Source organism: Salvia splendens, chromosome 9 (assembly GCF_004379255.2).
Source record: "Salvia splendens isolate huo1 chromosome 9, SspV2, whole genome shotgun sequence".
In the NCBI taxonomy this organism is placed as follows: Eukaryota; Viridiplantae; Streptophyta; class Magnoliopsida; order Lamiales; family Lamiaceae; genus Salvia; species Salvia splendens.
The window spans coordinates 31,518,254-31,590,342 of NC_056040.1; the positions used below are offsets into that span (position 1 = coordinate 31,518,254).

Sequence of the window (72,089 nt, forward strand, 5' to 3'; positions counted from 1 at the left end):
GTGCGGGTTTTTCATCACCCAATGATCCAGGTATATTGGGTAGTGGTGATCATTATCTAGCGGTGCTATGATTGCTATTATGTTGAATCGTGCGCGAGGAGAGTCTCGTTTGATAACATCCACACGAGGAGCTCGAAACAAGGTTTTATTATTCGGAACCTAGCTAGTTGGAGTTTGATTACTCTATGAATAATAAATAAGAGTTTCTTGCTGAGTCCACTCTTGGAGATTAAAATATGTTAATTAATTAAGTCCATAGCAGACATTGATTAATTAATGGATGTTTCTATCTTAAGCGCGGGAAATGAATGTAACACACTAAAAGGAAACCCGGAATACTTGTACTTTCGGATTTGGAAAGGCAGTGCAATATTACTTCTGTAGTGGTTACTTATAATATTCCAATATAAGCTTGTATTAAATCATGGGTTCAATTTAATTAGTGAAAAGCTAATTGGGTGAGGCCATGTCCAAATTCTTCCTTAGATCCCTGACTAGGCCCAATATGTGACTTAATATAAATTGGAGAATAAAGGAGACATAATTAACACTTTTTCCACATCATAATTTTCGTCCCCCTCATCTTTAAGAAAGGATCGAAAATTGCTCTCCTTCCGTGAGTAGATTTCTATCTTCATTATTTAAGTCCTAGTACACTGGTGAGATTTGACAACACAAATATCAGTCTACAGTCCGGGACACCAGTCAGAAGATCCGAGGTCAAGTTCTCAAGATCTTCACGTGGAGAAGACGCACGCCATCTTCGATTCTTAAGTGAATCAACGAGGTAAATTGGCTAACTCCGTAGTACGCATGTTTTAGGGATTATTTGTACTAAAACGTGTTTAGAATTCAAGTAATGAGCATGATACATGTGATAATTGAGCGAATAGAATTTATCTAAATAATCTGCTAAATAGATCAGAATTATGTGATCCGTTAGAATGCACGCTTCCGCTGCCAACCCCTTCAATATGTCCCTGATCTGAGTTACAATCAGCTTTCTTGCTCTTGTCTTGAATCTGAGGGTTATGAGGGTAAGTGGGGGTTGGGTGTTATGAAGATTTGAAAGGGTGTGCTTTGTCTGTTTAAAGGTGTGAAAAAGTGTAATCTGTATGTGTGTACTGCTAAGCCTCTGACTAGTTATAATCACAGTGTAAATCTGGTTAAAATGGATAAGACTCTGTTGTGGCATAATAGACTTGGGCATATGAGTAAAAATGGGTTAAAACTTTTGAAAAACTTTGAAATTTTGAGTGAGTTGAATTTCAAAAATGAGCTTCCCTTTTGTGAAACATGTATAATGGGAAAGCAACATAGGGTTTCTTTCCCTACCCCAGTGACTCGTTTGTCTTAAAGTACCTTCATATGGATGTTTGGGGCTCTGCCTCTGTCACTACCCACTCTGGGGCAGTTTATTTTCTGTCCATTGTGGATGACTTCTCAAGAAAAGTTTGGTGCTTTCTTTTAAAACACAAATCTGATGTTTTTCAAACGTTTTTCTAATTGGAGGGTTTTAATTGAAAATCAAACTGGAAAAAGTATCAAGACCATTAGGACAGATAATGGCCTTGAGTTTTGCAATGCTCAAATGGATTCTTTGTGTCAAAAATCTGGAATTAGGTGACATAAAACTACTCCTTACACCCCTCAGCAAAATGGAGTTGCTGAGAGGATGAATAGGACTTTACTTAAAAAGGTTAGATGTCTTTTGTCCAAAAGTGGTTTGTCTAAAAAGTTTTGGGGTGAAGCTCTTACACTGCTTGTTATTTGATATATAGATCCCCCTCTGTCCTTCTTAAGGGCAAGTGCCCTGGGCATGTTTTTACTGGAAGAAAACCCAATCTGTCACACCTTAGGGTGTTTGGGAACAATGATTTTATTCATTCAAAAATTGATAAATTAGACCCAAGGTCTAGGAAGGGTGTTTTTGTTGGGTATCCTGAAGGTATTAAGGGTTATAGAGTCTGGATTAGATGAACCTGGTTTCAAGGTTGTTGTTAGTAGGGATGTCATCTTCAATGAAGAAGATTTCCCTTGTTTGGTTCCTGCTAGGTCCCATCTCCATCCTCAGATGGTGAACCTCTAATTGAGGTGGAGCAATTTAAGGAGAGGTCCTCAAGTGAGGTGGAGTCCCAGGGCAGTGATGCTTCCACTGAGGTGGAGCAGGTGTGGAATTCATCCCCTATAAACCCAGATCCTATCCCCCTGAGCCTCAGGAGAACCATGACCCTGATCCTGAAAATGTTTTTGACAATGAGCCACAATCCAATAATAATCTAGATTTGCACAACTATCAATTGACTAGAGATAGAGGAAGAAGGGTGGTCAATCCCCATGATAGATATGGTCAATTTGTGAATTTAATTGCCTTAGCTTTTAATGTGTATGAATCTGATGGAAATGAGCCACAGTCTTATAAGCAGGCTCAAAAGTCGAAGTTCTGGGATATGTGGTTCAAATCTATGAAAGAGGAGGTTCATTCTCTATTTGTTAATAAAACCTGGATCCTTGTGCCTTTGCCTCCTAGTGCCTCTGTGGTTGATAGCAGGTGGCTGTTTAAATTGAAATATGAGATTGAGGGGCTTAGGTACAAGGCTAGGTTGGTTGCAAAAGGTTTTACTCAGTAAGAGGGGATAGATTACATTGAAATTTTTGCTCCCGCGGTTAAGTTTACTACTGTAAGAGTGATGTTTGCCTTATGTGCTCAATTTAATTGGGAATTGAAACAAAAGGATGTCGAAACTGCTTTCTTTCATGGTGATTTGGATAAACCTATCTATATTAAACAGCCTGAGGGTTTTGTGGATCCAAATTTTCCTAATCATGTTTGTTTGCTAAAAAAGGCTTTGTATGGTTTAAAACAATCCCCCAGGCAGTGGAATATCAAGTTTAATACATGCATGCAGAAGTGTAATAACCGCGATCTAATTTCTCAGAATTTATGAAATAAAGACTAGAAATTTAAAGAAAGTGAATGAAAGAGCATTCGTTTATATTCTTGAGTAAACAAAACACGATATTTAGAATTTACAATTTAAATCGTGTATTACAAACATTGACGATGAAAATAAAGAAAAATACATAAGAATGCTAAAGAGAGAAACGTTGGGGATCTTTTCTTTTCCCTGAGCCAAACCGCACCCACCACGGCCCGTGCACCCGTCGATTCCGGGCAGCGAGCACGATGGCTGAGGCAACGAACCCGTCGCGCGGAGACAGCAGCTGGGCTGCCACGTTCTCCTCCAACCACCTCAGCTCCCCTATGCACACCCTGCAGAAATCAAACAAGAAAAATGATTTCAAGAGTCCTTGTGTCCCAAGCTAAACGCCAAGCAACATTAATTATAAGGTACTTCAAGATCATGAAAAAGAAGATATGTTGCAAATGGAGACAAAAGGGAAATCAGCTCTTTTAAGAATGCAAGAGTACATACTCCACAAACCACCAAAAATAGCCAACAAGGAGACAAGGAAAATCAGATTCGATCTCTGTCAAAATCCCAACAGACAATTCCATTTATCAACTAAGTACCAGGTACCTACATGGAGCCAAAGAGTAGTTAAAGTTGCTGCAGGGTTCTAGTACACACTCTTTCCTATAAGATCCCCTCCATACCATCTATGAACACTCTCCTACACACCATAAGAAATTTCCAGCGACATAGCAGGATTAGAGGAGAAAGCTTGATTATCATGGGGTGTTACAGCAGAGGTAGCCTCTCCCCACCATCACAGGTGGGCCTAATAATTTAAGCTGGGCCATTTTGGTATGAAAAGAAAAAAAAGGGATAACATTTCGGGCCAGAAAAATAAATTTCTATTTGGGCCGGAAATGCTTAAGAAATAAATACTATGGGCCGGAATATTTAAATTCCGAGTTGGGCCTGGAATATTTTTAGGACCATTAACTTGGTCGAAGCCGTTATCCTAGACGAATTTCAAAAGTATAATGGAATTAATTTCCTAAGCCACGAAAGAACAGAAATTATTAAGCCGTGTTGAAATAGCACTCAGACTAGATGGGAATTTTATTAGCCAAATAAGTATTTCCAAAATACTTAAAGATAATAATTCGGGAAATTTTTATACCCGAACAGTTCGACAAGACTCCGAATAAATTAAATCGTTGATTTAATTAAAGATTTAAGACTTCCAAATTTAGAAGCAAGAAGTAAAATAATAAGCACACGCTTAGGCATGCATACATGCAAGATGAATAATTACTTAAAGCCTAATTTAAGTATTATTATTTGTTATAAAGGCTCTCTCTTCTTTATTTTAAAGCGTGTTTTATGTGAAAACATGATTATTTTTTAATGAGTTGTCATGCCATGTTTGGTTTATGATTACCTATCTGTTGGTTATGCCAACCAATTAAATCAAATTCGAGTCCCAGTAGGTCTAATAAATCCTACTCGGACTAGTGTACACATATGGACCGTGAGCTAGCGCCAAGTTGGCCGGTCCAGGGGTCGTGAGCTAGCGCCAGGTTGGTCGGCCCAGTGATCGTGGAATGTGGCCACATTCTCGATTCACGCACTGAGATATGGTATATCATCAGAAGTTTAAAAGACTGCAGTCTATTTTCAGAAAGAAATTACAATTTTAGTGACCGGGACTTATTTTCAGAAAAACCCCGTGTTCACTCAGCTTGGCTGACAACTAAAAGAGAAGTGTTTTCGGCATTAGCACACTGAGTGCATCAAGTACTCAACCCTGCATATTGTTTTCCTTAATGTGTAGGTTGATCGTTGTCAAGGCCGAGGAGGTGTTGGGACAGAAGGCTAAATAAGTAGGAAGATAGCTGGTGTAGTATGTCTTCATACATATTACATCTGTCTTGGTACTCTTCCGTTGCCCAAATTTAGAACTTGCTTTTAGCAAAGACAATTGTTCCATAATTACTCTGATTCAGTATGATTTGTACCCTCAACACATTTCAGACAATGTTTCCTTTGATTTAAGCATCTTATGATGAGTTGAGACAACTTCAGTAAGTTTTAGTCGCTATATAGCTACACTTTCTTTGACTAGGGAGATGTGGTCGTGACAGAGTGGTGTCAGAGCACCTTTATTTCGCTCTGACCCAAGAATCTTCCTTCTAAGCCTCAGTCCAGAATAATAGTACTAGGCTAGGAAGTGAACAGAATGATTAGTACAAGATCCCAACACCTCAGCTCGACACGATCAACTGCACCAGAAACAGGGGTCGACGCCCGCTCGTCCAGAAAAGAGTTTTAAAGAAAGAAAATATTTTCCATTTGAGAAGGAAAATGAAATTTTTGAGATTTTCAGGAAAAGAAAAGAATTTTCACAGCCCTATATGGGAACGAAAATGTTTATTTGAAAAAGGTTGCAAGATGCAACGTGATAGCTGATACTTTGCATGAGATATGCTTAATGTATCTGTGATTTATGTTCAAATAGCTTGACATGAATGTATAGATGTCATGTGGACTATGTATGCGAACCTAGAGTGCTTTAGAAAAGTACCGTAGGTGAGACATATGCGGCCAAGTGCTAGTAGAATGAGAATTTGTTACCGCCTTCCAGGGTGATGAAACCAATTAACACCCATCAGTTTGGGAGAGCTTCTAATTCCTCGGAATTACTAGAAAGCAACATCGTACCAGAAAGTAAGGTCGTACGACCTATAGACAGCAATGGAATGAAGTCCATTTCCTTTGAGCACACAGATAGTATATATAAATATACATATATACTAAACGATGAACCAAGAAGTTCCCAGTGTCTTTATAAAGACCCAGTCATAACGAAAATAGTGTACCTTCGATCATGTTCGGTAGATACGTCACTACACGAAAAGAGATCATACCCGCGATCTAGTAAAGTGATCTAAGCTGGCGTAATAGGCCCAAGTGGCTACGTGACCCAGAAATGATACTTATAGCGTGCTACGAAGCACGATGGAGAATGCAATGATTTAAAAGAATCATCGTTCTAAGTTATCGAGAACGATATGAAAGTATGACCTACAACTACGGTTATCAGTTTAACAGCACGAGAAACCCCATCTTGGAATGTATGGTTTCCTAGAACGCGTTTAGCGTGTCAGAGCTCCACAAGAACAGACAAAGGAGTGTCACATAACTAGAACCGATGATTATAATCAATAGTACTTACTTGGATTCCCAATGAATTTCCTTCTAAGAGTCCTCCCACAGGACGATACCCCCGTCTATTCAGACTTTAGTTGGACTCGCAAGTAACATGTCAGTATTCCTTTTCCTATGTAAGATTTGATTCACTTCCAGTTTATGGACTGCAGTCCTTTGACTCATCGTTCATAAAGAGTAAAGTTTTGACTGTGTAAGCTCCGGTCATAAACCTTAAATTCTAAAGTTGTTTATATCTATGACCTTCAGAATGAGCTTATTCTTCAGACCTTCTCTGAACCTCCTGGACAACAATGTCCTCTCGTCTATTTAAGACTTGTGATTGACTTACAATTGTTGCAAGAAATACGCCACTTTCATTTTTTTCACGAAAGCGGTGATTCAGTTTCAGTTCCCAAATTTGGGATACTCCTATGTTTCAAGTATCGTTATTTGTTGTTGTCTCTTTTGAGCCACAATATAGGGGATTTATATCCCGATTTCTTGGACTCATGCAATAAAATTTCATTCTTACGATGCTACGTTTGTGATCTCCAGAATGATCATGTGTCACGGCCGCCCTTACTAAGGATAGTGAAGACAGGGAAAACGTGACGAGGGGAGGGACTAAGGAGTGGGGAAGAAAAGGGGGACGCAATGAAAGACAACAATAAAGGACGAGATTGAATATGAAAACCCAATTAACTTCAAAAAGAAATATTTTGGTCTATCGAATAGTTAAACAACGGATTAATGTCTCAAAGTAAATAATGTCATAACGTAGTGTGGGGAAAAATGAAAGACTTTATCAAGAACAATTCGAAACAAGGCAGCGGAAAAAATAAATATTAAAGGAGAGTCATAGGATGACGCCCATGTAAGAAGACACGACGCATCCGGGGATTCCTAAAGCTCACTCAACATCCGCTGCAACATCTCGTTCAACCTGCACATAGGGAAAACATATGCAGGCCTGAGTACTTGTTGTACTCAATGGGCTCATGCCGAAAACATTTTATAACAGTTATGTCATCCATACCAGTGAACTCGAGTTTTACATGTAGTTAAGAAATATCACCGAGAACACAAAAACATTTTCATAGTCTGGCCAGACAAAATAATCTCCCCACTTTCTCATCAATCAATCAATCATTCACATCATCTTACCATAGTGCGACGAAAGTGTGGCCACACTATTCGCCCACGAGACCGGCCGACTTGCAAGGACGGCTCCCGATCCCACCTGTGTACACAGCCTGATAGGGTTTGCGGCCCTACTCAGACCCGAATTCGTTTATCATAGCCCTATAGCCTAATAGAGCGAACTCACAAACTAGGCATCAAGCACAATCTCAACATAGCTCTATAGCCTAACGAAGCAAGTTCAAACGAACTAGGCATCAAGCACAATCACAACATAGCCCTATAGCCTAACGGAGCAAGCTCAAACGAACTAGGCATCAGGCAACAATCTCATAAATAAAACATCATGGCATGACATAACAAGTTAAACCACCCTTATAACACCACATCATATTTTTAGAAATAAAAGATTTGTAAAAGAAAGCCCACCTCGATTGCTTGCAAACACGGTTCACAACTTTATTGAAATCCATGCTCTTCATATCACGTACGCACAACAACCCTTATCTGTTAGGATCGTCGACTGCAACATTAGTTTGATATTGTCCGCTTTGGGTCAAGCCCGCACGGATTTGTTTTTGGGTCACTCCCAAAAGGCCTTAAACTAATTGGGGGTTGGACAGGAATTATATACACCTTTCAACTTCCCTCCCTCACCCGATGTGGGATGGGTTTGTAACCCAACAAACCTCCCCTCAAACCGAGACCACATCGGGAACGCAGTCGACACGAACATGGGTCGTTCCAGCCCTGGCCCCTGGGTCATCCTGGGCCCGACTGTAACCCGAGTCCTTCAGGGCCCGACCCTAACCGGGGCTCATCCAGGCACAACCCATAGCCACCTGGGCTCTGATACCACTTGTTAGGATCGTCGACTGCAACATTAGTTTGATATTGTCCGCTTTGGGTCAAGCCCGCACGGATTTGTTTTTGGGTCACTCCCAAAAGGCCTCAAACTAATTGGGGTTGGACAGGAATTATATACACCTTCCAACTTCACTCCCTCACCCGATGTGGGATGGGTTTGTAACCCAACATTATCAACATCATAACCACATAATACAACACAATCATCCTTCCATCAATACAATTTATCATGCATGTCCTATCGTTCCTTTCATCGTTTTCTTAAATTATACATCCCAAACGTTCACCAACATAAGGAAACACCCCATAGTATACCTCAACGTATAACACATAACCACGCCATAAGATACGTTCCTTAATCACACATGTATCATTTATTCACTTAAAACTTGACAACAAGTATTATTTTAACATGACAGAAATCTGGCAGAACTGCGCGGTCGTTTTGTAAAAATCATTAAATATCCATCCGACCTCCGTTGGGATGAAATTTTACCACAATACAGTAGATACAACAAAGAATATCCAATTAAAATTTCACATCAAAATCACATCTTTAGGTAGGTCAAATAAAAAAACGAAACTCACTGGACGAGAATACAATGTCTGACAGAACTGCACAGTTAACTTTAAAAATTCATTTAAAATTCATCTTTTGTCAAAAGAGGCTGAAATTTATACACAACACAGAAGACATCTCAAATTTTACTCAGTTAAAAATTCGTGCCAAAATAAGATTGTTTGGTTGGCCAAACACTCGTCGAAACCTACTGTCCGAACACCACAGTTTTCATGCTTCAGAAATTCGAATTAGGGTTTATCTAACATTCATCCAAACACATATATTCATTCTTCCAACAAATAATCATGCTTCAAAAAGATCTCTCAATCATGTTCTCATATATTCACATAGCATTCACCAACAAATCATCCACAAGTTCATTCATCCACATCAATAAACGCATACACATATATTTTCTCATGTAACCCTCAATCCCAACCGATTAACTTTGAGATCTATGATCTCTACACTCACTATATGCATGAGGGAATCAAGAACAAGGATTCAATGGAAAAGTTGAGAAAGAGAATTCAAATATACCTTTCGTGTTAAAAAACAATCGGTAGGAAAGATAATTGATGCTATTTTTCGATGAATCTTGAATTTCTAACTCCAAATTGATGCAAGAACAAAGGATTGGTGAAGAATTGGTGGAGAAGGAGAGGAAGAGAGGAAAAAAACGTGTGGGAGAGAGGAGAGGGAGAGAAAAAGGCGTTGAAATAATGGGGCTAGGGTTTGGGTTTTTCCCTTATTATATTCTAGGATTAATTCCCCACTTGAATAAATAAAAATAAAAAAAAATTGTAGAGTGAAAATAGGGAAAAGGGACGTGTACTAGGGGAGTATAAAAAAAATATTTAAATCCTCAATTAAATAGGAATAGGATTTAAATTGGTAATTTTCTTGTAGGAAAAGACTCCCACAAAATAGGTAACAAATACATTAATCCCACAAGTAATTGAAAGGCATATGAGCAAAAATTATGTAGAATAGCATAGGGATAATTTGGTTTGGATTTAATTTAGATAAATATCCCAAAGCAATTAATTAAATCCAAGAAAGAAAGTATTATTTTCAATGGATAGGAGGGCCGAAAATTCCAAATAATATGGCTAGAAATATATGCATGATCCCACTTAATTTAATTCACACATTGGAAGCTTAATCACATTAACTCACATAACCCACAACAACTAATTTCACATAATTAACTCAATCACATAGAAATTAAATTTCATAAAAGCATTTCCCATTCAACATCCACATCAATAAAATAAAATAAGTCACAAATTTTCGGGGTGTTACATCATGACACTTAAACAATTTTCCTCAGGGAATTTCATGTGGTGCTGGAACTTTTGTTCACCTCCCTATTTTGAAACCCTACAGAGGTGGAATTATTCTACCTCAGTTCCAGTACATGTATTATTCCTAGTCTCGAAATTTTTCTGCAACTTGAAGTTAAGGCAAGCATATTACACTTTTCCCTAACGAGCTTAGCCTAGCTGATTTTTCTGAATAGTTCATTTCACTGTATTGCTTTAATGAACCTATGAAATCATTGATGTGATTTTGTTATTCCATATCAAGATGCGTTTATGAGTTTATCTAAAACCAGTTGAGCTACGTAGTTCTTTGAATGAACTCAGTTCTTACCTTCAAGGTCGATTATCGACGAAAATTCATATGAGTTGAATAAGAAATGTTATTCTTGTCCAATTGGGTATTCAGGAGCCCTTCAAATTTTCAGTCATACTCTCCTGTGTGAATAATAATCCAAGTTAAGACTATTAGATTAATCATCGAGTTATTGATACGAGACTATCAGAAAAGGCATGGTCTCAGTTTCTTTCAGATACGCATGACAAATATGTCTCTATTGAAACACGTGCAGAAGATGAGGCACCAGCCAGAAGCGTCGCATAACCGACGGCACAAAGCGTTAAATATTTCACGTTTACGTACCGCTTTTAACAAGCTGGCAGAAGATCGAATATTATGTTAAGTAGAGATGTAACTAGCCTTGAGAAGAGAAACATTAAGGAATATATATGGATTAAATGACATCCGATGATGTAAAAGACCTATATAACTGCTTTATCGATCGAAATGCTTATTCCGAGTAGGATAAGTAAGCCACAAGAACAAAGACTAAGTCATGGTTATGTAAGGAAAGCCATGGAGAAAATGCGAGTACATGCGTAGCTTATGATTGACGGAACAAATCCCATCAGCAAGAGGGATTCGTCTGAGAGGTGGATAGGAAAAGCTAAAGCTGGAGAGATATTCAGGGAGAGGAACGCGTGATAGCATCGCTACCCTCACCATCCCTACTATGAAGGGAAAAATCAAAATTTTTCCTTAAAGAGTTATCGCAAGAGAACGAGTTTAGAGCCCTATAATATAGAGCAAGGGCAAACGTTGGCAATAAAATGCAAAGAAGTATTCTACGATATGCCACACCCCAATTAAGCGGCTCAGAGAGGAGCTGTCGGAGTTTTGTGTTAATCTAGACACAAGATCTAGATCACTTTGGAAAGTCATGCTAGATTATTTCACCACGAATCGCTCAGTCGAACCAAAAAGGGCATGAAGACAGTAGCGTTGGGAGAAAGAAGCCAACACCTCCACATGCACTAATCCAGTATTCAAGGATTAACGCTAGTAGAACAAAGTCTATACCAAATCATGATGAAAGAATCGCGGTAAGCACAAGAGCATCTTGAAAGCGGTGAAAGTAGACTACCTCAGCTAAGCGAGAGGTTACGAGGTCATTATGCCAGCGCAATGACTACGATTACGATAGATGCAAGCATTAGAGAACTCAAGATACTGTTACATGAACTATTAGACTTGGGTATCACACGACCCAGTGTATCTCTTTTGGGCGCACCAGTACCCTTCGTGAAGAAGAAGGATGGAACTTTGCGAACGTGTATCGACTATCGAGAGCTGAACAAGTTAACCCTCAAGAACAAGTACCTTTACCGAGAATCGACAACCTCTTCGACCAGCTGCGAGGAGGTGGTGTATTCTCGAAGATGGACTTGAGATTGAGTTATCACCAGCTGAGAGTTCGACAGAACGGTATACCTAAGACTGTATTTCGCACCAGATATGACCATTACGAGGTTACTGTAATGCCTTTTGGGCTTACAAATGCCCCAGCCGTGTTCATGGACCTAATGAACCGCATATTCCACCCATACATGGACAAGTTCGTCCTAGTTTAATAGATGACATGTTCATTTACTCGAAGAACGAGAAGGAGTTCGAGGAACATTTGAGGGCCACTTTAGAAACGTTAAGAGCCGAGAAACTCTATGCTAAGTTTAGCAAGTGCGAGTTCTGGCTTAATGAAGTGAATTTCCTTGGACACATAGTGACAGCAGAAGGGATCCGAGTGGACCCTGCTAAAGTGGAAGCCGTGCAACGTTGGCAGTCACCAACGATACCCAATGAAATTCGAAGTTTCCTAGGACTGACAGGATACTACCAAAGATTCATTGAAGGATTTTCTAAGATAGCGAGACCAATGACTCAACAACTCAAGAAAGGAGTTAAAGTCAATTGCACCCCAGAACGCGAAGCAAGCTTCCAGTTGCTAAAGGAAAAGTTGACCATAGAGCCAGTTCTAGCCGTGCCGGAAATGGGAGTCGACTATGTGGTGTATACAGATGCATCGAAAGTCAGACTCGGGTGCGTGCTAATGCAGAAGGGCAAGGTGATTGCGTATGCGTCACGCCAGTTAAGGCCGCACGAGTTGAACTACCCGACGCACGACCTAGAATTAGCAGCAGTACACACTTTGAAGATTTGGAGACATCATCTCTATGGAGTTCGATGTGAGATCTTCACAGATCATAAGAGCTTCAAATACTTCTGTGAGCAGAAGGATTTGAATATGAGACAGCACAGATGGCTGGAACTAAGCAAGGACTACGACTGTGGTATAAATTACCACCCAGGCAAAGCCAGCGTGGTAGCAGATGCCTTGAGCAGAAAGACTGCGCCTCAAGTGGCTACTTTCCTCACACAAGAGGAAGAGCTTATCCGGGAATTCGCCAAGATGCGACTGGAGATAGTAAGAGCCCCGGAAACGGTGGACAGCAGAATTTCCACCTTAGTCATAGAACCAGACTTAAAAGTCAGAATCATCGACGCCTAGAGACGCGATGAGGCCATAGAAAAGATTCGTCTCAAAGTGAGGACCGGCAAAGGGGACAGTTACCGCGAAGAAGTGGATAACGCCCTCACTTTCGAAGGAAGACTATGCGTACCCAACGATGAGGTACTCAGGAACGAGATCATGGGGGAAGCTCATGAGACGCCCTATACTGCCCATCATGGGAGTACGAAGATGTATCAGGACTTGAAGAGGCAATTTTGGTGGGATGACATGAAGAAAAACATAGCCTCGTTTGTAGAAAGATGCATGGCTTGTCAGCAAGTGAAGGCTTTACATCAACGACCCTATGGGAAGTTGCAGCCTCTCGAGATTCCAGAGTGAAAATGGGAGCATATAGCAATGGATGTTTGACAAGTTTGCCAAAATCTCAACGAGAAAATACTGACATCTGGGTGATTATAGATCGCCTCACCAAAAGTGCTCACTTCATACCAATTCGTATCACTTACGGATCAGACAAGTTGGCACAAATTTATGTGCAAGAGATCATGCGCCTGCATGGCGTACCAGTAACGATCACTTCAGATCGAGATTTAAAATTTACTTCTAGATTTTGGATAAGTCTACAGCGAGAGTTAGGCACTCATCTGAATTTCAGCACAGCATTCCATCCACAGATGGACGGACAGTCCAAAAGGACAATTCAGACGTTAGATGATATGTTGAGAGCCGTAGTGCTCGACTGTGGAGTAAGATGGGAGTCAGTACTTCCACTTATCGAGTTCGCCTACAACAACAGCTACCAGGCAACCATCAATATGGCCCCATATGAAGCACTCTATGGGAAGAAGTGTAGATCACCGCTTTACTGGGATGAAGTTGGTGAGAGAAGAATTCTCAGACCAGACTCCGTAGAAGAAATGATAGAAATTGTCCTACAGATCTGAGAGAGAATCAAAGAAGCTCAAGATAGACAGAAATCTTATGCAGATGTTCGCAGAACCGATTTACAGTTCAAAGTAGGAGACAAAGTCTTTCTGAAAGTATCCCCGTCGAAAGGGATAACTAGATTGGGCGTCAAGGGCAAGCTAAAACCATGTTTCATCGGACCTTACGAGATCCTAGAAACAATCGGCCCTGTGGTGTACAGATTAGCACTCCCACCAAGCTTTGGGAATGTTCACAATGTGTTTCATGTATCACAGTTGAGGAAATACGTGTTTTGACCCCAAACACATAGTACACCAAGAAGAAATGGTATTAAAACCAGATTTGAGCTATGAAGAAAAGCCAGAAGCAATTCTGGACAGAAAAGTGAAAGAGTTGACAAATAAAACCATCGTAACAGTGAAAGTCCAATGGAAGCACCACGGCCGCGAGGAGGCGACGCGGGAGCTCGAGGACCAGATGAAAGAGAAGTACCCAGAGCTTTTTGCCTGACCGAGACAAAATTTCGGGACGAAATTTTTGTTAAGGGAGGTAGAATGTAATAACCGCGATCTAATTTCTCGAAATTTATGAAATAAATACTAGAAATTTAAAGAAAGTGAATGAAAGAGCATTCGTTTATATTCTTGAGTAAACAAAACACGATATTTAGAATTTCCGATTTAAATAGTGTATTACAAATATTGACGATGAAAATAAAGAAAAATACATAAGAATGCTAAGGAGAGAAACGTTGGGGATCTTTTCTTTTCCCCGAGCCAAACCGCACCCACCGTGGCCCGTGCACCCGTCGATTCCGGGCAGCGAGCACGATGGGAGGCAACGAACCCGTCGCAGAGACAGCAGCTGGGCAGCCACGTTCTCCTCCAACCACCTCAGCTCCCCTATGCACACCCTGCAGAAATCAAACAAGAAAATTGATTTCAAGAGTCCTTGTGTCCCAAGCTAAACGCCAAGCAACATTAATTATAAGGTACTTCAAGATCATGAAAAAGAAGATATGTTGCAAATGGAGACAAAAGGGAAATCAGCTCTTTTAAGAATGCAAGAGTACATACTCCACAAACCACCAAAAATAGCTAACAAAGAGACAAGGAAAATCAGATTCGATCTCTGTCAAAATCCCAACAGACAATTCCATTTATCAACTAAGTACCAGGTACCTACATGGAGCCAAAGAGCAGTTAAAGTTGCTGCAGGGTTCTAATACACACTCTTTCCTATAAGACCCCCTTCATACCATCTATGAACACTCTCCTACACACCATAAGAAATTTCCAACGACATAGCAGGATTAGATGAGAAAGCTTGATTATCATGGGATGTTACAGCAGAGGCAGCCTCTCCCCACCATCACAGGTAACCCCACACAACCCCTTTGTCATTCCTTATCATCCATGAAGAACAACACTGCATTATCATGCTAAAGCACAACTCCTCCACTTAGCAATAGTTACACCACAATAGTAACAACTAAGTTAGAGCCTAGAGGATCCCTTCCACCTTTCTTTTTGCGGGATAAGGTTTGGAACAAGAAACAACAGGCTACTGCCTTTACACTCAAATCAGTAACACACCCACAAGAGTATCGGCAAAAAGTTTAAAACAACTAAGCAATCCCAGAATGCTCACCCTCAAATGCATTAAATTACAATAGAGAGTCAGGGAAATAACTCATCTTGATCCGACGAAGGAGTGGGTTGTATCCGCCATGCCGCAAGGGCTGCTCGGCACTCGCGGATGAGAATCAATGGTGGGAATCCCTCGCCGTCGGTGGAAGACCAGCAGCGGCAGCTGACCTCGTCGTCCCAGCCTGACCGCCCGCGAACCTGCGGCGGTGGTGCTGACTAATGGTGAATGCAAAATGGAACAGAGGTGGCGGCGACGAGCCGCAGCGCCCCAGCCGAACAGCCAGCGAGCGGCGGCTAACCACGGAGCGGTGGTGGTGACGCCAAAAGGAGCGTTGGCGCTGGACGGAAGAAATTCGCGTTCCTCGCGGTAGCGGCTGACCTCGAAGACGCCGGTAAGGTTCCGTCGAGCGAGAAGAAGGAGAAGGGAGGGGGCTAGGTTTGCCTCCTTCTTCAATTGGAAATTGGAGAAGAATTGGGGGAAAGAGAGAAAGGGAGAGAGCAGGCGACGAGAGAGAGAGTATATTTCATACTTGGGCCAAAATTTTATCTCAAATGAGTCAGCTCCTTTATTATTCTGTTGGGCCTCCAGATTTAGAAAAAAAAGTAGGAAAAGAGGAATGGACCTAAGAATTTAAGCTGGGCCATTTTGGTATGAAAAGAAAAAAAAAGGATAACATTTCGGGCCAGTAAATTTCTATTTGGGCCGGAAATGCTTAAGAAATAAATATTATGGGCCGGAATATTTAAATTCCAAGCTGGGCCTGGAATATTTTTAGGACCATTAACTTGGTCGAAGTCGTTATCCTAGATCAATTTCAAAAGTATAATGGAATTTATTTCCTAAGCCACGAAAGAACAGAAATTATTAAGCCGTGTTGAAATAGCACTCGGTGAATAACTAGATGGGAATTTTATTAGCCAAATAAGTATTTCCAAAATACTTAAAGAAAATAATCCGGGAAATTTTTATACCCGAACAGTTCGACAAGACTCCGAATAAATTAAATCGTTGATTTAATTAAAGATTTAAGACTTCTAAATTTAGAAGCAAGAAGTAAAATAATAAGCACACGCTTAGGCATGCATACATGCAAGATGAATAATTACTTAAAGCCTAATTTAAGTATTATTTGTTATAAAGGAGCGTCGTTGCACGTCGAGTAATCTCAAATCAGGAAGCGCCCGTTTGAAAGAGTTAAACAAACGAGGTGGACTCTCTCTTCTTTCTTTTAAAGCGTGTTTTATGTGAAAACATGATTATTTTTGAATGAGTTGTCATGCCATGTTTGGTTTATGATTACCTATCTGTTGGCTATGCCAACCAATTAAATCGAATTCGGGTCCCAGTAGGTCAGTAAATCCTACTCGGACTAGTGTACACATATGGACCGTGAGCTAGCGCCAGGTTGGCCGGTCCAGGGGTCGTGAGCTAGCGCCAGGTTGGCCGGTCCAGGGGTCGTGAGCTAGCGCCAGGTTGGTCGGCCCAGTGATCGTGGAATGTGGCCACATTCCCGATTCATGCACTGAGATATGGTATATCATCAGAAGTTTAAAAGACTGCAGTCTATTTTCATAAAGAAATAACAGATTTAGTGACCGGGACTTATTTTCAGAAAAACCCCGTGTTCACTCAGCTTGGCTGACAACTAAAAGAGAAGTGTTTTCGGCATGAGCACACTGAGTGCATCAAGTACTCAACCCTGCATATTGTTTTCCTTAATGTGCAGGTTGATCGTTGTCAAGGCCGAGGAGGTGTTGGGACAGAAGGCTAAATAAGTAGGAAGATAGCTGGTGTAGTATGTCTTCATACATATTACATCTGTCTTGGTACTCTTCCGTTGCCCAAATTTAGAACTTGCTTTTAGCAAAGACAATTGTTCCATAATTACTCTGATTCAGTATGATTTGTACCCTCAACACATTTCAGACAATGTTTCCTTTGATTTAAGCATCTTATGATGAGTTGAGACAACTTCAGTAAGTTTTAGTCGTGATATAGCTACACTTTCTTTGACTAGGGAGATGTGGTCGTGACAAGAAGTTAGGCTTTGTTATGAGTACCTTTGATGCTTGTTTGTATGTGAAAAATCTTGATAATGTGCATGTGTTCTTGTTGCTTTATGTTGATGATATGCCCATCATGGGTCCTTGCATTAAGTCTATTAAACATGTGCAATCTGCTTTATGTGATAATTTTGACATGAAAGATCTTGGTGATGCTAAAAAGATTTTGGGGATCAATATCCTTAGGGATAGGAAGGCCTCTACTCTGGTTCTTCACCAGGAACCTTATGTGCAAAAAATTCTTGAAAAGTTTAATATGTTTGGTACTAAAATTGCTTCTATTCCTTTAGCTGCCCATTTCATGATGAGTAAGGACCTTTGTCCTAAGACTAAGTCTGAAATTAAAGCTATGAACAAGGTCCCTTATTCTAATGCTATTGGCTCTGTGATGTATCTTATGGTTAGTACTAGGCATGACATTGCCTATGTTGTTTCTTGCTTAAGTAGATACATGGCTAACCCAGGTCCTATGCATTGGGAAGCTCTTAAATGATTGCTTAGATATTTGAAAAATACTTCCAAGTATGGTCTCTGTTTTTCTAAGCATGATCAAGGTGTTGAGTTGTGTGGTTTTGTGGATTCTAACTATGCTAATGACAAGGATATGAGGAAGTCAACCACTTCCAATGTGTTTTCAGTTTGCAGGTCTTGTGTTAGTTGGAAATCCCAACTCCAGCATATTGTAGCCCTGTCTACAACATAGTCAGAATACATAGTTATTACTGAAGCTATGAAGGAGGAAAACTGGTTAAAGATAGTTCTTTCTGAACTCAAGTTTATTAAGTTTGTTCCTATGTTATATTCTGATAGTCAGTCTGTCATACAACTGTGTAAAAATCATGTTTTCCATGATAAAACTAAGCATATAAATGTTAGGTTCCATTTCATTAGATATGCTGTGGAAAAAGGTGAAGTTCTTTTACAAAAGGTGCATACTGATAATAACCCTGTTGATATGGGTACTAAATGTCTTTCTGTGGATAAATTGCTCTCATGCATCAAAAAGTTACATTTTGATTTTGGTTGAGCATGTGCATGCCCCGAGGAAAGACCTTGCTGACTCTTTGAAGTCACAAGGCATCTAAAGTCCTACAAAACTAATTGGTGTACATTTAGTGTTTTGTTAGGCAACCTGGTTTTCTTATCTAATGAACTTTGTGTTCTTTGGAGATAGGAATTCCTTGTAGGCTATGATGAAGCAGCAGTAGACCAAGGCTCTCCCCTGTTTCTCCTGAAGCAGTCCAAAGGTGGAGAATGTTGAATTTTGGACTCCTTGCTTTGGGCTTCTAATATTAATCGGTTGGGCTGATTATTTGTTGAGCCCATGTGATTATATTATGGCCCAAACACTAGCTGGCACGGTTACTTACCAGACTAGCTGGATGGATGCCACCTGGCTCCTCCACGCGGATCAAGCGCCTGGACCGTTGGATTGGTGAGTGTGTTTGTTATAAGTCTGATAGACTCTTCCTTTCTCATTCATTCGATACAAGTCTCTCTCTCTCTCTCTCTCAGAAACCGCTTCTCCTTCTCTCTACCTCTCTCTAGTTTTCCAGTGAATCTAGCAGAGATTTCCTTCAAGCATTTGGTTCTACCGATGATTCTCAGTTCCTAAGAGATCTATCGGTGTAGCTTGAGTGTTAGGCAACTTCTTCAGTTTCCTTCTCAAACCCTAGGGTTCGGTCTTCATTTTGTGACCTACCCTGTTGTGCTTGGAGTGTTTGTGAGAGTTTCTTGTGTTCAAGGCTATGTTCTGAGTGGTGCTTGTAAGTCCGTGTGTAGAGATGGCCGTGGTGTGTGATAACCAGTGAGATCTAGGGTTTCACAGATCTCTGGTTGTGTGGTTCGTTCAACGGTGCTCTCCTTTGTGACTTGCAGTGAGGATTGGGGAGGTCTGAGGCCTAGTGCAGTCACTGTTGTGACCTGAGCCATCCGTGGCCCGATTCTCTGACTTAGTCTCTCTTACATGTTTAGATCCTTCGGGATCAATTTCTTGTGAGACTAATCGTTCTACTAAGTGTGCAAGTACTCTGTGAAGGTGGAATCTCAAGATCAAAGATGTTCTTGAGATAGCTTATGGTTGTTTCTATGTAACACTTGGTTAGCGTGTAATCTTGATATCACGGTTGTACTTGGCTTGTACCTCTGAGATTAGCCATCTCATAACAATATCAATAAAAGAGGTATCGGTAATTAGTGAATCCCGAATGGTCTGATCCCTATAAACAATTTTCACTCGGGAATACTAATAAGGAACATTCGAATATATTACTTGTCATTTTCTCATAAAAATGGCAAATGTGTCCTATTTTTCGTGGACGGATGGAGTATTACTTGTCATTTTCTAAAAAAAAAACTCCACCCTCTTTTGTATTAAAATAAAAACTAAAAATACCATTTTTTAAAAACGTAAATATTCATATACAACAAACTTGTTCGTTTATTGCTAGATCCGACCATTGTTCTTTTCTTCAACCAAAAACCTTTCACACACACAGCAAATTAACAAACACACTCCCAAAATCCCTATAAAAAAATTCAATGAATAATTCCAGCAGCCTTGAAGATGATGAATTCGACGCCCCTTCTCTCTGCGATTTCCCTCTAAATTCCTGCGAGCCGGAGAGAAACAACGGTCATCATCAGCCGTTGGATTCATTTGAGTTCTCAAACGATCTCAGCTCACACAGCCTCTCTCACGCAGAGGACATCATACACTGCGGCAAGCTCATGCCATACAAACAGCAACTATCTCTTCCCTCGCCAAGACACCGCAAATCAAACAGCTACGGAAACACGCGGAGTAGCCGCTCCTTGGATCGCAAAAACCTACGCCGGGATGAAAAATCGGCCGGGTGGAAGCCGAGGTGGTATGATTTGACATTCGGCTCGGCCAAATTTCCGCCGGAGATGGATCTCCGAGACATGAAAATCCGGCAAATTCGCCGGAGTCCGGGTGGAGATGGAACTCCGGAAAACCGGAGAAGCGCTTGGGGTTGGGGCTATGATTTCCTGAGGGTGTTGAGCTGCAAAAATCATCCCGGTAGTGTGGCGGTTACGGCATCCATAGCGACTTTGAATTAGGTAATACTACTTACTACTAGTATTCATGTTTTTGCATTATTTTTTTTATCATATAGTAATTTACTACTAGTATATAATTAAGATCACTATGTAGTCTATCATTTCAGTGACAATAAATAAATGAATTTTCCGCAGTGTATTGGACTTTTTATGGAATTAAGCTTATCAATACTCATTTCTTATATTAAAATTAAAGTCGAACTAGAGTATTAGATTTAAGTGATTTTGCTTAGATTACACTATGTGACAGATTTATAGGATTTATTATATATAGTAACTGTATATTAGAGAATCAATATGATAATTGACGATCCTTAAAAATCACAAAAATCTTAAAACTTAAATTTGTACTTCAATTTCCTTGATTTAAATTATATTTTCACACGTAGTTTAGTATCAAATTATTGATAATTTTACAAGGATTTTAACGAAATTTTATTTGCATACGTTCAAATGAAAAATTGCACAAAATTGAATTGAAATCGACCTACAATATATTATTCTTCATTGCATTGTTTTGATGCCCTAAGTCAATGTACATAACACCACTAACTTTGATGTGTATAATGCAGAAAAAATGTAACTTATAAGTGTTTTTTTGAATTAATTTGCAATCAATTTTTGTTTAAAGTAGTATGTTGCATAATTTAATGGTAAGGTCAAATGTATATAATCTCTTATGTTCAATGTATATAATGTGAACATCCTCGATTTGTATGTAGATACTATAATACAATTATCAATTGGACCATTTTACTCCTTAATGCTCTATTCACATTAAAATAATGCTGGCCGAAAACCCTAGATCTCAACCATCTATTTTTTTTAATCTAAGGATTCATATTTGGTCTTAATTTTGATATCAAATAAGAATTTATTTTATATCTATCATTTAAACAACTATACATACTTATTATATATATAATTCATATTATAGTTTAGAATTTCTAAAATATATAAAGTTCACATTTAATTACATTTATCCGTATATATATTGCTATGCAATGTATTTATTTTTAGTTTTGAAGTTACACAAGTATTTGGCTAGGTAAGATCATTAAATGAATTTAATTACATTTATCCGTATATATATTGCTATGCAATGTATTTATTTTTAGTTTTGAAGTTACACAAGTATTTGGCTAGGTAAGATCATTAAATGAATTTCACAAGTATCATGGGAAACACATTCTATACGGATAAGAGTTAATTGGCTTATGTCAGATGATAAGGGTCACCTTCTTATTTATTTATTCATTTTGAAAAAGAATTTTGTCGTCCGTGGCGGCTGCGGGCTGGGGTTAAAAAATGAAATAAAATAAATGCAAACTCACCTTTCAATGCGACATTTATTTTTAATATTTGTCTTTAAAAAAAATAGAGAAATTTATAAATGACATTTTAATGTGATTGATAAAGGAAGAAAAGATAAGAAAAAGTAAGAGGAGAAAAAGAGGAGGAAAAAAAAGGAGGAAAATATAGTGCATGAAATATGATTAATGGATTGTGGAGACCACATTATTACTTGGGTAATTGATAAAAAAATTTCATATTTAAATTTGATTTAATTTTGGAGGATGACCTAAAATATAAAATTAGTCTATTTTTAAGATAGGATGGAATATAGTCCATAACTTAATGTGTATAATTGTGAGTTCATAAATGCTTCCTTTATCTAATGTTATTTTGATCAATGTGATGTATTATAAGAATAATGATGATATCATACATAAGTTGAGCACACGCTATTAAGACTATTATTACCTTCATATAGAGAGTGAAATGCAGTTGCAAAACAAGAAACCTGATTTATATGTCTATTACCAGACCTAATTCTGTTAATTTTGCAAGTATCTTAGCGTTTCATAATCTTACTCTCTTCGTTCCAACTAAGCTGAGACATTTTTTTGGACATGGAGATAAAAATTTATGTTAAATAAGTTAAATGGATATAAAATAAAATATGAGAAAGGATAAAATATGAGAGACAAAAAAGAGTATAGTAATAAAGAGAATAAAATAAGAGTGATTAAATGTTTTATTTTTTTATTAAATAAGAAAATTACTTAAATTATTTGAGATATTCTAAAAAAGAATTATTGCATAACTTAATTAGGACGGAAGAAATATTTTGTAATTATATTACTATAATGTCATGTCAACCTCGATTATAACAAGAACAAATGCACCCTACATGCATTACGTGCATACTTAGAAATGTTTAAAAATTTACTCCAAAAAAGGCAATAAACAAGGGAATTCTTATATACCAAACCTAAAAATGTCAAAGTTAATGGTTTCTTTTTTATATGTGATTTTTGATTAATTTCGCTTAGTATTGTATCATATCACATAAATAGATATCGCAGAGGTACATTTTGACATTTTCCAGTAGAAGGTCTCGTGAAAAATACATCAGTTAAAAGAACAGTTGATTGAGTGACAATTTTCTTCACCAAGATTATTCATTAGGAGTTAGGACTTCAATAAATACATATGAAATGGAAATATCAGCCGAATACTTGTGATGACAGTAAATCAATTCAACAATTATTACTCAATACAAGCTGTTCAGATACCTGGATTCTCCAACTTAAGACAATAATATAGATATAATATACAATAGAGATAATAATTTTATTTGTTAATCTTGTGATGGCGAAAACAAAGAAGTCGAGAGTAAGACATTCCTTGCAAGTATCCCAAAACCAAAACCATTTTCTTCCTTAGTTGTCTTTTCAAATATTTGTATTAGCTGTTGAGCTGTTGGCAACTCAACATCTAGAAGTAATTAGAAGTTAGAATCACTCCGTCTGTAATTTAAAGTCTCATTTTACCATTTGGTATGTTCCTGATTTAAAGTCTCATTTGTTTTTTTTCATTTTAGGTAGGTGGACGGACCACCATTCAACCAACTCATTACCATCAAATTTTATTATAAAACAAATAGTACTATATAAAAAGTAGGGTCCACATTCTACTAACTCGAGCATCCGCAACGCGGCGCGGAACCGTCCCGCGTTCCGTGCCGGAGGGACGGAACGCCCGCGAGACGCGTTGCGGCACACCGTCCCGCCCCGGAACCGTTCCCATCTCGTCCCGTAACCCGTCCCTGCGAGACGCGGGACGGGCTGTCACGCCACGCGCCATGGCGACGTGGCGCGCCCCTGCGCCATGCGTGACGCCCACTCGCTGGCCCGCGAGTGGGCATCGTCACGATGACGCAATAAATCTTTTTTTTAATTCGAATTTTAAAAAAAAATTATTAAACGGTAATATTACTGTTTATATCCGTTTTTTCTTTTTTTATTTTTTTTTATTTTTTTACTCTATAAATACTCCTAATTCATCCTCATTTCACACACAACTACACATCTATTCTTCCTAAATCAACTTCATTTCCTCTCCAATTTTCATCTAACATCTCATCACAAAATGTTCGGCGAAGGCAACTCAGGCGGTGGCGGCTCCGGCGGGTGGGATCTCAACACGTTTAACGATTGGGAGACCATGTACAACACACTGGGTGGTTTCGGTTCGTCGACGCCGGGTGGGTACCAACCACCCACTTTTGACGTGGATGCATACGCATGTCCCTCCGCCCCGCGGTATTCGCAGGGATTATCCCAGATTCGGGAGGATTTCCCCGTTGAACCCACTTTGGGAGGAGGCCGAGGCGGGGGAGGAGGCCGCGGCAGGCGAAGCTCCAGGGCGGAGTCGGAGGCGGGCGAGGAGGAGGAGGAAGAGGAGGATCTAGGTCGGCATCCGTACAGCAACAACGAAACGATGGAGGTGTACAACGCCTGGATCACCGTCTCGTACGATCCCGTCGTCGGGAATCAACAACCCAACAAGTGCTTCTGGGAAAAGGTCACCGAGATATACCACCAGATTAAGCCGAAAGGGTCCTGGAAGCGGCGCACTACCAAAGCGGAGCATCGGGAGCCGACATTTTGAGGGCGGCTTTGCGCGTCTACAACCAGGACACCGGTAAACAATTCAAATATGTTAATATTTGGCTGGTCGTCAAGGACGAGGAAAGGTGGGCCGGCGGTGTCCGCTCCAGCTCGGGCTCAACCTCAAACCGCACGAAGCACACGATGAGTGACCAATACTCGTCTGGTGACGGTGAGGGCAGCGGCGCACAAGATGGTGCACTGCAGGAGTTTGTGGGCACGGCCAGCGATGCCGCGGTATCCAGCCATGGGCGCCGTCGGCCGCAAGGGACCAAGGCGGCGAAGGCGGCTAGAGCGAGGAAGGGCCGAGGCGAATCAAGCCAGGCGGCCTCGGGATCTGGCTCGGGGGGAGGTTCGAACACCATTATGGCGGTGTACATGACCGCCACAATGGCGGACACTTCCCGCTTCTCGCCCTCCCAATACCAAGCCTGGTGGAACGGAATTGTGCATATGGCAGCACAACTTGGCCTTCCGCCTCCTATTGCACCTCCACCGCCTTCGGGGGATGATTCGCCGGCGAAGTAGTTTTTTTATTTTCTTTAAATTTGTATTTTAAATTATGCAACGTTTAATTTTTTAGGATTTTAATTGTGTGTGTTTTTATTTTTTTAAATTTTAAGTTTTAATTTTTTTTATGTTGTGTGTTTTTTAATGAAGTGTGTTTGTTTTAATTGAATTGGGTTGAAATAAAAATAAAAAATGAAATTGAATGAATAGTAATTTAAGGAACAATTAAGGAACAGAGAGTTGCAGGTTCCGTTCCTTAGTTAAGGAATGTACTAAAAAAGTACAGTGGGGGTCCGCAAATAGTAGTTTAAGGAACGGTATAGCAACCGCGTTGTGGATGACCTAACTCATTTTTCCATTTTTTTCACAAAATCAAACAGTATTTTTTTAAATCCGTGCCGAATCAAAATGAGAATATAATTATATATTTTGAATTTTGAATATCTGATCATACGCAATAAGAATGAATTTGGGTCATATGTCATTCTACAAGCTAGAACAATCATTAAATTGAACTCAAATACATCAAAGAGAAGCAGCAAAGGTAAAATATTCAAAACTCAGTTGCAAAAATAGTGACCACTAGCATACCTGTGCTCAACCTCATAGAAATCAGTACTCCCTTCACCAGCAGGCCTCAGAGAAATCCCAGACAATGATCTATTCCCTGTGCTTGCAAACTCGACACGACCAAAGATCTCGAGCTCAGATCCATCATCATCTTTGCCGATATCCACAGGCATTCTCGCCCTCAACCTACCAACACTGCCCTTCGCCGGAAGCTCATCAACATGCCACTTCAACTCCCTGTCAGCCCTGTTCAGCACTGCTTTGGGGGATACCTTCAAAAGGGTAGGATCCACAGGCAATTTCATCACAAATGTCACATCCTTCAACGGCGCTGGCAAATCCGGATTTGGCACGTACTGTATCATGAGTGAGAGCAGCGTTCCAACGAGGCGTTTGACAAGACGAACTCTTATAGGCAGAGGAGTTGAGTGGGGGAGTAAACTGTACTTGATAACGGGTACCGCTTCATCCGACAGAGCAGTCCTCACATGAAACAGATTGTTACCTAGGCTGCTGATCTTGGAACTCTGCACAACAAATCTCTTCACATCTTGTGTGCCTTCCACCTTGAATGAGAATTCAGTTTCTTTACTATTTGAACTGGAGTTGGGAGGCTTTGTCTTGAGGAAGACGACGCCCTTCAACCCGACCCTAGCTACAACGGACTCTCTAAACTCCGCACTTATCTCTTCCACAATGCACATTTCTGGACCCTGCTGCATTTCAGCCTTCTGATCGGCAGAAATCGGAGGAGCCTGCCTGGTGGCAAGGAGCTCCAAGCCACCAAGGCCGTGGTCTTTAGTAAGTTTCTTGGGTCCCACAAACTCGGATGCATCCAATCCACCACCCCAAGCATCATTGAGGCCTTCAAAATCTTCAGGCAGAGTTGGGCCCTCGTTGCTGAACTCAACTCCACCATAGTCTCCCTCGAATCCCTCCACGCCTATGTGTGTGGACTCTGTGGCCGCGGATGGGGGCAATGCGGTGACTTCGAGCCCCGCCAGCGCCTTGCTCATGTCCGAAACGCCTCCCTCCTTGTCCTTCTTGAACCCTTCCATGAGCATTTCATCGGGCTTGTGAATCCTATCACTAGCTGCGAATGGATCACTTTCATTGTCAATGTTATTAACCTTCTCCTTCTCCTTCTCCTCTCCCTGGTGAGAAGAAAGGCCAGATGCGATTACATCGCCTGCATGGAGAGTCTCTAGGGGCAGCTCGAAAAAAGCGCGGGAGAATGTGTGAGTGGAGTCTTGGTGCTGGACGGCGTCAGGCTCGACGCTGGGCCAGGTGTTGGCGCCTCTGATTTTGGCCTCGGTCTGGGTGGAGGAATGGACCATCTTGGCGATGCTGTCGCCGTGCATGGAGGCGAGCATGGCGGAGAGGCGGATGGTGGTGGTGCCCCGGAGGATGATGTCGAGGGCCATGTAGATCTCGGCGTACTTTTTGCCCAATTTCTCGGGGGAGACGTCAACGCCGCGGCAGGCGGTAACGACGACGGCGACGGCCTGGTTGACGACGTTGATGGTGTCGAATACGTTGTTGTTGGAGTCGTCAGTGGTGGTGACGCCGAGGACGTAGATGGAATTGACGAGACGGTAGACGACGCGGTAGCGGGACTCGACGCCGACGACGACCTGGCCGGAGGAGGCGGCCAGAGGGTCGTCGCCCAGCAGATCGGCGGAGAAGCGCGTGTGGCGGAAGGAGGAGAGAGCCATCAGGGCCCGGGATGGAGGGAACCATTCCCGGGTTAGGACCATTACGTCCGGCCCGTTTGTAGGCTGCAGCGACACCGCCAAACACGACATTTCTTCTTCTTCTTCTTCACATTCTTTCTCATTCCATCATCCTTCAATTCTTCATCCCATATTTCCGATCCTACAAAAAAGTTAAATTATTATTATTATTATTATTATTATTATTATTATTATTATTATTATTATTTATAGTTTTTACTATCGGGAGAAAAGATCTGCTCCGTACCTTATTTTAAAGAACTTTATGTGAGCGTCTAAATCCAAGTCAGCCACATTCCTTATATTTAGTGTTTCACATTACCTACTTAATTAGGTTAATTGCAATTCTCTCCTCTATCTTTTTATTCCATGTCAGCACTCTACTATCTTTCATTTACTTCTCTTTCTACAAATTCTTACCGCTCAATTTTTCTTCATTGCAATTAATTTCTAATATATTACTCATCTCTCTCTTAAATTTTGTTACATTTTTCCATTTTATATATCCTACAAAATTTGTCATATTTCACTTTCCCATATTCCACTAATTCATTACAACTCACATTTCTTAAAAGTGTGATAAAATTTAAGGGACAGAGGGAGTATTCATTTTTATTGTCGGAAGATCCCCAACATCACGCTTGGTATTCTTCCCAAATCGTTTCTCTGTGCAGTTATTTTTTAACATTAATTTTTTTGGGTCATGTTTCTCAATTCTGGCAAACCCCATTTTATTAATTTTGTTACAATTCTTCTTCGTTGGATAGATAAGAGTTATCTTCTTCTCGAATCCTTTTCTGCAAAAGACATGGTTGATGATTTTCTTTTATATGGTAATGAAATACTCTGGGAAAAGATGAAAAAAGAAATAGTAGTATGCTTCCAATGTGATAAGCAAAATAAATATTATCAACCATGACTTTTAAAATAGAAAAAGAGAGATCGAAAAACGAATAAACGCAACATAGAAATAGAGAGATCGAAAGAGACGACCAAATAACCTTAAATTTAAAATATAGAAAAGTTGTTGATGAAAGTGAAAACAGAGGCAGCCATAGTATTCAGGTTTTCGAAGAAAAGAGTTGAATACAAAATACAAAAAGATAAATTAAGAGATTGGCGATGAAAAGATAATAGAGAGAATAGAAAGTAATGATGCAATACGTGAAACACTAAAAATAAGGAATGTGTCTGAGGTGCTCACATAATGGTTAAATAAGGTATCGCATCAATCTTATCATTACAGCAAGATCTGCCCATCCGTTGTCAACTGCGCTACGCTCCTGCGGGCCTCTCCAACTCCATCATATTATTATAGGGGGAGGAAATATTCAAAAATAACCTAAGAACCCTCTTCCCGCCGAAGCTCTGCCCAATCCTCGATGCCTGGCAGGCATTCCTTGCGAGAGCATCACCGAGAAGTATTAATTTTAAAAAAAAATCTTAATTCTCTATGGAATGGTTGATCACTTTTTTAAAGATAAATTACCTTTTTTTTAAATGCATAGCCTCGGAGGAATTAAATAACAAATCCCCACACGCCAGCATTCTAAGGCCAGCCACTACGCTATCTCTATATCGTCTCTTAAACCGTCCCTTAACTACTATTTGAGCACTATTTGAGGGTCCCACTGTCCTTTTTTCATCCATCCCTTAACTAAGGGACGGAACCTGCAACGCTCCGTCCCTTAACCGTCTCTATACCGTCCCTTAATTACTATTCATTCAATTTCATTTATAATTTTTTTTTCAACCCAATTCAATTTAAACAAACACACTTTATTAAAATTAAAACAACATTACAACTTAAAATTAAAAAAAACGAAGACATAATTAAAATTCTAAAAAATAAAAATGACATAATTTAATCTGCTCCGCCAAAGTTTTCCCAAATATGCTCAATTAGATCCTCTTGGAGTTGGGTGTGGGCGCTAGAGTCGCGTGTCCTTGCCCGAATAGCCAACCGTTCTTGTATAGACGGATGCGCTCCACTTCGCGGCGGACTACTTGCGGTTGAGCTTCTGGGGGATTCGGGGTCGAACCAATTTCCCGCATCGGGTCCTTCGTCTCGGACAATCATGTTGTGCAAGATTATGCACGTATACATGATGTCGACCATGCTCTCCATGAACCACGAACGAGCCGGGGCTTTGATGATGTTGAAGCGCGCTTGGAGAACCCCGAACGCCCTCTCCACATCCTTGCGCGCAGCCTCCTGCTTCTGCGCAAAAAGAGCCTGCTTTGGGTTCGCAGGCCTGCCGCACGTCTTCACGAAGGTCGGCCACTTCGGGTAGATGCCGTCGGCGAGATAGTACCCTATTTTATACCGCCGGTTGTTGGCGACGAAGTTGATGGCCGGCGCTTTACCATCCAAAACTTCGGTAAAGAGGTCGGACTGTTGGAGCACGTTTACGTCGTTGTTCGAGCTAGGAACCCCGAAGTACGCGTGCCAGATCCAAAGCCGGTAGTCGGCAACGGCCTTGAGTACAACGGTTGGGTGGGTGCCATTGTGGCCGCTCGTGTAGGACCCCCTCCAAGCCACCGGGCAATTCTTCCATTGCCAGTGCATGCAATCGACACTGCCAAGCATCCCGGGGAATCCGTGCACTTGTTCGTGCAGGTTGAGGAGGAACTGACAATCCTCCGTGGTTGGCCTCCGGAGAAATTCGTCACTGAAGGCTGCCCGGACGCCTCTGCAGAAGTTGAGCAAGCACATGCGCCCGTGGTGTCTCCGATGTGCAGGTATTCGTCGAATATGTCGGCCGTTTGTCCAGTCGCAAGCTGCCGGATGGCTGCAGTACATTTCTGCAGCGTCGTGTGGCTGGGACGGCCACCGCGCCGAACCCTTCTCGGAAGAACTCTTCCCTGGCCGCCAAAGTATTCGCTATGTGGAGAAATAGCGGTTTCCGCATGCGAAAACGGCGACGGAAGTAGGTATCTCCCCAAATCGGGTTATCGCAGAAGTAGTCGCGTACTAACCGTGCGGCGGCTTCCTCCCGGTTCCGATTGATGTACTTCCGGGAGCGTCGTGGGGGTGGCGCGGCTTCCTCCGCCTCTCGTCGTCGATCTTCTTCGAGTGATTGTTCCATTAATTGACGCATTTGCTCAAAAGGATCCATTTGTTTGAGTTGATTGAAGATGGAAATTGGAGTGATAGAGAGGATTTGAGAGGAATAGATGTGTGTTTGTGTTTGAAATGAGTATGAAATATGATTATTTATAGAGTAAAATATATAAAAAAATAAAAAAACGAAAAATAAAAATTTAACGGTAATATTACCGTTTGAATTTTTTTTTTATTAAAAGTCGGTTTTTTTAAAAAAAAAACGAATTATTGCGTCACCAGTGACGACGCCCACTCGCGTGCCAGCGAGTGGGCGTCACGCACGCATGGGGACAAGACACGTGTTGCTGGCGCGTGGCGGGACAGCGCGTCCCGTGTCTCGATGAGACGGGCTACGGGACGAGACGGGCGCGGGCTAGGGACGGGATGGTCGCTGCAACGCGTCCCGCGGAGGACCCGTCCCTCCGGGACGAGACGCGAGCCCGGCGCGGGACGCGTAGTGGATGGTCTAACGCTTCTTCCCAATAGATTGATTTTTTCTACCACTCTTCTCATTCTTCACATTCACTTATCCTTGTCAGATTTGTCTTTCTCGTTTTAGATTTCCCCGGAACATCAACGTTTTTCTTGCCAGATTTCGTTTTTTGTTGCCAATAATTTTGCACAATAGTTTCGACACTCTTCATCGTTCATTGTGGGCTTCGTATTGTACAAATAATTTTCCCCAATTTTCCCCAATTTTCCCCAATTTTGCACAATAGTTTCGACACTCTGATTAATTTTTTAGCATTATTTTTTCTGATAAATTTTAGGAGAAATACAAAACTGTGTAAAAATTAGATGTGGGTCAGATGTGTTAAGATGAAAGATATCCATTAGTTTGTGCAAAACATTTTGATGGATCCGCGAATTTCTGATGTTTGTAAATGCTGGTAGAGAATGAAAATGCAGATCACGACACAGAGATTTTACGTGGTTCGATTTACTGAAGTAAATCTACGTCCACGGGAAGAAGGGAGGGCAAGATTGTATTGCTTGATCTGGGATTACAGCTTACAACACAGACTTGCTATATGGTGTTTTATCTCTAGAGAGCTTAACCTTTTTCTATCTGATCTAAGTTCTATTTATACATTGAACTAAGATCGTGGCTTGCATCACCACTCATGATGGTTGTGGATGTCGTGGAGGTCATGGAGGTCCTGCATGTAGCGTAGGTCATGGCCTACGATCGTGGCCTGAGCTGACACCACGTGGTAGTGGGTGTGTTGGAAGTTGTGGAAATCCTGTATGGGTCCACTAACTCCTTGTTCGGTCGAATACTGAGACCGAACTGCTTTGGTTGCCGATCTGAGAGTAGAGCTTGATGCCGACCTGAGAGCAGAGCTTGATTGGTTGGCTTTTACCGAGCTGTAGGCTGAGGCCGAACTCTTACTGAGACCGAACTGCTTTGGTTGCCGACCTGAGAGTAGAGCTTGATTGGTTGGCTTTTACCGAGCTGTAGGCTGGGGCCGAACTCTTTGGTAATGCCGAACTCATACTCTTCCTTGGGCTTTGGGCTGATGGGCCGTCACTGCTGTTGGGCTTGTTTAGTCCGTACCCCATCACTACCCCCCCCGAAAGACGAAGTGAATCAATTCGGCGAAGCGAGTCACTTCGGCATTCTGGATAAAGGTACGGGGGAGGCTGACGTCAGGGGACGTGCCTTGCATGTGACTGCATTAAATGCGACAGTAAAATCCGGCCGTTGAATCCTGGAAAGGTGGGATTCGAAACGGTGCGACGATTTTGAAATCTTCGCCGAATCTGATAAATACCTCCCTTCTTCATCATTGAAGCACTTTTGCGACTGCTTCTTCTGCACTCTATCTCCTTTGCGTAAAAATTTCCTTCCGCTTTCAAGAATTTCTTCAGAATTTCTTCAGATTTTGCAAAGAGTAAGAACCATGTCTTCTTCTTCTTCCGAGTTAGGTAGCGGTAGGAAAGGGGGCAAGGGGTCTTCTAGCCGGAAAGAGTCCGGAGAGAAGACTGTAGAATACTTTCACAGCGTCTTGAGTAAGGACACCGTGATATCTCTACACGAAAAATATCTTCTTCCCGGGGGGAAGGCGGTGGTTCCCGACGATGATCATAGGGCTAACGACCCGCCGGAGGGTTATGCCACCGTTTACGAAGCCTGCTTAGAATGCGGGCTTCGTTTCCCTCTTCCCCCACCTTTTGTAGAGCTTCTTGATTTTTTTCAACTCCCTTTAGGTCAGGTGACTCCGAATTCTTGGAGGCACTTGTCGGCTTTTGCTGCCGAACTCCGTAGGCTAGATAAGGATCTGTCTCTGCGGGCAATCCTTAATTTTTTCCAATTTAAAAGGAAGGGATCTTGGTTTTACTTGATCCCCTTACAGCCTTTTAGGGCATTCTGCAAAACCAAGTGGCCGAAATGGCAAAACCGCTTCTTTTTTTATAATAGGACAGCGGCTCCGGGCTTTCCCTGGAGAGGGCCGAAGTCCGTGATTCCTCATCCTCGGTTAGAACCGTTGGCCGAGCTCGAGGGCGAGCTCAATAAGATTCCTATGATTAGGAAACAATACTCGGAAACTGAGCTCGTCAAGGGCGACCTCGTGTTCAATATCTCGTCTTCGGACGAAGAAACTGAGGGTGAGGATTTCTTTTTTATGCTTTACTGCTTTAGCAGCGAAAACTAACCTGGTTTCCTTGCTTTTTGGCAGTGTACATGCTGAACAAGGCTAGCCGCAAATCTTCGGAGTCCAAGGAGCCGGAGAGGCCGAAAACCACCAGCTCGGCGTCTGATGCCGAGAGGACTCCGAAAAGGCAAAAAACCTCTTCGGATCCGAAGAAGCCGGAGTCGACTTCGGCAAAGGGGAAGGGGAAGGCCCAGAAGCCCCCGAGAGCGCCAGAGAAAGACGTGGTCTTGGCGCCTCCTTCGGAACATATCTGTGAGCCGTTTTTATGGCCCACGGACTTCGCCGAGGTGAATTCTCTTCTTGATTTTCTGGCCTTGCTTTTTTCCTGTATTTTTTGTGGCCCCTTTGTTGACTTTTTTCTTTATCCATTTTCAGAGGAACGATATGCTCTCCAAGCTCGTCGCCGTCGAACTCTCCAAAGCGTCCAATGACTATGCTGAGATGCAGAGGAAGTTGGCGGCTGCTTGTCATCGGGCCGAACAGGCTGAGGCTAACTTTGAGAAGGCCAGAGCTGCTAGGATTTCGGCCCAGGATGAAGCTCAGTTTGCCAAAAACCAGCTCGTCATCCAGCGAGAGCAGACGAAACGGAGGGATGCTGCCGCCGTGGCTGCCCAGGGGGAGGCTCTCCGTGTTTACACGGAGAAACTCTTTTTGAGCAGCCAGTTCTCGGCTTTTGTCGGTAGTCTGGTAAGGCTAATTACTGATAAGGGCGAGCAGGGGGCCGACGTCGTGCTGCCTCTGTACAGCCGAGAGATAGCAGCTCGGCTTCAGAATCTGCCGCTCCTTGAGGAGCTCGCTTCATCCTCGGTCCTGCTTTCTGCAGAACGAGTCCGGAGTTGTCGAGCTGATCGGGACGAGAACCTGGAGGCTATCTTTGCCTCCGTGGGACCCGTTTCACCCGCTTCGACTTACAACGGAGAGGGTGAGGCCGAGCCGCTGGAGCCGGAGGCCGAAGTCGAGCGGGCCGGGCATCCGGAGAAGGAAGCCGATCAGGAGGCGGAGGCGAGGCCGGCAGGATGCGAGGCCGAGGCTGAGGTAGCTCAGGAAAAAGGAGCTGAACCAGACCGAGGAGCCGGAGACGAAGCTGGCGGAGTATGATTTCGTCTCCCTTCTCTTAGTCTAGTTTTCTTCCTTGTAAAAATGGCTTTGAAGCCCTCCTAGTGTAAAAAATTTTCCTTGTGGATGAAAAATTCTCTACACTTGTCTTCGTATAGCTTTTCGTACTCGCCTTTATTCCTGTTGTATTTTACTATCTGCTCGGTACAGCTGCCGAACTAACATAGCTGCTTTGCACTCAAGGAGATGGAGATACTTCACTGGAAACGGCTGTACTCTTCGGCTTTAGACGAAGCTGAGAAAAGAGCTATAGCCGATCAGACGAAGAATGACGAGCTTCTGGCTCGTTTAGTGAAGCTGGAGGCCGATAATAAGGACTTAGAGTCCGATAAGAATGATCTGGAGGCCGAGCTGAATACGACCATTGCTGAGAGGACTGCGTACGAGGATTACATCCGTGTGCGCGGGGGAATGACCATATCAGATGTTCAGAGTCGAGTTGACGAACTGTGGGAGGAATATCATGTACTCCGGAGGAACAATGCGCTGGAGAGCTCGGCTTGCCAACAAGTCGTGAAATCATTGCGGCGCTGGGCTTCTCGGTACGACATAGTTCTTTCCCGACGTCCCTCAATTGAGAGATTCCTCAGGCATTTCCCGCCAACAGATGCTAGTACTCCAGCTCAAACCTCTGATTCACTTGCTCAAAACCCTACTCCAAGTCAGCAACGAACTCAGGGACAACCGGAGACGTCAAGTCGAGGACGGACTGAAGTTCGCAGAGGAGCTGTGGTTATGAGTGAGCAAGATCGGCAAATGCTTCGTGAAGAGACTCTTCGCCGCCGAGGTGCTAGGGCTTCCCGGGCTCAGAGAAGAGGGTGGCAGGTCGATTAGAGCATCTCGTCGACCTGCTTATTCTGCGGCTGCCTGGAACGCCCGAACTCAGCTTCACGAGGATTTTGTGAATAGATGGCTCAACTTTAGCAACCCTGGACAGTAGAATAGTCCTTTGTAATAGCGTAACGCCATCTCGTAGGGTAGCGGAGTTGTGTGCCGAACAAGATTTGAAAAATGAAATTTTGTTTTCGCTTCTAATACTGTATTTACAGCTTAGCGAAAAAATTTCATCGTACTTGTCCTCGGTCTTATGAAGTAAACTTCTTTGACCGGACTTGGTCCTTGGTCTGATGAAATAAACATCTTTGACCGGACTCGTCTTTGGTCTGATGAAATAAACATCTTTGACCGGACTCGTCTTTGTGTTCTAATTTGGCGATTTTCGTCGCCGGGATCGAACTTTCCCTTGTCCTAATTCGGCGAGTTTTATCGCGTGGATCGGACTTTCCCAGTTAACCGAAGTGGTCTTATGCAGTAAACCTCTTTGACTAGACATGGTCGTCCTCGGTCTTATGAGGTAAACTTCTTTGACCGAACTTGGTCGTCCTAATTCGGCGAGGTTTATCGCGTGGATCGGACTTTCCCTTATTGCAGTTCGTTTCAGACGAAGTGCTTATTTCTTAAGCCGAATTGTGGTCTTGTATCCTCCTGAGAAGCTTGGACTCACAATCGTTGGCTTATTGCAGTTCGTTTCAGACGAAGTGCTTGTTAAGCTGAATTGTGGTCTTGTATCCTCCTTGGAAGCTTGGACTCACAGTCGTTGGCTTGTTGCAGTTCGTTTCAGACGGACTGCTTGTTAAGCTGAATTGTGGTCTTGTATCCTCCTTAGAAGCTTGGACTCACAATCGTTGGCTTATTGCAGTTCGTTTCAGACGAACTGCTTGTTTAAGCTGAATTGTGGTCTTGTATCCTCTTTAGAAGCTCTGACTCACAATCGTTGGCTTGTATATGTTCTAAGAAGGGGATCAGCCTTCGAAGAACAAGATACCTCAGTAACATTTGTAAGAGACGACACGCACATAGACAGACAAAACGCACAGAGACAAACAAAGACCAAGCAAACCAAAGAAAGCACATTGACCGAACAGGACTCAAGACTGACTGACCGGACTGTCTCTTACAAATGGAACTTTTTGAGGTTGGAAACGTACCATGTTCGGGGTACTTGTGCTCCTGACACGTGAGTCAATTTGTAAGACCCTTTGCCGAGGACTTCTGACACCCGATATGGACCTTCCCATGTGGGTTCGAGTTCGCCCAGCTTTTCTGCTCGGCTTACTTCGTTGTTTCTCAAGACGAGATCTCCCACTTGAAATTGCAGCTTTTTCACCCTTTGGTTATAATACCGGGCTACTTGCTCCTTGTACTTGGCTGCTTTTATGCAGGCCAATTCTCTTCTTTCTTCGGCAAGATCTAGTTCGGCTCTCAGTCCGTCACCATTCATTTCTGAGGAGAAATTGAGTTCGGGGACTGGGTATGCCGATCTAAACCGGAATCACGGCTTCAGTGCCGTACACCATTGAGTTCGGCTCCGGTGTGACTTCGGTCATTTCGCCTGCCTCTGACTCCGGCTGCTGTGATTGCTATGCTTGATGGTGCCGAGCTGATTGCTCGGCACTTTTAAGCGCAATCTGCAAACTCTTGCTCTTTTTTGATCACCTCGGATGACCGCTATCCCTCCTTTGGTGGGGAAGGTGTTCGGCGAGGAAGCCTCTGATCGCTATGATCGGGCTTCTTTTTGTCTTCTCTAGATGAGCTGTCTAAAGACCGTTTTCGACGGTCTGCCTCATCGGCACGAGAAAACTTGTCCGCAATGTCCCACATCTCTTGAGCTGTTTGCGGACTGCATTCCACGAGCTTTCTGTAGAGAGCTCCGGGCAGGATTCCATTTTGGAATGCCGAAATGACAAGTAGATCATTGAGATTATCTACTTGTAGGCATTCCTTATGGAATCTCGTCAGGAAGTCGCTGATCTTTTCGTCGCGACCTTGACGTATAGAAAGCAGCTGAGCCGAAGTAATCCGGGCTTCCGCTTTCTGAAAGAACCTCCTGTGGAAAGCATCCATTAGATCTCGGTAGGATCTAATGCTGCCTTGAGGAAGGCTGTCGAACCACCTTCTGGCGTTCCCGATGAGCAGCTCGGGGAACAGCTTGCACATATGGACCTCATTGAGACCCTGGTTCGCCATATTATACTGATAGCGTCCCAGGAAGTCATGAGGATCCACCAACCCGTCATAAGTCATTGACGGAGTTCGGTAGTTCTGTGGCAAGGAAGTTCGGGTGATATCGTCCGAGAACGGAGTCTTCAATGCTCCGTACATGGCGAACCCGACACCTCTTCGGTATGGAGGAGATGGAGTTCTCCTGTGATTCCGGTACCGAGGAGGAACAGGAACATGTCGGGGTTGAGGATTCTTCTTCCTGGAAGACACGGCACTACTGCGGTAGCGACTTTCATGTCCGGATGAGGAAGGAGAATCCACCGTTTTCGTCTTCGGCTCTTGGCTCTTTTGCAGGAAGGCTAAGAACTCATCCTGCTTCTCAGCCAAGAACAGCTTGACAGCCTCATTCAAATCAGGCTGCTGGGAAGACTCGGTGTGTGGACCTTTTGAGCGGCTTGTTCCTTCATCGTGAAAACTGGAAGTAGATGTCTCCCGAGGCTGTTTTCCGGACCTGCGGGCTGGACTAGCTTCCTCATGGTTTTCACGAACGGTATTACGGGTAGTGTGTGATCTGGTATGCATTTTTTTTGGGGTGGAAAAAGGGTCAAAAATTCGCTTTATCACAAATTTGGTTCTCTGCTTCCCACAGACGGCGCCAGTGATGGATCCGCGAATTTCTGATGTTTGTAAATGCTGGTAGAGAATGAAAATGCAGATCACGACACAGAGATTTTACGTGGTTCGATTTACTGAAGTAAATCTACGTCCACGGGAAGAAGGGAGGGCAAGATTGTATTGCTTGATCTGGGATTACAGCTTACAACACAGACTTGCTATATGGTGTTTTATCTCTAGAGAGCTTAACCTTTTTCTATCTGATCTAAGTTCTATTTATACATTGAACTAAGATCGTGGCTTGCATCACCACTCATGATGGTTGTGGATGTCGTGGAGGTCATGGAGGTCCTGCATGTAGCGTAGGTCATGGCCTACGATCGTGGCCTGAGCTGACACCACGTGGTAGTGGGTGTGTTGGAAGTTGTGGAAATCCTGTATGGGTCCACTAACTCCTTGTTCGGTCGAATACTGAGACCGAACTGCTTTGGTTGCCGATCTGAGAGTAGAGCTTGATGCCGACCTGAGAGCAGAGCTTGATTGGTTGGCTTTTACCGAGCTGTAGGCTGAGGCCGAACTCTTACTGAGACCGAACTGCTTTGGTTGCCGACCTGAGAGTAGAGCTTGATTGGTTGGCTTTTACCGAGCTGTAGGCTGGGGCCGAACTCTTTGGTAATGCCGAACTCATACTCTTCCTTGGGCTTTGGGCTGATGGGCCGTCACTGCTGTTGGGCTTGTTTAGTCCGTACCCCATCACATTTAGATACGTGATTTCATAAAAGTTTATTTGGTGGTTTGGCGATTGACAATATGTTTATGTGGTTTCGAGATTCTCTCTACGAGTGTGAAGATGAAAACATAAAATTAATGGATTACACAATAATTTTTGGAGTGTATTCTAATTTAATTCTTTAATATTTTTAAATTTAGTGTTAACACGCGAAACTCAAAGTATTTTCATTCTATAAACTTGACAGTTTGAATATATTAAATTATAAAATTTTGACGAATATAAGTTTGAAATCCATTCCAACTTATTTATTCAAACACCTATATGCATTATTATTATAATAAATAACAAATACTCCTCATGTCTCAATTAAGTTGAGCAAAATTTTTTGGCACGAAGATTAAGAAATTGTGTTGAAAAGTAAAAGAGAGGAATAAATATGAAAGATAAGAGAGAATAAAGTAGGTGATAGAATAAAATAAGAGTGATTGAATATTTTGTTTTTTGTCAAAAAAGAAAATGACTCAACATAGTTGGGACATTCCAAAAAGGAATACGACTCAATTTAGTCGAGACGGAGGGAGTAATAAATACATTTAATTTGTGGATACATAACATACACTTATTGATCAGACCATCATTTAACTTATAATCCCTTCAATCTAGAGTAGTGGAAACATTTCTTTTCGGCACGCGATTTAAGAAAAATTGTATTAAGTGAGTTAAGTAAAAGAAGAATAAAGTAGAAAATTAAAAATGTAAAGAAATGAAAAAAGAATAAAGTAAGAGAGAGCAAAGTAAGTGAGAAGAAATGTGTTGACTTTTACTAAAAAAAGAAATGACTCCACTACCATGGAACGTACCAAAATGGCAAATTACTCCACTACTCTCTCCGTCTCTAAAAATAAAATCTTTTTCTTTTTTATTTGTTTCTTAAAAATAAAAACTTTTCATTGTAGGAAACTACTTTCTCTCTAATAAGTTGATACTTATTTAGGCCACCCGCAACGCGTCACGCGGGTGGCCCGTAATCCGTCACGTCGGGACGAGACGACGGCGTGATGCGTTGCAGCCCCCCGTCTCGTCCCCAGCCCGCCGAGCGTTCCGTCCCGCGGAGACGGATGGCGAGACGTTTCACCACACGCCAACGCGATGTGGCGCGCTCCGGCGCCATGCGTGACGCCCACTCGCCGGCCCGCGAGTGGGCATCGTCACACTGACGCAGTAAATTATTTTTTTTAAAAAAATCGAATTAAAAAATAAAAAATAAAAAAAATGAAAACGGTAATATGACCATTTTTTTTTTCTTTTTTTTATTTATTTTTATTTTTTTACTCTATAAATACTCCTAATTCATCCTCATTTCACACACAATACACAAACGAAAAACGGTAATATTATCGTCGACGCCGGTTAGTCGACACCGGGGGTACCAACCACCCCATTTTGATGTGGATGCATATGTTAGGATTGGTATACTGAAAAGCATATTTCGAGCATGTTGCACGGATAGAATTGCTTATATACAATAAACTCTACAATCCATTTTTAACTCAAGGCGAGAAGAATTAATTTTATCGCATTGGTGTTTGATTATGCATTTATAATATGTTTCTCAAGCATTTAAATGTATAAGAAGCAAATAAGTCTAATTCTTCTGCATAGTAGACTGGTCGTGAACGGCGTTCGCAGAAGGTGACGCAGTCGGTCCTTTGTAGAAGAGAAATAGAATTTCACAACCTAGATAGGCTTTGGCTACCTATCGTGAAAGGTTGCAGTGTCAGTCCGCATGTTTCCTTACCTTAGGAAATAAACGACACTGGTGTGGTATAGCACTGAAGGATCTAACAGTTAAGATAAGTCTTTTTTGCTATTTACTGAAAGACGAGGTCTCAGTGATTGTTATTTCTTAATCATTGTTGATATAACATTGAGTATACGATATTGATTATGCACTACTTTGATTTATCAAATGGTGTGGATTTTTCGCAATCTAAGAATCCTGATATCTTGGGTAGTGGTGATTAATGTCTAGAGGTGCTAGTATTGTTATTGCAATGAATCGTGTGCTGGGTGAGTCCAGTTTGATAATATCCTCAAGAGGTGTTCGAAATTTTTTTTATTATTTAGAAACCCGGCCGGTTGGAATTTATTCCAGAATAATAAATAAAGATTTTGAACTAGACAACTCTTGGAAAAAGATATTAATTAATTAAAGTCAAATAGCAGGCTTAAATTAATTAATGGATATTTATATCTTAAACACGGGAAATAATAAATTAAAGAGGTAAAGTCCGGATTACTAGTAATTTGGGATTGGACGGGCGGTCAATATTATTTTACTATAGTGGCTAATAATAATATTCTATTGGACTTGTATTAAATTGTGGCTCAATTTAATTAGTAAATGTCCAACAGGTTTGGCCTAAGTCCAACCTCCATGGATTCCTAATCTGACCCATAATAACTCTATATAAAAGGAGATTAGAAAGAAGATTAAGGGAATTTTTACTCATAATTTCATGCTCCCCTCTGGGAGTGGACGGAAAAATCAGTTCTTCACAGAACTAGAGTTCTGTCTCCTTTCTAATCAAGCCCTTTTTCGATTCTGACAAGCTTTTCCCACCCAAAGGTCGGATTCTGAGTTCGGGATACAGATTAGAAGGTTCGTGGTTGAGTACGAAGAACATCACGTGGAGAAGCGGCAAGCAATCGACGATTCTTTGGAGAATCAGATCGGTAATTCTAATCCGTAGGAAATTCATGTTTTAGGTTTTAATTCATTTTACATGATTTATGTGCGTTCTAGCATGCATTTTTGATTGTTTAACATGTAGTTAATTAATCCCATAATCGGTCAAATAGATTTGTATGTATGATTTATTTGTGAATGCATGACTTCTGCTGTGCAAGGGGCACCAAACCCCAACAATTGGTATAAGAGCCAATTTTTAGCGCTGATTATGTGGATTGATTTCATGTTATGTGAATTGCTTGATCGCATATTTCGTTGGCGTTCGTTGTTGATGTGTTTTTTAACGTGTAAACAAAGTTCGAACTTTAAGATCACGAAATTCATGTTTTAGCGGCGATGACGCTTGACCAATTCAATCACGTGAATTAGTTTGTATAATTCATTATATTTTTGTAATGAGTATACTTAATATTCAATTTGTATTCATTATATACATGTAATCAGGGACGGACCTAGCGTGAGCCAAGCCACCGCTCCAGCGGGGGCTTGGCCAGCGCCGGTCCCAGAACCCCACCATGCCGGACTTGGCAGTGTCTGCCCATGTTTTTACTTCTCTCAGTTTTTACATAGTGAGAGGAGAGGAAGGGAAGGAGCTAGAAAGATTAATCACTCTCATTTACTTTACAGTTGGCAGCGGTGGGGCCCATTTTTTTATCATGGAGTAATTAATTTGGGGAATCCGTTTTCGATTAAAAAGGATTTGGGAAATAGAAGCACATTATAACTCTATACGTGAGTTTTTAGAGATTTAGGAATATACTCTTTATTTGAGGAATAATGTCGTGAGCTATTTATCCTATATTTAGTTTATTTCCCATTAAAAATAAATCGTTTTCCTTTTTTGGTTGTCCCATTAAAAATATAAAACGTTTCTTAAAATGGAAACAACTTTATCTCTACTTTTTCATCTCTCTTAATTAGTTTACTCTCTCTTCATTAACTCACAAAACAATACTCCATCAGTCCATCTGTAGTAAAGGCGTTTCTTTTCAGCACGAGATTTAAGAAAGTTTTGTTAAGTGAGGTAAGTAAAATGAATAATAAAGTAGAAAAGGAAAATGGTAGAGAGATGGAGAGATAATAAAATAAGAGAGAGTAAAGTAATGAGAAGAAAAGTTGTTGCTTTTAGCCAAAAAAGGAAATGACTCAGCTACAGTGGGATAACCCAAAAAGGCATACGACTCAGCTACGGAGAGAGTACTACATAAAATCTCGAGCCGATTCCCAAATGTTTCATTTCAAGTATGATGGAGGGAGTATTTATGTTTTAATATAAATTTTTTTACTAATAGTTATTTAAATCATAAAATTTGGTCTAATTTTAGTTAATCTTTCAAAATATTAAATCACAAAATTTAGGTTGTTCTTAATTGTCGCATCACGTAAATAAAATCGTAAAATGAAGACATTTTATTGAGAAAAATTAAAATTTTGTGATTTAATATTCAGATTAATGGTATAAGACTTACCAAATACCATTATTAAACTTTATAATTTGAATGACTATTATCACATATAAAAATATTTTTTTCATTTGAAATTTATTATTTATTTGTTTTTTATTATTTTATAAATTTATAAATATAAGTAGGAAAGGTAAGATTTTTGAAATAATATATTAAATGTATATGTATATATATAAATATATATATATATTATTTTTAAAATTTCAGCACCGGCTTATTTGGATTTCTAGTTCCGTCTCTGCATGTAATGATTACATGGATTTGAATTATTTTATGTTGTTGCCGTAATTTTCGAATTGTGAACCGATATGCTTGAATCGCCGACTTCTAACATATAATGATTACATGTTGATTATTTGATGTATGAATTGAATTACAATATTATTAATGTTGATAACATTAAATACGAGAATCAATTTGTTTGACATCATGGCGGATTGCGTCGTTCATTCCGCATGTGACGAGAGAAAGACGCTAACTGCCCTTAAGCTATCGGGCAAAATTCAGGAGGATTATTCCATTGAACCCACTCCGGAAGAAGGCCGAGGTGGTGGAAGCTCCAGGGCGGAGGAGGAGGATGTAGGGCATCCGTACAACCCCAAAGAAATGCTGGCGGTGAACAACACCTGGATCAGCGTCTCGTACGATCCCATCGTCGGGAATCAACAATCCCGAAAGTGCTTCTGGTAAAAGGTCTCCGAGGCCTACCATGAGATTAAGCTGAAGCCGCACATATAAGATGCTCCGCGCTCACTTTGACCGAGTCGACAGAGAGGTCAAAAAATTCTGCGCCATCTACAAGAGTGGAGCGGCTCATTACCAAAGCGGAGCCACGGAAGCCGACATTCTGAGGTCGGCTTTGCGAGGTCATCAAAGACGAGGTCATCAAAGACGAGGAAAGGTGGGCGGGCGGTGTCCGGTCCAGCTCGGGCTCGACCTCGAAGCGCATGAAGAGTTTGCCTCGCAGGAGGTTGAGGGCACGGCAGACGATGCCGGGGGGTCCTCCCTTGGGCGCCGTCGGCCGCAAGGGAGAAATGTGGCGAAGGCGGCTAGAGGGAGGAGGGGCCGAGCCGAATCAAGCCAGGCGGGCTCGGGGGCACCTCGAACTCCCTATGTCCATGTAAATTACCGCCACAATGGCGGACACTTCCCGCATGACGCCTCCCCAATACCAAGCCTATCTTGTCGGAATTGAGTTTATGGCAAAGCAAGTTGGTATTCCGCCTCTAGGTGGCTTCAGTGTACCTCCACCGCCTTCAGGGGATGATTCGCCGGTGGAGTAGTTTTTTTATTTTCTATAAAATTTTATTTTAAATTATGTAATTTTTATTTTTTAGGATTTTAATTATGTGTTTTTTTTTTAATTTTAAGTTGTATTTTTATTTTATGTTGTAATTTTATTTTTTTAATGAAGTGTGTTTTTATTAATTGAATTTGGTTGGAAATAAAAATTAAAAAATGAAATTGAATGAATAGTAATTTAAGAGACGGTTAAGGGACGGATAAGAGATGGAGGGTTGCAGGTTCCGTCCCTTAGTTAAGAGATGGAGTAAAAAAGTACAGTGGAGCCCATGAACAGTAATTTAAGGCACGGTTAAGGGACGAATAAGAGACTGCGTTGCAGATGGCATTACCACTAACACACTTTTTTTTTTCTACCAATCTCTTGCATTACCAATTTTGAATTTAAACCTGTAACGTTGTAAATATTCCTATTTTTAGGAGACGGAGGAAGTATAATTTATATATAAAATAATATGAATATATTTTTAAGTTATACTTAGATGATTAAGTTTTAAAAGTCAAAAACTCCCTCCGTCCTTTAGAAATAAACCACTTGATATAGCCACGAGTTTTAATACATAATTGATAAAGTAAGAGAGAAAGAGAAAAAGTAGTTGAAATTGTATAGTGAATAGTGGAGCCCATGAATAATAAAGTAAAAGAGAAGAGAAAAAGGTTGCCATAAATGGATATGGACTATTTTTTGTGACAGACTAAAAAGGAAATATAGCTTATTTCTATGGGACGGAGAGAGTATATAAATAAATTATATAATATTTTATTATCAACATGTAAAATTCTGTTGAGATTGCCAAATGGAACTGTAGTTAGTAAAAATTTATAATAATCACGAGTGAAGATAATTAAGAATTCCTGTGAAAATCAGCCTCCTCATGTATTGTATTTAAATAACTCAACAAAGGGATTATCTAAAAAATTATGTATAAGTTGTATTGAAGATTGAGCCGCTAAATTTTGTCTTAGCCGTGAGAAATCCCTACCAATTCCTAACTTGGAAATTCAAAATTTTAATCAAATGAAGTTAGATATAGTGAGAATTGTTGAGTTATTAGAGTAAGTAGACTTCCCCAATAAATAAATTTTTGTCAGGCCCAAAAATATATCTCATTCCACAGTCCACCCAATGCATTACATCTCCATTTTTACAGCACATTTTTACGTATATCACAAAAAATTCCCTCAATTGAGGGTTTCCTTTCACCTATTTTCCCCATTCTCTCTTTCCATCGCAGACATATAACATCGGATCAAATTTCCCTATATTTTCATTTTGAATTGGTCCTGAACATATGCTCATTTTATGATTTTGGTCCTAGACATTATTTTTTGAATTTTTACATCCCGAACATTTCAAGTCATATCATAATTGGTCCAAAACTATCTGTTTCGTTAATTCTTAACAATCAGCATTTTTAATCTCGATTTTGACTAGATTAAGCTGTTAATTGTGAATATTTAATTATTTTGAAATTGAAATCATATATTCTAAAAAAAAATAAAATTATTTGATGTCTTTAATTGATGGAGTCCACCAAAATATACTCTCTTCTCCCTCTCGGTATTTCCGCCTTCCTCACTCTCCTTCTTCACAAATTCTCCAAGAGAAACTCAAATCGGCAACCCAAACTCCGTCGCCTTCCTCCTCACGACTCCACGCCGCCGGTATCACGCCGTCGCTGCTGTCCCAGCTCGCCAGGTCTGCTGTCTCCTTGGCGGAAATCGCTGCTGCAACGAGAGGGGGGTGGTCGCCGTTCAGCCGCCGCTGTTGTCCCGATGCATCGCAATATAATTTCAATCGATTACAGTGTTAAAAATAATTAAAAATTCAATCTCAAAATAATTAAAAATTCACAATTAACAGCTTAATTTGGTCCAAATCGAGATTAAAAACGTTGACTGTAAAAAAATTAACAGAACAGTTAGTTTTGGACCGATTGCGATCCGAGTTGAAATGTTCAGGATGCAAAAATTCAAAAGATAATATCTAGGACCAAAATCGTAAAATGAGCATATGTTAATGACCAATTTTGGCCTTTACTTTTTCATTTTTCTCACTATTTTTCATTTTTTCCTTTTTTATTTGACGGTATCGTGGTTTCATTTCTTTCAAAAGAGTAAAGGTCAATTTTGGTCCTAAACATATGACCGAAATACCAATTTGGTCCAAAATATTTACTTTTTGAAAAACATGTCCATAACATATGAAATTCGTGTCATTTACGTCCATTTTTTACGGTCAACCGTCGATTAACATAATTTTGACCCGATTAAGCTTAATCTCGGATTATTAATCATCTAACTATTTTGCTAATTATTTTTCTAATTAAATTGTTTTTTAAGACCTTTTTTAATTTCTTTCCTATTTCTAATTCAAAAATATTCCTTCACACTACACTCCAAATACTTGGAAATGAATCGACTCCCTCCCAAGTCCCAACTCTCCAACTCTCTCTTCTATCTATCTCTCCACTTTCTCTCCATACAAAAACCACAAAAACCCTAAGTCCGATTCCGACCCACAACGCCGTCGAAGCCGCCGATTTTAGCTTGTTGGCCCTGAGGAAGAAGACGACGCAGGGAGGACGATGACGAACCCTAGTTCTTCCGACCATGACCGTGGAGCTCCGCCGTTCAATTTTCCAGAAATCGATGAGAATTTTGAGAGGACTAAGCACTGACAAGACCGTCCGCTTCCGCAGCCTCAAAAACCAAAGGAGAAGGGAAAGGTCGCCTCTTTTGAGGAGAGGACGAAGGCTAGACACGACCGTTCGCTTCCGCATCCAATTCGTCCAACTCGAAATCACGAAGGTTAGAATTTTGGTGCTTCTTATGTTGTCTCTGTCAAAAAATTGAGATTTGTTGTTAGGGTTTCATGAGATTTATATCTTTTTGTGTTGTCTGTGTTGCATTTGTCGAAAAATTCTTCTGCATAATTAGATTTTGTTCTTTTGTGTTGTCTTTATTTGTGAAGTGGTCCCATTTACATGATTAAGGTTTCCATATGATTTGGAACTGATTTGGGGATATGCAAATGTTTTGGAATGGTGTGTATTGGGTGTTATGTGGGGTAAATTTGTCTACGTTGAATGAAGAATTCAATGGGTGTGTTGGTTGGTGGTGGGGAACACGTGGTTTGGTTGTATAGAACTAGACGACAATGGGACCTTTTGTTATGTCTGTAAATGTTTAGGACTAAGCTGGTTTATTTATCAAATAAATTGGACCTATTTGTTCTGAATAGTTGATTTGTTTTTTGTTATGAATGCAGATGGGACCTTCACTACGAGGGTGCACTACAAAGGTGTAATTGAGGTTGAGGAAGGGCGTGGGAGGCAGTACCTGAATGGGGAGCTGGAATACATTCACAAGTGTGATCCAGACAAATAGTCAAAGCTGGAGGTTGATGACGTCTTGGAGAAGCTAGGGATTGATGTCACTAGGCTAGACTACTTCTACCTGAAGCCGAGGATGAGCTTGGAGGACGGACTGGTGTGGCTTTTTGACAACAAGTCTGCATTGGAGATGGCAGAGTTGGGCGTTCATTATGGGGTGATTGATGTCTATGCAATTCAAGTGGGGGCTGTGGTCATTGATGCAACTTATGAGGTTGTTAGTCAGATAACTCAAGAGCATATTGAAAGTTCGGGTAGAGATAATGTATCTAGGGAACTGTGATTTGAAGGACGTGAAGATGGTTTGACAGTGAGTGAAGATGAGAGTGAGGAAATAGATGATGGGTCTGGTGAAAAAAATTAGAGGGATGAAGTACATTACAGTGAAGATGATTGCCTTGATACTATTGGTTTTGATGGTGAGGATTTGAAGGGTGAAGATAAGATGTCGGTAGAGGGTGAAGATATAGATGAGTTAGAGGACGAGAGTTTAAGGTCTGAGGATGAAGAGTTAGAGGATGAGGGAGCAGTGGCCGTCAAGGGGAAGTCTAAAGCGATTGGAAAGGCTAAAGGAAAGGGAAATGTTAAAGGGAAGGGCAAGGTTAAAGGGAATAGAAAGGGTAAGGCTGAGGGGACAACATGCAAGAAGAGAAAGGGTAAAGGGAAGGAAAAAGCTGCGAGAAAGGATAAAGACGAAGGAAAAGCTGTGGATGAAGATGACAATGTGGCTGATCCTACTTTTTGTGGATAATGACTATGATCTCAGTAACAAGGAAGAAGATGAAATAATGGTTGCGCAAGTGGAGGGGTGGAAGAATGTGGTGAACTCAAAGCGCACCATCGGTGATGGTTCTGGTGATGATGAAGACAGTGATAATCTTCCCAGCCACTCACCTAGCTCAGGTACGGAGCCCGATCATGACTTGGGCGACGGTGACAATGAAGTTCCCTCTATTTTGAGCCGTAGGTACAAGGCTTCCACGATCTCAATGATCCAAAATGGGAAGTAGGGATGCGGTTCAACACAAAGCAAGAATTCACCGAACTTGTTTGGCATCAAGGTGTGAAGTTAGGGAAGAAGTTGAGACTAAAGAAGAACGATAAAATAAGGTGTATTGCTACTGTCAATGAGTGTTGAGAAGCAAGAAGACTAAGGCAGGCTGTCCTTGGATGGTCAACCTTACTTATAGGAGTGGTTTTGGTTGTTGGCAGATTTCACAACTCTGGAATTTTCACAAGTGTGGAGGTGCTTCATTCAACCATGGATGTGCTAACGCCAAGTACCTTAGTCAATTATATAAGGAGGATATGAGGGTCTTTCCGGGGATGACAGTAGGGCAGTTCATCGAGAAGGTTCGTTGTGAGATGAATATCACTATATCTTCTGGAAAGGCGAAGCGTGCTATGGCCCGTGCGCGAAATCTGATCGAGGGGGATCTAATCAAGCAGTACAAGAGGCTGCATGATTACAAGGCAGAGATTTTGAGGGCCAATCCCGGGAGCACCGTTGTCTTATCGACCCAACGTTTGTCAGATGGTATAGATAAGTTCAAGGCGATATACATCGCCTATGAAGCATGCAAGACTTCCTTCAAGAAGCATTGCAGGCGCATCGTAGGGTTGGAAGGGTGCCATCTCAAGGGACAAGCTAAGGGCATATTGCTCACTGCCATTGGTTTAGATCCAAATGATTAGATTTTTCCCATAGCGTTTGCTGTTGTACGGATAGAGAACACTGACACCTGGAATTGGTTCTTGAGGTTGCTGGTTCTGGACTTGGAGATCAAGGACTCCAGCAAGTGGACCTTCATTTCAGATAGACAAAAGGTAATGTGATTTTGCTTTTGTAACTTGTAACCATCGGTTTTGCTTCTGTAATGTGATTTTGCTTCTGTACTTTGTAACTTTGTAATGTGATTTTGCTTCTGTACTTTGTAACTTTGTAATGTGATTTTGCTTCTGTACTTGTAGTTTGAATCATTTATGATGTTTACAGGGCTTAATTAATGTCCTGCGGACCAAATGCGAGGATGCTGACCATCGGTTTTGCGTGTGGAATATGCACCAAAATTTCAAGAAGACTTTCCCTTCACCAACACTCAAGGGCAAAATCTGGAAAGCAGTCCGTGCAACGAACACGTACGCCTTTGACAATGTCATGGAGGAGGTGAAGGATCTGAACTCGGCTGCATTCAAGTGGTTTACCACCCACATGACGAAGGAGAGTTGGAGCCGGGCTTTCTTCGGGTATGAAGCCAAGTACGACATCTTGATGAATAACATTTCGGAATGTTATAACAGGGTGCTCTTGTTTGCACAGGAGAAGCCACTATATGGCATGCTGGAATGTATCCGAATGTACTCGATGGACAGATTCACCTCACGACGGAAGATGGGAGCAAGGCTGGATGACTGTTTTGGGCCTAAAATAAGAAAAAAGATTGAAAAGCTAAAGGGGAAAATTGGGGAGTGTATGGTGAGGGAGGCTGGTGAGTGGATATATCAGGTGAACACCAAGTTTAACGAGCAATTCGTGGTTGATCTGAGGGACCGGACTTGCAGCTGTCGGCGTTGGATGTTGACGGAAATACCGTGTCATCACGCCATTGCTGCCATCGAGATGACCAACGAGAATGTGGACTCGTTTGTAGCTAAATGCTACTCGAAGGAGACGTTCCAAAAGGTGTACGAGCCTATTATCTACCCGGTTCAAGGACCACAGCTGTGGCCGAAGACTCCCTCTCCCGACGTTGTTCCCACCTGAGCTCACGCGACTGCCCAGACGCCTCCTGAAAGGAGCTAGGCAAAAAATAGTGGAAGAGCAAGCACAAATCCGCAAGGATAAAATAAAGGCAGCCCTTCGGTTTGCTGAAGTCCAGGATGAGGATGATGGTGGCAAGAGAATGTCGAGAAAGGGGTTGATGTCGGAGTATACGTGCGGACTTTGTGGTGAAAAAGGTCACAACAAAAGGAGATGCCCCCAAGGCATTCAATTGGGTCAACCGAAAAGTATAACTGTCTTTTAAAAACTTACTACTTCGTTCAAATATAAACTCTAAACAATACTAATGTTCACTCATAATTTTTGTAGGGCCAACAACTAGGAAGAAACGTAATCGAGATGAAGAACAACCAACTTGTATGTTGTGCCACCAACCCGGCCACAATAGGGCAACTTGCACAAGTTCGATTGCGGACATGTATAAGGATCCAGCCACTTCGGAAGTTGATGCCTCAACATCTGTCTCACTGAAGAAGAAGAAGTAGAATTAATGGAAGGGTGTTTGTCATTGTTATGTTGTCTATTAGCGAAGATGGTTGTGTTGTAATGAATACTCTAAATACTTGTTTTTGTTGTTGGCTACTTGTTTGATGATGGTGTGTACTAGTTTTTGTATGGTTGGTACTTGTTTTTGTATGGTGGTTTCGACTGTGCCAGTGCCATACAAACTTGTTTTTTGACATCCGTTGTAAAATGTTCAGGATGTATTTGATCATGATTATGAGTATCAAGGACTAGTTTGTAGTTTATTATGTCGATGGTGTATATTGGTTTTTAATGGTAGGTACCTGTTGTTTGCTGGTGAATACTTGACTTTGATGATGTTTTGATTGTGCCAGTAACACAAAACTTATTTTTTGACATCATACACTACTGACTTTGAATTCAATTGTAAAATGTTCAGGACCGATTTGATCTTGATTATGAATATCATGGACTACTTTGACGTTTATGAAGTTGTATGTTTTCAGATTCAGATTCCCAATCAGAAATTCATCCAGATTTGCTAATCGAAATTCAAAAATCCATCCCATATTTGTATGTAGCATATTCAAAATCAATTCAGATTCAAAATACAACAAAAATCCAAAATTCATCATTCAAAATAAGGATTTTGCATTCAAATCCATCAAATTACTTGAATACACAAACAATTGTTACAACAACAACAAACCATAGACAATAAGACACAACATTCACCAATTTCTCAATTTTATCCTTTATTTCGGATAAATTCAGCGCTAAACCGTCAAAATCGGAACCACCCACTGAGGTTGACGAAGAACAGCCTTCGACTTCATGAATTGGCTCGCACCACTTGAAGAAACAACATTCCTAGCTCTCACATACAAAGTAAAGCTTCCCCATGTCGGTTTTGCTAGGTTGGTGACTATACGAAGCGACGCCACCTTCTTGCAATTGCAGAAAACGTAGCTAAATCGAAGATCTTGCGAGCCGCCGCCATCACCGGAACCCCTACTGCACCTTGACTCGGCCATATCCGATGGGTCGGACGATGTATGGTGGTGTTGCAGAGAAAGATAAAATTAGGGTTCTTGAGAAAGAAAGAGAAGAAAGAGAAGAAAGAAATGGAGAAATGAAATTTTGAAAGTGAATCGCGATACTTGTTTTTATTTTAAATGTCAGAAACTTGTTTTAATTTTGAATTTTGAATTTTACGTTTTCATATTCAATTTTGCATTTTTAAAATTTTTCATTTTCATTTAAAATATATATATATATAAGGGTGCATTATAATGATAACCCCAATTTGTGTGATAACCCTATAACTAAATCTCCACCACACATTTTTAAAATATATGGTCTAGATTTAATCTAACAAAACTATCATTTTATCAAAATAAAACTATCATATTTCGGTTATATAAGGGAAAATTGTCATTTTGTTATAAAATTGGGCGCGTAAAAAGAAAACATGAACTAAACGCTGCATTCAATTTCACTCACACTCAAACCCTCCGAATCTCATTCAAACCCTTGCTTCTTCAGTTTCGAAGGAAAAACCATCCAAATTCTGGAATATGACGATGGAAAATGATCAAGCATCATCGAAGAAAGGGTGGATGAAGTTTTTTACTTATTTCACTTTTGTTTTTGCTCGATTTTATCATTTTGCCAGCGATTCTCATTTTTTTAGATTCTATAGTTTTTTAGTGTAGATTTAGAGTTATATATGACAACATGATGAATTTACTTTGAATTTACTACACACTTGGTTTTGTATCATCAATTCATACCTTATTCCATATTATTGTGTACAGCAGTAACGCAAATTCGAAGCAGTTTATTTGAGTGTTGATTTTGTGAGTAGTGTTTTGTTCTACTTAAGTGACAAGTTATGCTCTCTCTGCTGTTTTGAACTCATTGAAATTTAGCAAATGATAGTTTCAGAAGGTAAAATGATAGTTGCACTTGATAAAATGATGGTTTCAGGGGATAAAATGATAGTTTCAGAAGGTAAAATGATAGTTTCAGGAGATAAAATGATAGTTGCAATTGATAAAATGATGGTTTTAGGGGATAAAATGATGGTTTTAGGGATAAAATAATAATTCAATCCTTTAAAAGTTTGGATTTGTCAAAAGTTCAATCCTTTCAAAAGTATCATTTTATCAACTTAGAATATCATTCTATCAAGCAAGACTATCATTTTATGCAGTAAACCTAACATTTATAAGCAAAAACTATCATTTTATCAACTTAGAGTATCATTCTATCCGGCAAAGCTATCATTTTATCAACTCAGAATATCATTCTATCGGCAAAAGTATCATTTTATCAACTCAGAGTATCATTCTATGAAGCAAAACTATCATTTTATGCAGTAAACATAACATTTATAAGCCAAAAGTATCATTTTATCAACTCAGAGTATCATTCTCTCCGGCAAAGCTATCATTTTATCAACTCAGAATCTCATTCTATCGGCAAAAGTATCATTTTATCAACTCAGAGTATCATTCTATCAAGCAAAACTATCATTTTATGCAGTAAACCTAACATTTATAAGCCAAAAGTATCATCTTAACTACCAATCATTGGGTTCAAATCATCATCACAAACAGGAATGTACATACCTACAAATCAGTAAAATTATCATTTTATCAACTTAGAGTATCATTCTATGCGGCAAAACTATCATTTTATGCAGTAAACCTAACATTTATAAGCCAAAAGTATCATTTTATTAACTCAGAGTATCATTCTATCCGAAAAAAATATCATTTTATCAACTCAGAGTATCATTCTATCCGACAAAACTATCATTTTATAAACTCAGAGTATCATTCTATAGGCAAAAGTATCATTTTATCAACTCAGAGTATCATTCTATCAAGCAAAACTATCATTTTATGCAGTAAACCTAACATTTATAAGCCAAAAGTATCATCTTAACTACCAATCTTTAGGTTCAAAGCATCATCACAAACAGGAATGTACATATCTACAAATCAGTAAAAGTATCATTTTATCAAGCAAAACACATCACTCTTATTCGGATTTTACTTCACTGTTGTTCACAAAACACTAGTTCCTTATTCAGTGAAGTAAATAGATACAACACAACAGTGAATTAAATAGTAAACAAGATATTAATGTAAAATAAGTACTTGCTATTGAATTTAAATGAAGTTTTCTACAATAGTTCATGAACGCTTGAAGTTTACAATAAAGAGTACTATACTTCACTGTAATCATAAAAATACTTCGCTATATCATGTATACTTACCACATTTGCAGGTATGCTACCATATTTAATTAATACGTCCTCATCGTCAACATTTTTCAAATTGTCAATCACCACTATACTTTTAGTACTAAATCTGAAGCATATGATATAGTAATGTTCTGTAGCACATATTGAAAAGAACACCTACATAGATAATAATAATAATGTCAGAATAAAAATAATTAGTGAATATAACAAAGAATCAATTGTGTTCGGTATTTACCAAATCTACATCGCCCCATTTGAAATACGGAATTTGTTCAACCTCAGTTTGTAAATTGTCACAGAATCTATCAATTAGAGTCATGAGGTCGACCCCATCAGGCCGGTGAACAACTGTATACAGCTGAAAGATGAGACAAGTCAAATCTGGATGGAAATAATTCACTTTGTGTCCTGTTTAATAGAACTAATGAACTGTGTATTGTGTACAATAGTGAAGTGAAATCAGAATAAAAGTGATGTGTTTTGTAAATAAGAAATAAGAGTGAAGTGTTTTGTAAACAAGAGTGAAGTAAAATCGAAGTAAGAGTGATGTGTTTTGTGAACAAGAGTGAAGTGAAATCGAAGTAAGAGTGATGTGTTCTGTGAACAAGAGTGAAGTGTTTTCTGAACAAGAGTGATGTGTTTTCTGAACAAGAGTGAAGTGAAATCAGAATATAGTGCATATATACTTATGAAGTTTAAATATCATATAGTGAAATGAATATGATTAGTAGTGAAGTAAACATGCTTTATAATGAACATATACCATGCAATAAATTTTTCAAAATTTATATTATTCTTACGGATGGGTATGTTGTGAAAAAGAGGCGCTTTGATGAAGATAGAGCCCTGTATTCTTCCATATTATTCAAATAAGACGCCCGCACTGATCACACCCACTTCTATTAACGTACGTGGCAATAGTGAACAGAATTCTCTTTTTGTTACCATTATGACATTATCATCATACACTATGGCGTCCCTGTTCAAATATGTGTGTGTGTTAGCACATCTTTTGTATATTTTTCTTCTAAATCAGAACTATAATATAAATCTTACTCATTTGATTCATACATTGTCATAATCCACAAAAAGATTTGTGACTCCTTCAAGGTAAACTTGGTTTTGGCCTGGACCACCCTTTCATGGAATGGAGATTTCAATACAGCTGATATTCTTTTCTCAGCTTTTGAACGTATCTCCATTTGTTCAATCCTAGTAGTTGCCTGTCAGGGCAAGAATGATATGAAAACTTCACTATATAAGACATATAGTTCACTTGATGTTTGTTAAAAGTGTTGGTGAATGGATGAGATATATCATTGCTTAACACTTACCATGTCTGGATTGTAAACTACTATTTCGGTTGAAGGATTTTTGCCAGATACATTCAACTCTGATTGAACACAATCATTAGGGATGTCAATCGGGCCAACCCGTTCGGGTTCGGGTCAACCCGTTCGGGTTGTCGGGCCATTCGGATACGGGCTATTCGGGTTATGATTTTTTCGGGTTGTAAAAGTTCGACCCTAACCCTAACCCTTCGGGTTTCGGGCTAACCCACCGGGTTATTCGGGCCAATGCGTATTTTTAATTCTTTTAATATTTTCAAAAAAATAATACGTATTTAAATTTTCTTTAATTATATACATATTTTTAATTAATCATTCAACAATGAAATACGTATTTTTTATTTTCTTTAATATTTTTAAAAAGATTAAGTTATTTAAATTTAAATAACTTATTCATTACATAATTATTTACAAAATATCTATCAATAGTATGTTTATGTTTATGTATTTAAAACATAAATCAACACTTTGTTTCAAAATTCAAACATAAATCAATTCGTAGAAAATTAAATAAAATTTTCATAACGTTAGAGGTGCATCGTAGATGTAACAAAAATATTTTGAATTGTTAAAGAGTGAATTATCAAGATGCTAGCTAATTGGAGTAATTCTAAGTTTTCTTGAATTATGATTGGTCAAATTTAATTTATTCCAACTGTAAATAAGTCAAATAATAATTTATCTTTGTTTTAAGAATCATCAAAGTACGCATAATTCAGTGACAAAGCGACGTCAAAACACTTTGCACTATTATATTGGAAATATACTAAAAGAAAGCTTTTATATACGAGTATTTATGAATCCATGAACTACATAGTGATTTTTTTCGTGATCTTATATAGTCGGTTGACGCATTTGGATTTTGCATGGTTTTAGAAGGTTGTCTTGGATGATTTTGATTATATTTCTATATTTTGGTATGTTTACATGTTTGTTGAGAAATGATAGAAAATTGATTAGAAAATGCACACAAAATATGTGGATGTGCAGTAGCCTTGTTTGAGTCAATGTTTCTCGCGATTTTGAAGTCTGATAAACCTCTAATAAATATCATTCTCTTCGTCTTCGAAAGAGCTTCGCGTGGATATATTGCATGCCTCAATCGGAGTTTTATAGAGAAAGTTATGACCGTTACAAAAACTGCTCGCTGTGCAGAAGCCTTCAACCCGACGGGCCGACCCGTAACCCGAACGGGTCAGCCCGCCTAACCCGACAACCCGAACGGGTCAGCCCGAATGGCCCGATTTTAAATTCGGGCTGCGAAATTACAACCCTAACCCTGTATTTTTATCGGGTTATTCGGGCCGGCCCGCGGGTTCGGGTTACATTGACATCCCTAACAATCATCATCAGCATATATCTCCATGCATGCTTCTATTGCAGATGCAATCTGGGCATCCACAATGTCTTCCTATTTTCATAATAAGAAATGAAAACACATCACTATTAACACGATTTTTACTTCAGAATAAGAGTGATGTATTTTGTGAACAAGAATGAAGTGAAATCAGAATAAGAGTGATGTGTATTGTTCACAAAACACATCACTCTTGTTCAGAAAACACATCACTCTTATCTGATTTCACTTCACTCTTGTAACAAACACATCACTCTTGTTCAGAAAACATATCACTCTTGTTCACAAAACACATCACTCTTGTTCAGAAAACACTTCACTCTTGTTCACAAAACACATCACTCTTATTCTGATTTCACTTCACTCTTGTTCACAAAACACATCACTATACACATGCAACACAGAAACCTCACTTAACAATGGAACACATCACTCGAAGCACTTTTTTATACCTTCATCTGTGTGTTTTGTGTTGTTGCTTTAGCTACATCTTCATAAAATTCATTTGTTTCCTGCAAATAGTGAAATGTGATATAACATAAGAATAAAAACTCAAAAAAGTAAATAAATTGTTTTCCAAATCTTCAACTTACTGGTTTCTTCCCAAGTTAATATTAGGCAAAATTGATGTGCCTTCATTCACTAGTTTGCATTTTTCATCATGGGCTTCCATCATTTTTTCCATAAGCTGAATCCATTCTGGATCATCTTCTTGATCCTCTTCTATAGCTTGTGTCATGTTTTCAATTGGCTTAGACACAACTTGGTCCCCTTGATCAACCTCCACACCAACCATCTTTAGTGCCTTTATAGTTGCAACTTTGAAGCAATTGGTGTCATTGGTATTTGCTGGAGTATTCTTTATATACCTCATCATTTTACTAATAGCATCCGCAGCCTCCCTAATTGAATTTTTAATTTCATCAGACGAAGGAACTTGATCACTTGAAGGGGGGGGGGGGGCTTCATCAGGTAAAGGAGCTTCCTTAGTTGAAGGGACAGAGGTAGTGACAGTTATTGAATACTTGTTGGCATATAAAGATTCAATGGAGACAAGATCAATGATACTTTCTATGCTTCATCTTCCAATGGTGCCTCCATTATCGAATTCCATCTGTCCTCTCTCATTAAGAATGGATTCTGTCCAGTTACGGACAATTGTGAATCTTCTAACCACCAGTCTTGTTCTGTAGACAACCCTATCTACATAGCATGCCTGCAAAAACAGATCAATAATAAAATGCATTACAAGTACTTCACTCTTATTATGATTTTACTTTACTCTTGTTCACAAAACACTTCACTCTTATTCTCATTTTACTTCACTCTTGTTCACAAAACACATCACTCTTACTCTGATTTTACTTGACTCTTGTTCACAAAATACATCACTCTTGTTCTGATTTTACTTCACTCTTGTTCACAAAACACATCACTCTTGTTCTGATTTTACTTCACTCTTGTTCACAAAACACATCACTCTTGTTCTGATTTTACTTCACTCTTGTACACAAAACACTTCACTCTTATTCTGATTTTACTTCACTCATGTATAAAAAACACATCACTCTAACCATGCATTTACTACTTAACCGTGTAATACATCACTCTAAATATGATTTTACTTCACTCTAAGCATGTTTTTACTTCACTATAAAGGAGTGGTTAAAATAGAAAACTCACCAAGAGGAAAGTGATTGGTCCACTGAATGGGGTGGATTTGTTCTTGAGTTTCCAGCTATCATGTGCTGTGATTAGCATATCCAACACGTAGTTGCACCAATTGTACTGCCTCACATTTGAAATGTTGCCAATATCGTTAAAGATACGGCCAAGACATTTTCCGTTGGCAGTTGGTGAGATCAGAACATTGTCTAACAGAATAAGAAATATTTTCTTAAACCAATCACCACCTTCTAGATCACTATCAAGCTGCTCTTGCAAATCAGCTGGGGTTATTGCTTTTTTCTTCTTAGCCTTGACAATGGTCTTCATCACATCATTCATTTCATGCTTCTTTTCTCTTTTAATCATCAACTCTCCTCTTGGCAGTCCCAATGTAGCATACACATCCTCCTCAGTGATGTGTAATGGTGGATCATCAACAAGTTTTATTCTGGAGCAGTTGTCATGATTAAAATTTTCAAGTAGTGAAAATGCCATGTCAGCAGGAATACATCGTATCTTCAAATGCACAAGCTGTCCAAAACCATCTCTTCCAGAGCAGCTATTTGTTTGCAGTTCATTTTCTCAATGGCATCAACCAGAACTTTCACCCCTATCTTTACGACCAATTTAGGTCTTCTAATTTTACAACTAATATCTTTAACACTCTTTTTTTTATCCTGTTTCTTTCTGGCAAGCATTTCTTCTTCATCGTTGGTTTGTGACCTCCCACGCTCTGAGGCTGGAAGACATACAAAAAAAGTGGTCAAATTCATGAATACACACTTAATATAGCACAAAATTATTCACTGAGATACTAAATAATTAAATATTTCAGTTGTACTAAATATTTCAGCAATTTGTTGCGATGTATCCTCACGCATCTTAGACCTTATTTCGGATGCAGCAGCTTCATGGATATGAGAAAAAATCAATATAGCAAAAACAAAAGTGAAATAAGTAAAAAAGTTCATCCAACCATTCTTCGATGATACTAGAGCGTTTTCCATCGTCATATTTCAGAAGTTGAATGGTTTTTCCTTCGAAACTGAAGAAGCAAGGGTTTGAATGCGATTCGGAGGGTTTGGATGCGCTTCGGAGGGTTTGAGTGTGAGAGAAATTGAATTCAGCGTCTAGTTCACGTTTTCTTTCGACGCGCCAATTTTATAACGAAATGACAATTTTGCCCTTATATAAACGAAATATGATAGTTTTATTTGATAAAATGATAGTTTTGTTTGATTAAAATGATACTCTGAGTTGATAAAATGATAGTTTGGCCGGATAGAATGATACTCTGAGTGATAAAATGATACTTTTACCGAATTGAATTATACTCTGAGTTGATAAAATGATAGTTTTGCCGGATAGAATTATACTCTGGGTCGATAAAATGATACTTTTGGCTTATAAATGTTAGGTTTACTGCATAATGTATTGAATTTCATACCAATCATTGGCTTCAAAGCATCATCGTAAACAGGAATGTATGTAGATACCTACATCAGTAAAACTATCATTTTATCAACTCAGAGTATCATTCTATCCGGCAAAACAATCATTTTATTTATGCAATAAACCTAACATTTATAAGCCAAAAATATCATTTTATTAACTCATAGTATCATTCTATCCGGCAAAAAGTATCATTTTATCAACTTATAGTATCATTCTAACCGGCAAAACTATCATTTTATCAACTCAGAGTATCATTGTATGCAAAAATGTACATATCTATAAATCAGTAAAAGTATCATTTTATCAACTCATAGTATCATTCTATCCGGCAAAACTATCATTTTAGTCATGCAGTAAACCTAACATTTATAAGCCAAAACTATCATTTTATCAAGTGCAACTATCATTTTATCAAGTGTAACTATCATTTTACCTTCTGAAACTATTATTTTATCCCCTCAAACTATCATTTTATCAAGTGCAACTATCATTTTACCTTCTGAAACTATCATTTTATCCCCTAAAACTATCATTTTATCCCCTTAAACCATCATTTTATAAAGTGCAACTATCATTTTACTCTCTGAAACTATATAAGTTGACCCTTTAACTTGATAAAATGATAATGTAAGTGGATAAAATGATATATAAGCTGAAGAAATGACATATAAGCTGATAAAATGATACTTTAACGTGACAAAATGTCTTACAAGTTACTATTACAACTACTAGCTCTCTTTAGGGGGTTCAAATTCTCTAATAATCTTTTCAACATCGATTTCCCCTTTTTTGCTATCATTCTGAAACTTCTGCTGTATCATTGTAAATGTCTCAAAAGCCTTCTTGTTAGTATCTCCAATAAGCAATGCTTCAGTATATTTGGCATGGAGTTTTGTGAAAGTGTATGTCCCCTTCTTCGTTAAGCCCGGATTCTAGTTACGAACAACACCACCCATATAAGTCTCCATATGGCGCATCACATAAACTCCACAATCAACTTTGTTTGTATCGTTCTGCCATGGCATAGTCATGTGTCTGATTTTTGACATTTTGACAATTCTCCCCATGGATGGATTAACTCCATTTCCAAGATAAATTCGGAAGAAATGTTTCTATGCAAATAACATAAAACATACATGAGGTTGATTAAAAATGATATTATGTTCCGTACTAAATGATATTCAATGCATTTTAACTAATAAATATTGAATGCATTTAACTAAACATACCAACATACTTGGTGCAGCTCCATATTTCTTCTTAATCATCTTTTCACTAATCAGAGCATTGTCAATCACATCCATCATTTGCATTTTGAGATTGAAGCACATGATATAAAAATATTCGTGTGCCCAGATCGGAAAGAATATCTAATTTTCAAAACATTATATACAAATGTCATTTTCAAAAATATAGGTACGTTGTTCTGTAATGTATATCTCATTATGACTTACCATGTCATAATTTTCCCATTTGAAATTTTCAATCTTTGACACAAATTCATTTAACGCTGTGCAGAATTTTTCTTGAGCCTCGGCTTGAGTCCATTCAGATTTCCTTGCAGTAATATTGTATACCTGTCATGTTTACATTTTTGTAAATAAATTTAACTTTTATGTAACACTATTATTTATTTACTCGTTTACTGTACCGTAGGTGTGGTGTTGATGAAAAGACGACTTGGTGATGCCTTTGATTTGAATTTTTCATGGTAGTTGAGGTACACAACCCATGCATCTATGATGTTGATACTAACGTATGTACGTGGAGCAAGGCTGTGGAAATCAATCTTGAACATGCTGATCATGTTGTTCTCATAAACCATCTCATAACTGATTTCAAAATCATATTTAATGTTAGTTAAAAGAATTTAATAAGAATATAATTATGTAATTCAAAACTTACTATTCGCTTTCTTCATGTGTCATCAACCAGTACATTATTTCTTTCTCATCTTTATTCAGTTTTCCTTTTATATTTACTGCTCTGACATTGTAGGGAGAGCACAATGCTTCAACAATTTTCTTTGTTGTTCTGGTCACTTTCTCCTTTTCAACTGGAGGTTCTTGGGAAACCATATTCTTCCCTATGGCCTTTTTCAAAATTTCTTCTCTCTTTTAAAACTTCATCATCTCCTATTTCACCGTGTATATCCTCCATGACAGTGGATATTATGGTGTATGCTCTGTCATGCTTTCATTCAAAAATATAAATTGTTATTGACATAAGGGATATTATTTTACCCAATGGAACTCATATTATCAGACAAAAGTATCATTTTATCAGCCAAAAATCTAAAACTATCATTATGAAATAAAAAATTCATTTTATCACTGAACCTAACATTTTACCCACTGAAACTATCATTTTATTCCCCGAACCTATCATTTTATCATTTTATGCAAAAGTATCATTTTATCATTTGAAACTATAATTTTATGATGCAAAATTATCATTTTATCACTGAACCTATCATTTTACACACTGAAACTATCTTTACTCACTGAAACTATCATTTTATCATTTTATGCAAAAGTATCATTTTATCATTTGAAACTATCATTTTATCCCCTTACACTATCATTTTATGATGCAAAAGAATCATTTTTCAAATAAAACAGAACAACCAAAAAACATCATCAAACCTATATCATCTTAACCATATAAACAATCATTTTATGTACTTAAACTATCATTTTAAAAAGTTACCTCATATTCATCATTGTGAAAGAATTCAACTTCTTTCTCTGGAACTTTTTCCTTCTCTTCTCGAGCTGCTTTATTAGCCATTTCCTTTTCACTTTCATTCTGTTTCTCTTGCTCTTTTTCCACCTCATCATCTTTTTTCTTCTCCATATCCTTTTCCCGATTAAAATTTTGATTCTCATCAGGAGTGTGGTCATATTCCGGTATCAGAGTGAAGGTAGGGAACTCATTCCTATTTTTCAGTATAAATGTCCTCTGAGCAGCTTTAGTTAGCTCAATCATGATATCGATCCATTCAGGATCGTCAATTTCATCATTGCTCATAGCATGTGACATTGTTTTCTGACTTTCTGTAACATTTTGCACACCTTCCTCTCTCAATCCCATTGCATTTCTTGTTGTATCACAGATTATCTTAAAGCTATCAAGGTTCCTGAGTTCATCGGGCACTGCTTCAAGGACATTAAGCATCTTCGACATTGAGGCTTTACAATCCCTGGCAGCTTCCTTCCATTGATCTATGAAAGTCTTTTCTTGACTTCCACTGGTTGTCCCCTCTTCATCATGAACATTCATCTTCAAAGCTTTTACATCTTCAGGTTCATCATCTTCATCTTCAGGTTCATCATCTTCATCATTCTCTTCATGTGGTTGCTTTTTATATCGGTCATACTTATGACCGAGACCAAAATCTGAATCATTCATTTCTGCTCTTTGTCTTTCTTTCAGCAGTTCGGCAGTCCATCCCTTAACTGTTGGATAACATCTTGGCACCATTTTTTTTAAAGAAAATTCTGTCCACGTAACAAGCCTACATTAACAAAAACTAAATATTAATTTTTCTGTAAATAGATTCATAGACAATGGAAAACAAATATATTCTTACCACTACAAAGATAGCTGGTCCGGTAAATATCTTTGCTGTGTTTCTTTTCCATCTCTTTTGTGTTTCAAGCAATTTAGATATGACATAGCTACACCAATTGTATGTTTTGATCTTCTCAACATCAGCTATGTAATCTAAAATTTGTGGACTCACATTTCCATCGACATGAGTGTTAATCAAGGCATACTCCACGAGAACCATAAAAGTCCATTTGAACCACTCACCACCTTCTTCATCTTTCATCATCTGCTCTACAACATACGCTGGCACCATTTTTTTCTCTCCACCTTTACAGAATCTAGCAATTTGAGTTTTGATGTCGATATGTTTCTGAAATTTGATCCTATTCATAGGTAAAGATCCAATCGGGAACCCAAGAGTTATATGAACATCTTCAACATCTAAAAACAGTGATTCCCCGTTGTTCAATTTAATTGATGAACTTTTATGGTTAAAGTTGTAAATGAGATAATATGCCAATGATCTTGGGAAACTTCTTATTTTGAAGTTTAGGAGAGCGCCAAACACAATCTCTCTAACATCTCTTCTTTGATTCTTGTTTAGAGATTCGAGCATGTCAACGAAGAATTCAGTATTCCTTCTTCCTGCCAAAGTCGGTGTCTGAATGGCTGTATCATCTTGAACAACTATTTTCTTGCCCTTCTTTGAAGCTGCCTTACTATTACTTGCATCATCATTCTTTCTTTTCTTGTTATTTCTTATACGTTCTATTTCATCTACCAATAGTCTATCATCATCAGCAGCAGCAGCATCACCATTGTTCTTTCCTAATACACAAAAGATCCAGTGTGTTAAACGGTTTATGTCATTATATAAAGTCAAAGTATCATTTTATCCCCTGAAACTATCATTTTACCCACTGAAACTATAATTTTATCCCCTGAAACTATCATTTTACCCACTGAAATTATCATTTTATCCCATGAAACTATCATTTTATACCCTGAAACTATCATTTTATACTCTGAAACTATCATTTTATCCCCTGAAACCATCATTTTATCCCATGAAACTATCATTTTACCTCCTGAAACTATCATTTTATCCCATGAAACTATCATTTTATCCCCTGAGAGCATCATTGTATCAAGTGCAACTATCATTTTACCTTCTGAAACTATCATTTTCAATTTAAAGATTTATCATTAATACACATGAGATTTATTATTTTACCTTCTGAAACCATCATTAATTGTCTATCATCATCATCAGCAGAAGCATCACAAATGTTTTTTCCTAATACACAAAAGATTTCAGTGTGTTAAACGGTTTATGTTATTATATAAAGTAAATTCAAAGTAAATTCATCATGCTGTCATATGTAACACTAAATCTACACTAAAAAACTATAGAATCTAAAAAAATGAGAATCGCAGGCAAAATGATAAAATCGAGCAAAAACAAAAGTGAAATAAGTAAAAAACTTCATCCAACCATTCTTCGATGATACTAGAGCGTTTTCGTCGTCATATTTCAGAAGTTGAATGGTTTTTCCTTCGAAACTGAAGAAGCAAGGGTTTGAATGCGATTCGGAGAGTTTGGATGCGATTCGAAGGGTTTGAGTGTGAGAGAAATTGAATTCAGCGTCTAGTTCACGTTTTCTTTCGACGCGCCAATTTTATAACGAAATGACAATTTTGCCCTTATATAAACGAAATATGATAGTTTTATTTGATAAAATGATAGTGTTATTTGATTAAAATGATACTTCTGTCTGATAAAATGATAGTTTTGACGGATAGAATGATACTCTGAGTTGATAAAATGATTGTTTTGCCGAATAGAATTATACTCTGAGTTGATAAAATGATAATTTTATTGATTTGTAGGTATGTACATTCCTGCATACAATGATACTGAGTTGATAAAATGATAGTTTTGCCGGATAGAATGATAGTCTGGGTTGATAAAATGATGGTTTCATGGGATAAAATGATAGTTTCAGGGTATAAAATGATAGTTTCAAGGGATAAAATGATAATTTCAGAAGGTAAAATGATAGTTGCACTTGATTAAATGATAGTTTCAGGGAATAAAATGATAGTGTCAGGTGATAAAATGATAGTTTCAGGGTATAAAATGATAGTTTCATGGGATAAAATGATAGTTTCAGGGTATAAAATGCAAGAAAAAAGTTGTTCAAGATGATAAATCCATTCAGACACCGACTTTGGCAGGAAGAAGGAATAATGACTTTATTTTGTCACGTTAAAGTATTATTTTATCAGCTTATATGCCATTTCTTCAGCTTATGTATCATTTTATAAGCCCAATATATCATCTCATGACATTTACCACACCGTCGTAGAGGCTTATTTGCTTTCCTTATTGCACTCTCCCTCTTTGATACTTTTGTCACTAGTTGATCCTTTGGTTCTAACAACACTCTTGTTCAGGAAACACTTCACTCTTGTTCACAAAACACATCGTTCTTATTCTGATTTTACTTCACTCTTGTTCAGAAAACACATCACTCTTATTCTGATTTTACTTCACTCTTGTTCAGAAAACACTTCACTCTTGTTCACAATACACATCACTTTTGTTCAGAAAATACTTCACTCTTTTTCATAAAACACATCACTCTTGTTCAGAAAACACTTCACTCTTGTTCACAAAACACACCACTCTTATTCTGATTTTACTTCACTCTTGTTCACAAAATACATCACTCTTATTCTGATTTTACTTCACTCTTGTTCACAACACACATCACTCTTGTTCAGAAAACACTCCACTCTTATTCTTATTTTACTTCACTCTTGTTCACAAAATACATCACTCTTGTTCGGAAAACACTTCACTCTTGTTCACAAAACACATCACTGTTGTTTAGAAAACACTTCACTCTTGTTCAGAAAACACATCACTCTTGTTCAGAAAACACTTCACTCTTGTTCACAAAACACATCACTCTTATTATGATTTCACTTCACTCTTATTTGCAAAACAACTATAAATATAACCATGTAAACATAATACAAAGGCCATACGATTTTCATAATCAGTTAACATTAGTGAAACAACTATAAATCTAACCACAGAAACTACGGTTTTTATAATCACTTAACATCAGTGAAACAACTATATATCTAAACACAGAAACTACGGTTTTCATAAATCTAAACACAGAAACTATCATTTTATAATCTGGAACTATCATTTTATCCCCTGAAACCATCATTTTATCAAGTGCAACTATCATTTTACCTTCTGAAACTATCATTTTATCCCACAAAATGTCATTTTATATACTAAAAATACCTATCATTTTATCTGCTAAAAGTATCATTTTATCGCCTGAAAGTGTCATTTTATATCAAATGGCTTCAATCTGCCTTCTCATTGAATCTACCACAATTTCTTGAATCATGACGACCCATCTCATGACATTTACCACACCGTCGTAGAGGCTTATTTGCTTTACTTATTGCACTCTCCCTCTTTGATACTTTGTCACTAGCTGATCCTTTGGTTCTAACAATGTCTGGAGGATGTACATCAATTACATCAGGTACTGTCATTCCATAAAATTCCTCAACCATCTTTTTCTTTTCAATGACTGAAAGTATTGCACAATTTCCAAATATATGCTCTTCCAAATCATCAAGACCAGCACATAACAAAGACAGATGATCCATACTTCCCTCAGACTTTTGGACTAATCGATAAAAGTTGGAGAACAACTTTTTCTTAACTTCCTGCTTTTCATCCAAATCTGCAAGGTAAAAGATAACATTATTACAATAAATACTATCATTTATCTAACTGAAAAATAGAGTTTTTACAAATAAGGTTAAAAATGGAGCACACGTTCAAATGGTTGTATCTCCTCAGATGGTAGACCATGGGCTGCCTTTAGTAAAGAGCTCTTCAACCACCTTCGACCAAAATATATCTCAGGAATGAGATTAGCAGACTTATTCTTCAACAAACAAAATATATGACAGCATAACAAACCAATTCTAGAAAACTTCTTACAACTACAGTCGAATGTGTCTTGCTTACAATCATACTTAACATCCCATGTTCTACCATATTGGTCCTTGACCTTATGCATCTTGATGTTATCCTCAACAGTTATCGAAACAATCTCACATACCATACTTATTTCCTGTTTTACATGTTTGAAAATAGAATCAATGTAGATTGTAGATGCATGCTTCTCAATAGGCAATTGGGTTGACAAATCACGAATAGTTGAGTAATCCAAGTAGTTCAATCGTGAATTGGCATTCCTTTGATCTCCCACAGCACAGTTAAAGAAATTGATGAACTGTACAAGATTTGCACGAGGCTTTGTGTAGTTTTAAAAAAAGCTATTCTCTGATTCAGACATCGATGTAGTCCTAAGAAGCGACCCATGGGAAAATCTTGAAAATAAGCAGGAACCTAGAATTCTCTATCCTCAAACATCGATCCAAACCAGTGCACGTCTTCTAATCCATACCGTTCTATTATATCATTCCATATTATATCAAACTCATCAGGCTCTTAACAAATCAGACCAAACACATGCATTCAACTCTTTTTTGAAATCTTCATTACCAAGCAAGGATTTGGGCAACTTATCTGACACCTTAACCATAATATGCCACATGCACCATCAGTGCCTTGTTTGTAAAAGTACTTGTTGAACAACAAGTTTCATCCCCCAATCTTGATCAGTGATAATCAATTTGGGTGCTACCCCCATACATCGAACAAAACAACCAAACAACCAAGCATATGAGTCTCTTCCTTCACTTGATAACAATCCAGCTCCAAATGTAACTGCTCTGGAATGGTTATCTTTTCCAGTGAATGGAGCAAAAATCATGCAATACCTTCAGAACATAACATAAAATGAATTATATTTTCATACATACAGAAAAATATCATTTTATCAGCTAAGAGTATCATCTTATCAGCCGAAAGTATCATTTTATGTCTTTTAGCAACAAAAGTAATATACTTGTTAGTGTTGTATGTTGAGTCAAATGAAATTACATCTCCAAACATATGATAATTTCGTCTTGAAATAGCATCGGCCCAGAAGAGTTTAGTTAACTTTCCATGAGATCCTATCTCAATTTCATAATAGAAGGCATCAGATGATTCCTTTTGAGAACGCATATAATCAAAAATCATTTGAGCATCTGAACCATCAATATTGGACATAATATCGAGATAACCATTTCTAATATCAATAATATCACATTCAACATTTTCAGGTCCACCCATTATCTCCTTCAGAAGTTTGAATGTGAGTGTGGGACCAATATTACACCTGCCACAATCCTCCATAAACCTCCGATGCATAGGATCCAGACTGCGATTGGCCGTCATAAAATGCCTATGCTCATCCGCAACCATTAAGTGATTATGATACTCAACAAACTGATAAACCTCATACCCTTTACTCATGCCATCTGAAAAATATCTCAAGTTGAGCTTAGCAAGACATTCATACCTAAATGACCGACACATACGCTTCTTAACAGACACTTCAGTTGATTTGGATGCATCACCAGGTATAAAATTCTTAGAGCCTTGTCTGCTGCGAGCCAAATACTGCCACATAATAATACCATGAACTGATTTGTTGCCTAGTTTACGAATGCCAAAACCAACTAAACGAGCATAATGTTCATAGAAATCAGATGCTTCTACTAATGTATTGAATTTCATACCAATCGTTGGCTTCAAAGCATCATCACAAACAGGAATGTACATACCTACAAATCAGTAAAACTATCATTTTATCAACTCAGAGTATCATTCTATCGGGCAAAACTATCGTTTTATTTATGCAGTAAACCTAACATTTATAAGCCAAAAGTATCATTTTATCAACTCAGAGTATCATTCTCTCCGGCAAAGCTATCATTTTATCAACTCAGAATCTCATTCTATCGGCAAAAGTATCTTTTTATGCAGTAAACCTAACATTTATAAGCCAAAAGTATCATTTTATTAACTCAGAGTATCATTCTATCCGGCAAAACTATCATTTTATCAACTCAGAGTATCATTCTATCCGGCAAAACTATCATTTTATCAACTCAGAGTATCATTCTATCGGCAAAAGTATCATTTTATCAATTCAGAGTATCATTCTATGAAGCAAAACAATCATTTTATGCAGTAAACCTAACATTTATAAGCCAAAAGTATCATCTTAACTACCAATCATTGGCTTCAAAGCATCATCACAAACAGGAATGTACATACCTACAAATCAGTAAAAGTATCATTTTATCAACTCAGAGTATCATTCTATGCGGCAAAACTATCATTTTATAAACCAAAAGTATCATTTTATCAACTCAGAGTATCATTCTATCCGGCAAAACTATAATTTTATCAACTCAGAGTATCATTCTAGCCGGCAAAACTATCATTTTATTAACTCAGAGTATCATTGTATGCAGGAATGTACATACCCGCAAATCAATAAAACTATCATTTTCTCAACTCAGAGTATCATTCTATCCGGCAAAACTATCATTTTATCAACTCAGAGTATCATTCTATCCGACAAAAGTATCATTTTATCAACTCAGAGTATCATTCTATCCAACAAAACTATCATTTTATACAGTACACCTAACATTTATAAGCCAAAAGTATCATCTTAACACTACATAATATAATTAAATATGAAGTTCAATACATCAGCAACATAAACCAATTGACAGCCAATATTATTCTAAAATCAAATTCAATACATGAAGCAAAATAATCAATAAATTAAAATATGAACACAATCAATAAGCTAAATAATAGATGATAATTGTTACCTTCGTTATTTACTACAGACTCCATCGAACGAATTTTGACAACAATTGAACAGGTAATCAATGAAAATAAGAACGCAAAATTGAAAACATCACACCGGTCACAATTCACAATTATGCGAGAAATATGGAAACAAAATCTGGAGATTATGGAATAATGAACCAAATCGGATTCAAATCTGGGAACAAAATCGATGAGAAAGAGGAGAGAATCGAACTTAGAGAGAATGAAAGAATGGAGCGAAATTCAGAAATTAAATGAGGGAAATGACATATTTACCCTCTGTGCCTTTTTTATGAAGTAAATCTAAGTTTGAATCTCAGCCACAAGATTAGAAAATATGTGTGGTCCAGATTTGGTTATAGGGTTATCACACAAATTAGGGGTTATCATATGATCACAACTATTATGTTACAGTAATTAAAATAAGCCTAATCAGGTCAAAATTATGTTAATTGACGGCACCGTAAAAAATGGACGTAAATGACACGAATTTCATATGTTATGGACCCGTTTTTCAAAAATTGAATATTTTGGACCAAATTGGCATTTCGACCATATGTTTAGGACCAAAATTGACATTCACTCCTTTCAAAATAATTGGATATACTATTTTTATTTTTAAGTAGTATTATATTTTGTTTCACTGTTTTCTCAATTTTTTGAACACCGTTCCAGATATAGAAAAAAAATTAAATTTTTAACATAATTTTTGCATAGTAATGCTGAATTGTATATTTGGAATAAAATTGTCCATTTAATTACAGATTATTTTCTGTTTGTTTAATTAGCAGGGCTGTCCGGTAGCTGATTCAGTCTGATTGGGAGGGAGAAATTAAAAAATAACCTAAGAAATGAGACCAGCAGAGCTCCTGCGCCGCCCTCTTCCCACCCAAACCGCCAAGCTCACCCTCGGCTGCCCCATCCTCGATCGCCTCCTCCATGGCGGCATTCCTTGCGAGAGCATCACCGAAATCGTTGCCGAGAGCGGCTCCGGGAAAACACAGCTTGCGCTTCAGCTACTTCTCGCCGCACAGCTCCCAGTTTCCGACGGAGGCCTCGCCGCTGCCTCCCTATACCTCCACTCTGAATTCCCATTCCCCTTCCGCCGCATCCACCAGCTATTATTTCACAGACCCCACTCCCCCCATAACCCTCTCGATCGGATTTTCATCGAGCCCCTACATTCTGTCGACCACCTGTTCGACGTATTGCCTCGCTTAGATATTCTCATCCCCAAATCGAACATCAAGCTTATAGTAATCGACTCCGTAGCGGCATTGTTCCGAGGGGAGTTTGACAACACCGCACCCGAATTGAAGCGAAGATCGGGTTTGTTCTTCAAGATATCATCCAAATTGAAATTCTATGCACGGAAATTCGGGTTGGCTGTTGTGCTGACAAACCAAGTGACGGATGTAATAGAGTCTTCTGATAATCTTAGGATAGGGAATCCTGTATCTTTGTGCACTTCGGGGAGGAAGGTCTGCGCAACTTTGGGGTTGTCGTGGGCGAATTGTGTGAATACAAGGTTGTTCATGTGGAGAGAGGAGGATAGAGTGGGAGATGATAATGTGCAGACCAGGAGATTCTTGAGGGTTGTGTTTGCACCTCATTTACCAGATTCTTCCTGTGAATTTGTCATTAGAAGAGAAGGGCTTTTTGGAGTTTGACAGATGATGATTCGGGTCGAAATGGCTATTTCGTTTGAACAGAGCATAATCGATTATTGAAGACGAAAGCCAAATTTTGGGTAAGATCTGTATTTGCTAGCTTTGTCTTTCAAGATGAACTTGTTATGATCACTGCAGTGCCTCAGTGTTCTATTGTACTAGTCTTGAACGTGTTTGTGTTCAAATACAATGAGGAAATTCCTGCTATCCTA

General features: G+C 39.1%; 3 protein-coding genes and 1 long non-coding RNA gene across 5 annotated transcripts in view; 3 read left to right on the top strand and 1 right to left on the bottom strand.

Annotated features, from left to right (window-relative positions):
* Window positions 1-20,004: 20,004 nt before the first annotated feature.
* On the top strand, window positions 20,005-20,547 carry LOC121749427. Its single transcript, XM_042143997.1, has one exon. The coding sequence runs from the start codon at window positions 20,005-20,007 to the stop codon at window positions 20,545-20,547; it is 543 nt and encodes a 180-aa protein (XP_041999931.1).
* A 4,965-nt stretch (window positions 20,548-25,512) lies between these two features.
* Window positions 25,513-27,388, bottom strand: LOC121747644. The gene has a single exon (XM_042141719.1). It carries the CDS (start codon window positions 27,386-27,388, stop codon window positions 25,574-25,576), a length of 1,815 nt encoding a protein of 604 aa, XP_041997653.1. The 3' UTR covers window positions 25,513-25,573.
* Window positions 27,389-46,466: 19,078 nt separating this feature from the next.
* Window positions 46,467-50,995, top strand: LOC121748476. Its single transcript, XR_006039475.1, has 5 exons — window positions 46,467-46,877; window positions 47,338-49,288; window positions 49,458-49,708; window positions 49,782-50,470; window positions 50,553-50,995. It is a non-coding gene; the product is annotated as an uncharacterized LOC121748476 (long non-coding RNA).
* A 20,006-nt stretch (window positions 50,996-71,001) lies between these two features.
* Window positions 71,002-72,089, top strand: part of LOC121749035 (DNA repair protein XRCC3 homolog) — a 2,655-nt gene continuing 1,567 nt past the window's right edge. For both annotated transcript variants that reach the window (XM_042143650.1, XM_042143651.1), the window contains exon 1: window positions 71,002-71,957. In XM_042143650.1, the coding sequence (XP_041999584.1) occupies window positions 71,059-71,877 (819 nt within the window). In that variant the 5' untranslated portion in view covers window positions 71,002-71,058 and the 3' untranslated portion in view covers window positions 71,878-71,957. The remainder of the gene's footprint in view (window positions 71,958-72,089) is intronic.

What these genes read in the sequence shown, in the direction of transcription:
- LOC121747644 (XM_042141719.1), bottom strand. Translation starts at nt 27,388, where the DNA reads ATGTCGTGTTTGGCGGTGTCGCTGCAGCCTACAAACGGGCCGGACGTA.
- LOC121749427 (XM_042143997.1), top strand. Translation starts at nt 20,005, where the DNA reads ATGAATAATTCCAGCAGCCTTGAAGATGATGAATTCGACGCCCCTTCT.